At 35.7% G+C, this 66,273-nt stretch overlaps 1 protein-coding gene and 2 non-coding genes across 4 annotated transcripts; 2 read left to right on the forward strand and 1 right to left on the reverse strand.

The window, feature by feature from the left end:
* The first annotated feature begins 13,821 nt into the window (after positions 1-13,821).
* Positions 13,822-56,357, forward strand: LOC150092182 (lysosomal cholesterol signaling protein-like). 2 transcript variants are annotated; one of them, XM_090415247.1, is made up of 16 exons: positions 13,822-13,889; positions 18,602-18,674; positions 22,269-22,369; positions 23,201-23,490; positions 25,026-25,399; positions 29,624-29,745; positions 29,905-30,064; positions 32,301-32,456; positions 32,868-32,951; positions 43,827-44,026; positions 45,355-45,448; positions 47,478-47,574; positions 47,769-47,877; positions 49,015-49,189; positions 49,507-49,602; positions 56,174-56,357. In XM_090415247.1, exons 2-16 carry the CDS (start codon positions 18,654-18,656, stop codon positions 56,264-56,266), a joined length of 2,172 nt encoding a protein of 723 aa, XP_090271373.1. In that variant the 5' UTR covers positions 13,822-13,889; positions 18,602-18,653; the 3' UTR covers positions 56,267-56,357. The 2 variants fall into 2 exon arrangements, with proteins under 2 accessions (XP_090271373.1, XP_090271374.1); XM_090415248.1 differs by lacking the exon at positions 13,822-13,889 and adding an exon at positions 18,277-18,382.
* On the reverse strand, positions 55,295-55,491 carry LOC150092183 (U2 spliceosomal RNA). Its single transcript, XR_016550612.1, has one exon. It is a non-coding gene; the product is annotated as a U2 spliceosomal RNA (small nuclear RNA).
* A 2,729-nt stretch (positions 56,358-59,086) lies between the features above and the next one.
* TRNAK-UUU (transfer RNA lysine (anticodon UUU)) lies at positions 59,087-59,159 on the forward strand. Its single transcript has one exon. It is a non-coding gene; the product is annotated as a tRNA-Lys (tRNA).
* Positions 59,160-66,273: the final 7,114 nt, after the last annotated feature.

The raw sequence follows: 66,273 nt of genomic DNA on the forward strand, positions 1-66,273 counted from the left end.
GCGTGGTGTTTTTGGTTTGTTTATTGCCTTGTGGGTGATATTTAGAGATAAGAATCGTGACGTTATGTGTTTGGAAATTCACAGTTTCGAGGTTTTCTGAATAATTTAATTATATGCTATGTCACTCAAACATACAGTTTTTTTTTCTTCTATAGATGGTTGTACTAATTTCCAATACATTTTGGGGTATTTCTTTACTGTTCAAGGGTGGGAATTCTTAGAGTATGTCGTGATGGCGGGTGTGATTAGTTTTTTGAATAATTTAATTATAATGGTGTCCTTAATCACACACACACACACACACACACACACACACACACACACACACACACACACACACACACACACACACACATTAGACATGAAAAGTCGCTAATGTATCCATGTTGATACTCTAATATGTACCCTATGATTATTCTTATAAAAAAACTATTCAGTGTTAGAATTACGCTTACCGAAACATACGAGCATAGATTATTGAAATTACAATTAGCAATTGTTATGTTTAAGTTAAAAAAAAATTAACTTATATTTCTTTCCAGAATGAGAACATCTAGGTGCTATACTTTTCTGAATAATTTAATTAAATGGTGCTGTCTCTATGGTATTTTTAAATAAATAAATAAATTAAAATAAACAGACAGTTAAATGGCTTACAAAACCTTTGGTATGTATTCTAGAAATTCTAATGATAATTTAAAATTAATTACAGCTTTCCAGAACGGCTCTTCTAAATACAAATATTCCAAAAAAAAAATATTCCAAAATAGTTGAATTTTATATCCACACCACAACACAAACACAAAAAACCACAAAGAACGAAATTTCTGTAAATACTGCAACCTGAAATAGATGAGTAGTTCTTCCTTTAGATTATAGACCGTAGATGTTATGTTATCGTCCTGTGCAATATCCCCCAGCGAGCGGTTTTCTTCAAAGGGTCTTTCATGAAGATGACATGAGTCACATCCGTAAATTGCGGTAGTGTTCAAAAGGTAGCATTTTCTCAACTTTGGATATTTCTCAAATACTTACATATGACTAAGTGTATAGCCTTGACATGTTTGCGATGACACATATCCTAAAATTATTCATTCTTTGTTACCGTCGGTATTTATTGGTGTAGTAAATTAATGCATACATTTAATTTTTTAAAACCAATATTGACTATTAATTTTACCTGCGATTCCTTGTGCTCTTAACCTATTTCTGTAAGTGAATTTATTTTATTTTTTTCTTCCTTTAGCATTAGTAATTTTAAGTAACGGATATTTGCGAGAAACAAGGTTTTTGAACTCGCCCTTGCGTTTTTTTTTAGAAATTTCTTTTACCAGCACAACAAATAAATAGTTATTTCTTATTATTTCAAATGAATATTAGCTCTGTAATATATACTTTGTTAATTTCTATGTTACCTTTTATTTGACTGTAATATTATTAACAAATGGCTCTGTAAAATAGCCAAATTCTTACAGTATTGTAACTTTTCAGGTGAAATCTTCTCCACTAAAATTCTGGCTATTAATTTAATACCTGATTATTCCTCTTGCTTCCAAGTGTTGACAGTTTCTTGAAATATTTGAGGGCTTGCATGAACAAATAAGACTTTTAATTCAGTGAGTCAAAAAAATAAATAAATAAAATAAAATAAGATAATGTTATCGTCTTTCTTAAATTTGTATAACACATCAACGACACCCAATTTGTTCATTTAAATTTACACATTTTAATTGAATGAAATATTATATACAAATTGTATTTACTGACTCTAACAATACAGAAAATAAATAAATAAATTGAAAAATACATCAAAGGTTCTTCCCCATGCTTGTGGAATTGCCATCATATGGTTTTTAACAACGTAACTCTCATCTGAAAGTTAATTTTTCATTTGGTGTTCGTTGGGAATTTATTACTGTAGTAAAATTAAGGGTTGTATATTTATTTCTTTGAATCCGATACATATACTTCTGAGAATTATGAAAGGCACAGAATCTTTCGTTATGTTTCCAAAAGCATTTAAAAGTACACATTATGTTTTCACGTTTTGGGCATCCAATTTCATTTAAATCAAGAACAGGCCTCCCTATTAACTTCGTTAATGTTTTTGATTTTTCTCTTCCTTTGGCAAGTAATATTTGATATTTGCATTTTGATTCTATCATCCAATTTCTTAATTTGTCCAAAGATAGTGAACCAATTTCTTAATTTGTCCAAAGATAGTGAACCAATTTCTTTTTTTTTCCTAAAAAGATATCATAAAAAACTCGTTTTTTAAATTTTTTTCCCAAAAAAGTTATCAGTATTAGTTGGAGGTGACATCACTAAAGATATCTGCAAAAGATGAGCTCACTCATCTCCAGTAGGCTAAGAAGACATCTTCTGGAGGAGAGGGGAGAGACTAGGGTGATGGAGTTAAGTGGAGGAGCATTGCAGGGAAGACATCTGTCACCCTCTGTGATATCACAGAAAGAGAGATATGTTCCCCAGAAATTTCCAAACACATAACATCATTGTTGTCATGTTTTGTTTGGCTATGGAATTGTGGGTGATGTTTTTGAGATAAGATATCTTGGAATTTTCCCAGGGTGACACACATTCGTCATTGTCGTCATGTTTTATCCAACAGCATGTAGAAACATGTACGTGAATCATCTGCGCAAAAGTTTCATTTTGGAAGGAACGGTCAGGGTTAAGGATCAGGTAAACAGTACTATAAGGAAAAATAAACGAGACAAGTGTCTTTGCAGTTACGACAATTCGTTCATCCTGTGAAGTTATCGTATTGTGTTGTGGTGATTGGTATCCAGGAAAGTAAAGTAAAATAATGGGTGAGCCACAAAAGTTGAAATTTTCTTTCTTCAGGAAAATAGCACGAGACAAAACTCTTCACCTAGCTCTAAAAGGATGGAAACCGATTATTATTTTAGAAGACGCGTACATCGTAATGTATTTATCCAGGACCATTTGGGAAAAATTACACAGGAAGTGGTCTGATATCCTCGTCTACTTGCAAAGAAGAGTTGACTATGAAATGGACCTCGGTGAGTGTTATATTCTGAAATGCCAAGATGGGGAACTAATACTTGATGATACAGGAGCTGATGGAAGTAAGGTTTTTTCTATTAGTTGTGAAGAAGCTGAGAGATTTTCACCAAAAATGTACGACATTGATAATCATTTACTATTTTTGGAAACTGAATTACCATCTGTTCGTATAATGGGGAAAGTTATTGCTAATCATTAAATTCATCAATGGTAAAATTAGACTTTCAAGATTTTATCCAATTTGATAAAGATTCTTTACTTTGGGACATTTACGAACATTTTACAAAAACTGTTTGTGTATATTTGCTGACAAAAGAATACACAGAATGTTTAGGGAGGCATGGTGTCATTTCCAGACTGACACAATATCAAATGTATGGAAGTGTGGTTACCATGGTATCTGATTTAAAAATTCTTTTGCGTGACCAGCTATTTTGATGTAATGTAACCAAGAAACAGTGAGTAACAAAAATTTTATTCATTGAACTCTTTGGAAAATGTTAAGAGTCTAAACTAAATATTGTGAAATATTTTTAGATAATTACACTTTTTTGAATTTTTCTCAGTGAATATACTGAAATAGTATTTCAGCAAAATAAAAAGTGCATTTGTAAACTTAAATGAACAAAGATGAGTGGTTTTGTTGTTGTGTTTTTCCACAGTGAATTTTTTACTCAATTATTCTGATTAGAACTTGATACTTAAATCCATAACTTTATATCTTAATGCAATCCTGTTTAATTATTTAAAAAAAAATCACAACTGTGAAATTAATGCCAGGATAGGAGAAAAAAAGTGTTGAAAATTAATATCCATGTATTGATTATTTTAGAAATTGTCTAATGCTTTGAGTTATCTGAAAACAATTCGTTCACATAAACGAAAATCCCAGCTGTTAGAATTTGGTTGTTTAACAGAGAGAGAGAGAGAGAGAGAGAGCACCTAATTAACCCAAAACGTGACTTTAACTCTTAAAGTTTGGTATAGAAAAATTTTGTACTCTCCAGATAACACATATACAAATTTTATCTTTCCCCACACAAAGTAAGATAAAAACACACCAACAGTATATCCAACAGCATGTGAAAACATGTCGTTGGGTCATCTGCACAAAAGGTTCATTTTTGAAGGAATTGTCAGGGTAGGGCATGGTAAGTGTAAACAGTACTATAAGAAAATACCATAGAGTCAAGTGACTTTGGACTTAAGGTAATCGTTCATCCACTGCAGCTGATGTTTTGTGTTGTGGTGTTTTTTGTTTGGTAATGTAAAAATAATGGGTGAGCCACAAATTCTTTGAAAGTTTCTTTATGAAAAGTTCTAATTGTTTAGAATTTGTAAACGAAAGTTACCATAAAGTATATGATCAGAGCTAATAAGCATTGAAATAATAATAATAAATAATTATTTATTTGTGGTGCCATATGAAGTAATCTAAGAAGAAGAATGAAGGAAAACGATAATGAAAAATCGACAGTGGGTGAAAAATACGAATTTTCAGTTATCATTGCTACAATTGACTGCCAATTTTTTTGAATAACAGTTCAAATTTATTTTCTAAAGAAATTTGTATTTCTGATGGAATTAGTGTAAGATATGCATTGACAAAATCACATTGTAGTTGGAAAGAATTACCTGAAAGAGTTAAAAAACAGAATTCTTGGTTAATAAAATATAACCATCAGCTGAAATGGGAAATTGGTTCACTAGCTTTGGACAAACTAAGAGATTGGATGATAGAATCAACATGCAAATATCAAATATTACTTGCCAAAGGAAGAGAAAAATCAAAAACATTAACGAAGTTAATAGGGAGACCTGTTCTTGATTTAAATGAAATTGGATGCCCAAAACGTGAAAACATAACATGTACTTTTAAATGCTTTTGGAAACATAACGAAAGATTCTGTACCTTTAATAATTCTCAGAAGTATATGTATTGGATTCAAAGAAATAAATATACAATCCTTAATTTTACTACAGTAATAAATTCCCAACGAACACCAAATGAAAAATTAACTTTCAGATGAGAGTCACATTGTCAAAAACCACATGATGGCAATTCCACAAGCATGGGGAAGAACCTTTGATGTATTTTTCAATTTATTTATTTATTTTCTGTATTGTTAGATTCAGTAAATACAATTTGTATATAATATTTCATTCAATTAAAATGTGTAAATTTAAATGAACAAATTGGGTGTCGTTGATGTGTTATACAAATTTAAGAAAGACGATAACATTTTTTTATTTTATTTTATTTATTTATTTTTTTGACTCACTGAATTAAAAGTCTTATTTGTTCATGCAAGCCCTCAAATATTTCAAGAAACTGTCAACACTTGGAAGCAATAGGAATAATCAGGTATTAAATTAATAGCCAGAATTTTAGTGTAGAAGATTTCATCTGAAAAGTTACAATACTGTAAGAATTTGGCTATTTTACAGAGCCATTTGTTAATAATATTACAGTCAAATAAAAGGTAACATAGAAATTAACAAAGTATATATATATTACAGAGCTAATATTCATTTGAAATAATAAGAAATAACTATTTATTTGTTGTGCTGGTAAAAGAAATTAAAAAAAAAAAACGCAAGGGCGAGTTCAAAAACCTTGTTTCTCGCAAATATCCGTTACTTAAAATTACCAATGCTAAAGAAAGAAAGAAATAAAATAAATTCAGTTACAGAAATAAGTTAAGAGCAGAAGGAATCGCAGGTAAAATTAATAGTGACGGTAACGAAGAATGGATAATTTTAGGATATGTGTCATCGCAAACATGTCAAGGCCAAACACTTAGTCATATGTCAGTATTTGAGAAATATCCAAAGTTGAGAAAATGCTATCTTTTGAACACTACCGCAATTTGCGGATGTGACTCATGTCATCTTCATGAAAGACCCTTTGAAGAAAACCGCTCGCTGGGGGATATTGCACAGGACGATAACGTAACGTCTACGGTCTATAATCTAATGGAAGAACTACTCATCTATTTCAGGTTGCAGTATTTACAGAAATTTAGTTCTTTGTGGTTTTTTGTGTTTGTGTTGTGGTGTGGATATAAAATTCAACTATTTTGGAATATTTTTTTTTTGGAATATTTGTATTTAGAAGAGCCATTCTGGAAAGCTGTAATTAATTTTAAATTATCATTAGAATTTCTAGAATACATACCAAAGGTTTTGTAATCCATTTAACTGTCCGTTTATTTTAATTTATTTATTTAAAAATACCGTAGAGACAGCACCATTAAATTAAATTATTCAAAAAAGCATAGTACCAAAAGGTTCTCATTCTGGAAAGAAATGTAAGTTAATTTTTTTTTAACTTAAACATAACAATTGCCAATTGTAATTTCAATAATCTATGCTCGTATGTTTCGGTAAGCGTAATTCTAACACTGAATAGTTTTTAGTGTTATCAACATGGTTACATTAGCGACTTTTCATGTCTAATGTGTGTGTGTGTGTGTGTGATTAAGGACACCATTGTAATTAAATTATTTAGAAAACTAATCACATCCGCCATCACGACATATTCTAAGAATTCCCACCCTTTAACAGTAAAAAAATACCCCAAGATGTATTGGAAATTAGTACAACCATCTATAGAAGAAAAAAAAAACTGTATGTTTGAGTGACATAGCATATAATTAAATTATTCAGGAAACCTCGAAACTGTGAATTTCCAAACACATAACGTCACGATTCTTATCTCTAAATATCATCCACAAGGCAATAAACAAACCAAAAACCCCACGTGATGTTTCTGACAAGAGGGGGAGGATTAGCGAAATTTCGAAATCAATAACAACAAACATTCACGTCACGATTCCTTATCTTATCTTGATCTGGTCAGAAGCGTCCCACCAATCACAAGATGTTTCCTTATACAGTAATATATCTCCCTTTCCATTCAAAACAATAACGTCACTTATTTACAACTAACAAATGACGTCACTTATCTACATCTGATAACAACACACACCCACCACACGATCCCTTATCTTATCTTGATCTTCATCTGGTCACTAGTGCACCACCAATCACAACACGAATCCTTATCTCTATGATCACCCATAATGCCATACGCCAACCAAAACACAAAAACTGAAGCCATGTTCGAGTTCATGTGGTTAATGTCACAATCATGTTACTTTCAACTCGACCATAAATTGCATTTGGAGTTATCATAACCTACATTATTGTGAGTTTTTCATCATTAGTTTTTTGTAATTAATATTGTCAATCTCGACACACCGAGCTTAAGTAAAAAGTGTATAATAGATTCGGAACATCGAGCATTTAACCCTGAGTGGACAAACAAATATTTTTTACGTTGTTTAAGGACAAAATAGTGTGCATAGTTTGCCGGGAATCAATCGCTGTGCCGAAAGAGAACAATCTGAAACGTCATTTCGAATCGAAACATTCTAATCTTGACAAGTTGGATGCAAGTGAAAAGCAAATAAAAGCAGCAAAGTTATTGAAAGTTCCAGTGCTGAAATAAATCGCACGAAGTTGCATAAAATCATTAACTAAGGCAAAAATGAATCTGAAAATGTTTTTATAAATGAATGAGGCCATGAGGAAAAAGAGAAGAAAATGAATGAGTCTCAGCTTTTGAGTGAAGTATAAATATTAAACGTTAACAACGTGAAAATGCAGAATATCTTGAAGAAAAGTAATTAACTTCAAAATGATGGCTTCATTTGATGGCTTAAAAATATCACAAGAAATAGTTTGTGCTGGCAAATCATTCACTGAGGGAGAGTTGATAAAAAAAGTGTCTGATGATTGCCGTTTCCGAATTGAGTCCTGATAAGATAAATAATTTTGAAAATATCAGTTTGTCCCATATGACTGGTCAGCGCAGGGTGGCTGATATTGCCGAGGATCTCAAAGATATCCTGCAAAAATCAGCTAGTGAATTTGTCTATTATTCGCTTGTTATGGATGAAAATACTGACGTGAAAGATGCTGCACAGCTTTTAATATATGTAAGAGGCGTTAATAAGAATTTTGAGGTGACAGAGGAGCTTACTGGTTTGTGTTCAATGAACGGAAGAACAACAGGAAAGGAGATCGCAGAAAATGAAAAGATGTGTGTAACCGAAAAACTATCCTTAAATTTCAAGAATTTAGTAGGAGTTTGCACTGATGGTGCCCCCATCTGTGTGTGGAAAAAATGTTGGTGCTGTAACATTTATTGAACAGTATGCAGGTAAACGATTGGCAAAATTCATCAGCAAGTGTTATGTTCAAAGGTTTTGCAGTTTGATCATGTGATTAAAGTAGAATTTGCTGTGGTCACCTATATTCGAGCTCGGGGTTTGAAACACAGAATGTTTCAGGCGTTTCTAGAAGAAAATGATGCCGAGCACTGGGATCTACCATATCACACTGTGTACGTTGGTTGAGCCGCGGTAAAGTTTTGTACTAGTTGAATTTTTGGAATCTCAAGAAGATATGGAAAAATTCCCAGAAATAATGGATGAAGAATGGAATCAAGATTTATTCTTCTTGTGTGACATTTTGGGTCACTTGAATGACCTTAACTTACAGCTTCAAGGAAAAAATAAGTTTGTGTTTCAGTTAATTCTCTTATAAAGGCATTCAAAATGAAATTAAGTTTGTTTGAAAATCAACTTGCTAAGGGGGATATGTCACATTTCTTAACTTGTCGACAGAATGTTCCATCAGAATACCATTCAATGGTGGGTGGAAAATATAAGAAGCACATATCGCTTCTAAGTAAGGAGCTTCAGAAAAGAATGCCATTGAGTAATGAAGACGAAGTCCGCATAAAAGTGTTTGAGGATCGATTTTCTGTCGAAGCAGGAAATCTACCTGTCGAACTCCAGATGGAAGTTATTGATCTCCAGTGTTCTGAAAACTATCGGGTCAAGCATAGGGAGAGTACTTTACAAGAGTTTTTTTCTATTCTTGATCAGGATAATTTTAGAAGTTTGTTGGGTGCTGCCTACCAGGTATTTTGTATGTTTGGGAGCACATACAGTGTACTTGTGAAAAAATATTTTCGGTCATGAACTTGAACAAAACCAAACGGCGTTCATCTTTAAGCGATATCAATTTAGAGGCCATATTAAGAACGGCCACTTCAAATATGACACCAAACTTTGATAAAATAGTGGCAACAAAGTGTCACATTATGACATTCTGAATGTCACAATGTGACATTCACTCACTGATATTTCATTGAGAATAAGTGTGATGTTCTCAGTGAAATTATTAGTAAACTTTGTGTTTATGTATAAGTGGTTTTTATTGAGAAATTTTGCAGCTACATCTGTTTGTAAATAATTTTGATTATAATTTTAATTGTAATTCATTAAAAATTTAAATATGCATATTAATTAGTATTTACTGGAGACCTACTAACAAATTTACTTAAGTTTAGCTGCAGTAGACTGGTCTAAGATTCTAGGTCCGAAGTGATCTGGCCCTTGGTCAGGTGGTCCAAGTTGGGTTTGGCCCTCAAAGACAATCAAGTTGTGTAGGTCTGATATATAGAGTCAATAAAAATTTTTAAAAAAAATCTTTAGCCAGCCCAAGTTACGAATATACCATACGCGTTTGCAAAAAAATATGGGCTCAGATTATGACGTCACTCCGGACAATCCAACGAATGTCAAGTAAGCGAAATTTTCCACTTCTCTGATTAAAACCATCAGTGCAACTCCGGTCATATACTCCACAGAACAGATTGGCGCCACAATGCAGAACCTAGAAAAGGAATCGTAGCGTTGGCAACAGTTACCACTACAAGTACCCAACCGTCATCACCTGCCGGAAGTAATCATGAATCTTATCTAAAAGGTCTGAGGGAACACCTCAAGACAATGCTTCTTTTGTCGAGTACTTAAAACTACCGATCTAATCAGTTCTGCTTTCAAAGTTTTCCACAATGAACAGTGAAAAAGAAAACTGTACTTAATGCTGTACTTGTAACGCTTTAAGAGCATCTGCACTGATCTAAAACCCTTCCTCCAGTTCATGGTCATGAAGGCCTTGAAAATCGGAAGCTTTTGTAGAACAGTTTAGGAAAAACGATGCGGTATTAACTACATACACGTCAATCTCAATTTTATCTGGAAATTACACCAACATGTATGCTACATGATGAACAAAACCACGCAGTAGATATATGAAATCATCATGAAGCTGAACAGTGGGAAAGCTCCAGACCCAGATGGAATCTTTTATCAACCCATAAAATGCCTTCCTCAAAGAGCAATCCTTCACATAACGAATGCAGTGCTAAGACTCCACTAAATAATACTTCCGCTGAAAAACAGTGGATATAATATTGATCCCCAAAACTATTGTTCCTGAAAGACAATTAGGGTTCCGTCATGGTGCAGTGCTGCAAGTTATAAGAATCGTGGAAATGACGTTTGCGCCATGGCGCTAGGCTGACAAAGAAAGCGTTCTCAGTTCGAATCTAGTCGCCAACTGCAGGAACTTTTTATAATCCTTTCTTCGACCGGTTTCCGAGTTAGTCGATCTCTGGCACTGGCGAGCAGGTCTTTTCTCCCGGAAACTCGGGTTTTTCATCCCGTAAACTCAAGAAAATCAACTGCAGAAGCCACAGCATTTCAGACAAACATATTGTATTAGGATCAGGGAGTAAGAGATGTCCGCATTTGTGAGCCGTCTCTTCACCGGATGCTGTTTATAATTAGTAACAGTCTTCTTGAGCCAGCTGTCTCTGATTGGCTACTGGTGGAGACTGCTTCCTGAAACTCCGAAAGTTCGATAGGAATGAAACCGCTCTGTAGGAGAATAAAAGGCGGACAAGTAACGGAATAGCTAGAAGGTAAAATAACTTCAGGGTACCAAATCTTCTAAACGAATTACTTTGAAATAATTTCTTCGTAAGTGCACTCGCCTACTCCCGTTAGCGGATTTTATTTATTTAAGAAAATCGTTTTGTGTTATTCCGATTGAGAACTGACCTCACTGAGAAAGTTGGCATTTCCTCATTTTCTTTATATGAACTTTATAAGATTTTGAATTAAATTTGACGCGTAATGAATTTTTTTTGAATGAATTTTGACGGTTATGAAATGAAATGAATATGCATAAGTAGAATCAGAGCCAATCGGAGCCAACGCTTTTCTTAAAATTCAAGAACGCGCCTCCGGTTAAATAAATTGCTCATTTTAGCAATTAGAAAGAAATATAAATTATAAATTAAATAACTCAATATGACGCAGGACATATATGGCGCAGAGGGCGAAGCTTGACGCTTTTCATATTCCCTGTTGTCTGTTTCGGGAGCAGTGATGGGAGAGATTTGTGAGCGATTTTAGCTCGCCCTGAGTGGGCAGAAGTGGTTATTCGTCGTTGGGTGTTAGGATGGCTTTCGGTCTTTTATGCTTCCGGTGGTCATTACCGTCATAGTTTCCGACTTGCTGAATTAGTTGGTTTGGATGCGTAGATGTCTTCATAAAGAATTTTTCTGCTAGGGAGGGCAGTAGTGAAGAGATGTAGAGGATATTTATGTCCCGGTGAATCTGGGCGTTCCTGACGAACCACGGGGCGTCCAGGATCGTTCGTAGGCACTTGTTCTGTAGTCTTTGTAGATTGATGTCTCCTTTGGGGGATGCTCGTCTTCTTGTGAAGAGTGTCGATGTGGTTTTCTAGGGGTTTAATTGAAGTCGCCAGTCTGTAAACCATTTTTCTAGATTCAGGATGGTGTCTTGTAGTTTTTTGGTTACGAGATGTGGTTGGCAGGATCTGGCTAGTATAGCCGTGTCATCTGCATAAAGCATTGCCATCCATTATCCTCCAAGGGTATTAATTAATCACCTCATCTCACGGTCAATTAACCTATTCGAATATTAACAACAACAACCACGTTACTGGCTTGCTGGGTGAAGCATAAAATGCTTTTTGTTTTCCCCTTTGTCTGTGTCGAGAAGCTTGATTGGGGGGGGGGGGGGTTGTGAGTCTTATGCTCGCACTTTGTGAACTATGGAGTCAGCTCTGTTCTGCTGAAAGCAGGATTGCCTTGGGTCTTTTATGTTTGCAATAGTCATGTTCACTATAACTGGAAGCTTGTCTGATTAGTGGGTTGGGATGAGAATGTGCCTTGCTGAAGAACTTTTCTGCATGGTCATGAAGGAGAGAATGGATGTCTGGGGTTCCGGTTTCTCTGTAGATCTGCGTGTTTCTGACGAACCATGGGGCATCAAAGATCATCCGCAGTATTCGAATATTGGCTTTTCATGTTATATTAAAGAGAACTTTTATTTATTAATTAATTTGGTGTGTGATGTGATTAGCACAGGAGCACATGCGTTATAAGCAATTATTTTGATAGTGGATAATGGACAGACAGCACTTTCAGCTACTTAAGTTTAAATAAAAACATACCGTGATTTCGAGTGTTTTTTCATGTCTTTATCAACAAATTGTTCTATCCATGGAGTCTTGGTAAAGTACTTAAAAAGAGACTTTTTAAGTACTCTTTACGGAAACAGCCTCGACATTGTCTTTAAGTAGCTGGTGATCGATAGTTTAGTTAACGAATTTCTTTGTTCGGTGTAAAATTTGTCCAATAAGAAAGAAAAGTGGAATATATTATTATCAGTACAATTTAAATGAAATTTTTATGTATAAAATAATATAAAAAAGATGTAACTTTATTTTCATTATTTATTAAGCTTATTAATAGAGAAATAATTTTGTATTATATTATTATCAGTTTATTTTCAGCTACACCATTATTATTTATAAAGAAAAGTTTATGAAATAATCTGACTGCGAGGAATTATAAATTATATTTCATATTTCATACCAGAAAAGATCCATTCTTAAACTTGCTGATAACATACATATAATAACGTTCAACTTTGGACCTGCTTGCTTTATCGGGGGGGGGGGGGGGGGGTAGAGAGCCTCTGCTCGAGTAGAGCTACCGCGGATTTTCCGGTATTAGAGTGATTCAGGTCGGGAATAATTGAGTTCAGTAGTGAGATTTATATTGATCTTGTACATCATTCAATTTTTTTTGTTTTTTTTTTGAGAGGTGTCTCGCACTATAACAGTACGCTCTTTTATACCAAACCAATTTCTTCTATTCATATTCCCTAAGATTCTTTGATGTTTTGGAGAGCTTCCGCAGTGCAGTTGAAAGACCATTCGGTTATAATGATATGAGTTCGAATTCCGTACGATCTGAAGAACCTGCATAAGTCCCTCTATCGATTGGAGTTTATCGGTCTCATTCGTTGGTGCAGAGTTATCTCTTCAACGGATAAACTGGTATTAGAACAAGCGAAATAAACAGATGTAAAACAGTCAACTTGATCTGTTGATGTAAAATAAAACGAGATATTTGCGCAGTGTGAAGTTCCATAAGGCAAGAATACCGTAGTATCTTTGAAATCTATATAAAACAGAACCAAAGAATTATAGAACCAACTACCTAGTTACAACTCATTACTGTATGAACATCCAATCACAGATGCACAAAAATTTGTGCATCTGTCATGGGATGACAGATGCACAAATAAATAGCACTATCGAATTGCTTACACTTATTTAGAAATAGTCTTCTTTATTGGGACCAGAATAACAACGATATTAACGCAAGTTAGAGACCATAATAATGCTACTGGAGACTTTGGTGCTTCAGATGGTTGGTTGCAATTCATTACGTCACAGCGAATTTCTTCTGCTAGTGGTGGTCTGATAAGTATATAAATCAAGATAATAAAAGACGACAACACTATTTTGTATTCTGGACATGGCAGAGTGGCGGTAATGTTATTTTCCTATATACGTTCCGAAATATTCATTAAGTTATGGTATGTGTTTATATTCCTGATTATTCCAATATAACTAACTTTGTTTTAGTTGATTTGTGTACGTTTTCATATAGATTAAGAATCCTTTTCATTAATTAATATAAGACGTCTAGATTTATATTTGCTTCTGCTTATAAAGATCTCCGTAATAATTGGTATGTTAATATGTCCTCTTACCTTTACATTCGTTTAAGCTATCTATAAGGTACTTGCGCTCTTAAACCTTCTCTCATAAATCTCCTAGAATCTCGAAAACTGCGAGTATTCTTAATTAGCTATCGCTTCCTCTGAAAAAGTTTTCTATATTTGAATACAATTCGCTTTCGTGTTAGAGAATGCTATTGACATTGAAAATTTAGTGTAACGACTTACATGAGTTAACAACTGAAGTACAATAATTCCCTACAGTCAATTAATTAAGTTTATTCATAATTTAATAAATAAGGTGTATTGTGTAATTTTGATAAAAAGAAAAATTAGTTATTTTTATTTAGTAAATTCATTCAAATATAAAAGAATATTAAAATTTCATTATTCGGTCATAGCAAAAATTAATGATATTTACAAAAAACAGATTGAACTTGTGTGTCACAAGCAGTTGACCACAACCCTTCAATCTGATCCAGACGGATTGGGCTCCTCCTAATGAGGAGTCACAGCGAAAATAATGCAGCCGGCACGCCACTCCTCTGCTACATCCTTAGAGGTATTCATGACTGGTTACATGATAAAATTACACGGGAAAAAATTACACAGGGACAAAATTACACAAAGAAAAAATTACACATATAAAGAAATTAAACAAAAAATTATTTCGTAATTTCAAAAAAGAAAAAATTACACATATAAGAAATTAAATTAAATTTTATTTCGTAATTTCGAAAAAAAATTAAAAGGAAAAATAGGAAAATATTTACACAAGTAATTTCGAAATTACGAAAATTACACTAAGAAAAAAAATTAAAAGGAAAAAATATACAAGTAAGAAATTACACATAAAATAAAATTTACCAAAAATTGTACAAAATTTATAACCAGCGAGGGATAAATCACTAATCGACAATTGTTAATCACCATGAACTGCTCAAGAATTTCTAAGAATTGTTTGGGTGAAGGTATATAAGTAAATTTTGTCTTACATTCTTCAGTTCTAGTTTAGTGACTCGTAATACAACCAGTGTATAACGTGCGAGTTAATCAATTTCGTGATTAATTTTTTTAATTAATTTTTAATTTACCCATGGCTGATTTTGAGTACGGTGTTAGTAATAAGGGTGGTCAAATTATAATTTACAAAGGATTCGAGTTTATTCGTCACCGTGAAACTGCTATCGGACCTATTCATTGGCGTTGTGCAAAGTTTAGAACTTTACATTGTCGATCGCTGCTCCATACCAGAGACAACAAGATTATCAGTGAGTCTTCAGAACACTGTCATGTTAATAGGACTTTTGAATCTGAAGTTCATCAACTTGCAAATCAAATGAAAAGAAAAATGTCGAATCCAGGCGCAACGGCTCGTGCAATTAAGCTAACAATTTAGTGACTGTATCAGACGGATTAAAAATGTGCCTACCGAAGAAGAGCTCCAGGACGAGGCGATTAAATGGATCCAAAGCTAAAACAACCAAAAACGTTCCGTCAAATCCAGATAACAAAAACTTTGAAATACCAGAGAAATACTCTAAATGGATTATTCATGATTCCGGGGCAGAAGATCCAGAACGTATAATACTAATTGGTCACAAGACTCTTCTAGATCAACTTGTAGTTAACGATTTTTGGCTAGCAGATGGTACATTTAAAGTGGTTCCAGAAATATATTATCAGTTATACAGTATCCATGTCCAATATGATTCAGGCGTCGCTTTTCCTTGTCTACTGGCTCTTCTACCAGGGGAAAAGGAAGAAATATACGTGAAGATGCTGAACATGTTACTGGAGAAATTCCTCAAGCTCGACCACGAAAAAGTTTGACCGATTTTGAAATAGCAGCAATAAATGCTTTCCGAGCCGTGTTTGAAAACATCGAAATTAGTGGCTGCTTTTTCCACTTATCACAATCTATGATACGCAAAGTAAATGAATGTGGACTAAAATCTCTATATGAATCCAATCAGTCATTTGCAGTACACATTAAAATGTTACAATCACTTGCATTTTTACCAGAAGAAGAAGTGTTAGAAACATTTTTAGAAGTTGCTGATCTGTTCTCTAATTTAGACGAATATAATGAACAAATCGAGTAAGTTCTCCTTTACTTCGAACGTACATATATTCGAGGTCGACAGCTCAGGAACGGCACTTATAGACAACCTCTATTCAATATTTCTACTTGGAACCATAGACACTCTGCAGCCAACCGTATAGCTAGAACTACAAATTGTAACGAAGGATGGCACTATGGACTTCAGTCTCCCTTTCAGTGTTCCATCCAACTGTTTGGAAATTTTTGGATAACATTGTTAAAGAATTATCTTTACAACATACAAACTATTTGCAGCATTTAACTGGTCAATGAAACCCAGGACGTCGTAGGTACATTTCTTTAAAACAACGTATTTCAAATATTGTACAAAATTATGACTCTAATAGACGATTGGAATTTTTACGATGTATAGCTTATGACTTGGTGTTTGTTTTTTTATTATTTTTTAAAATAAAAGTAATTTTTGCAATATTAAGAAAGTTTGTGTTTAATTTGACAACAAAATACCAATAATGATATATGCACGTAACCACAAGAAAGATATTTAATTAACCAAATATTTCGGTCTGGAAATAGCAGACCATCCTCAGTTGTATTACAAGAACAGTTTTAAAAAAATACAAGCTAGAATCTAACAATAGATCGTTAAAATTAGAACACGCCGCGTGATGTTATATCACTAAGTATGAAACGGAATATTTTGAAGTAGAAACGTGATTGAATTTGCTATTAAAAAAATAAAATAAAAAAAAATAATGAGTAATCTTGATTAGACTTTCCCAGATTTTTGATATAGATATACAGTCATTACGATTCAGGTTGGGACGATGGAGCAAGGCCTCCACGCTTTCCTTGAACAAACGTTCGAACCTATAACGGGATCTATGTAAGAGGCGAGTCTTGGACCAAAAGATGCTGTGGTCAGTTTCAATCCCGTGTTGAGCCAATCCAGACTTTTTAGGTTTGTTGTGAAGAATGGAGGATTGATGTTCTTGGATTCTTTTTTCAAGAGAACGTCCAGTCTGTCCAAAATAAGAGAGATCACAGTTGCAAGGAATTTGATAAACTCAAGGAAGAGATAAAGTTGAGCGTTTGGCTTTAGGAGAAGGAAAATGAGAAGACAATTTGTTAATAGGTGAATACGTAGTTGTTAAATCATATTTCTTTAAAATTCTTGCGATAGGTTCTGAAATACCGGAGATATAAGGAATAAGCATTCGACGTATTGAAACTTTGTTGTTTTGTGGAGGATTATAAGAATTGAGAAGATGTTGAGTACTTTTTCAGAAAAGCCATTGAGTTTCATGTGTTGTTGGACAGTAGAAAGTTCTTTCTGTAGATAATCAAAAGTAGAACAATTAGTTTTGGCTCTTCTGATGAGGCATTTTATAATTCCTGTTTTTTGACATCGATGATGGGCTGATTCTTTAAGAATATAAATACCTGCGAACGTTGGTTTCCTGTATACTGTAGTTGTAAGAATATTTGAAGGTCGCCGGATGAGGAGAACGTCTAAAAAAGATAACTGGTTGTTTTCTTCTATTTCCCTCACCTCTTACATAGATCCCGTTATAGGTTCGAACGTTTGTTCAAGGAAAGCGTGGAGGCCTTGCTCCATCGTCCCAACCTGAATCGTAATGACTGTATATCTATATCAAAAATCTGGGAAAGTCTAATCAAGATTACTCATTAATTCCTTTTTTTTTTTTTTCAATCATGTCTCTACTTCAAAATATTCCGTTTCATACTAAGTGATATAACATCAAGACCGAAATATTTGGGTTAAATAAATATCTTCCTTGTTGTTACGTGCATATATCATTCAGTCTTATGTCACAAGTATCCTTAAAACAGCAAAATACCAAATAATATTTTAATCGAATTAAAGTCAACAGGTAGGTCTTATAAAGTATTACAAAATTAACAGAACACTTGTGTAATTTTTTCTTAGTGTATTTTTATCTATATGTCATTTCATCCTTGTGTAATTTTGTCCCTGTGTAATTTCTTCCATGTGTAATTTTGTCCCTGTGTAATTTCGTCCTCGTGTAATTTTATCACGTGTAATTTTGTCCTGACACGTCATGACTGTAGTTCGTGTGTGTTCACGGGGCCAATTTGCCTGCTTGCGGGATGAAAAACCCAGCTAAACTGCAGGAGGGGGGGGAATCTACTTCCCGCACCAAGACCGGCTAACTTGGCTATGGCTGAGGAAAATCATTGAGCTCCTCACGTCTCCCACGGGAATCGAACCTAGGACACTCCTTCCGCAAGTAAAAACAAGGTTGGAAGAAAAAAAAGAGAAAGCTTTGTAATATATCATTATAATGATAGACGTAACATGTATTTAAAAGTTGCTTTTAACACTACTCCTAAAAAATAGAAATTTGCTCAACGCCCAAAGAATATCGAAAATAATCCTACAAGTGCATGTTTGTCTGAAAAATACTGATTTTTTCTTTTAATGACATTTTTGAATTTAATTTTTTTCCTTCTCTCCTAGATGAAGAATTAAGTAGTGCATCTTTCTTTAAGGCTTTTCTTGCTTAGCAGAGATGGAACTTCCCCATTTTAATGTAAGTACTAAAATTAATTAATAAGTATTGAAAGAATTATTATATCATAAACTATATTTGAATTAATGTAGAATCACTCCTTTGATAGGCATTCCACTAGAGCAAAAAGGTGGCAAGTTGTAGATGATCAAAAAAGGAAGGTAAATTATGAGGGAGGATACTGATAGAGGATTTAAACTAGGGGAAAGACACGTTCCAACAGCACGTGGGTATTTCTACGCCTGAAATTCTTCGGTTGTAATTACAACCGACTTAACCCAATCCAACTCATATATAACTGAAAAGTATTCGACTTTCAGCAATACTGAAAATAGAAATAGAGTATTTCAGCAAAGCGTAAACTTCATGTAACTGAAAGCGTGTGGACTTCTCTCTTGTTCCTGATTATTCACTCAGATCCAAGCCATTACAAGTGAGCCACCGAACGTCGCATGGGATGTTATACAAGGCAAATGCATCACAGACCCAAACCCGCTATAAACCAACATTCTTTACACCAGTGAAGTCCGCGCTGTTGATCACCATTGCTGATAGCTGTCTATGTGTAGCCGTCCTTCTGTACAAACTTCATTCTGCCAAATTAAGTAAATATTGAATCCAACATTATTTCAAAGCCGAATAGAGAAACTACAAGAGTTTCGTGCCGAATATAGAAACTATAAAATGTTTCGGCGGATCCAAGCGTAAGCAAACCTTTCATGACAGGGACAACTCGTAGCAAAGGTGAAGTAAGCTCCGATCGCTAGCCTTAGTATTTCCCATAATGTAAAACACATCTCCTAGCGGACATGTATGATGTTATACATTATGGGGGGGGGGGGTCACTACCCAGACCGGTTTCGACCTTTGTTGAGGTCTCATCAGTGGGAGTCAGACCCAGATGTAAATACTCAGGTTAATGCGATGCGGAACTTATACTCTATCAATTTTGAACCTCTGTAGTCTAGTTCGGTTGGTGTGGAGTTGATAATCTCCACATTGCACTGACATGATTTCCTTACTACCCTTCCGAATACCTTTTCTGGTTTCGCGATGTTAACATATTTTATTATTATTTATTCTGAGGCAGCATCTTTACATGTTTAGAATTATGGCCGAAGCTATTGTCAAGACTATAAACCCAGTATATGTTCTCCAGTTGATTTGCAGGATAAAAAAAAAAAAAACGCCGATTTTAAGAGAGGAAACCCTCCTTTGGATGAAAACCTCTTATAAAAGGTTCTTCGTCTATAGACAAGATTCGAATCCTGGTCCCTTCAACCAAAAAGAATCATCGTTATCGACTGAGACTTCTCTTACAGCTATTTGAATCATTCAGTCTCTTTGTCGCAAACGAATCATGGCATTCTCTGAGGATTCTTTTTTGCCATCCTTAAGGTCTTATTCACATTCCACTGACAGTATAAATATAAATACATACATTGTACTCTAATCTTCGTTTACCTTATTTATGTACAAGTATCAAATGAATGCATATTAAAACATCACAAGCCCTAAAACACCACAAGGAGCTATTCTTATCCCGGTCGCCACACGGGGAGGATGTGAAACGTCCTAAAAAGGACTAGCTTAAAGGGGCGAAGAAAGAATGCTTTTCGTATTCCCTGTTGTAGAGGACAATGTAAGGATAGGGTGTTATTGAGCTATTAAAGCTCTGGTCATGGCTGATCTCTGATCGGTCTTTTTCATATGAATCTCACCGCATTGGCATGAGTCCTTATAAGGACTGGCTTAAAGGGGCAAAGCAAGAATGTTTTTAATCTTCCCCGTTATCTGTAAAGGACAGTGTAGGATAAGGTGTTATTGAGCTATTAAAGCTCTGATCATGGAAGGAGGGTAACAGCAATAGCCGAGCCTCAGTTAGAACTTCATTGGCTACAGATTGCTATACATTACCATCCAAGGGTATGGATTTTTTTAATTTTAATATAAATGGTCCTTATAGTCCTTATAAGGACTGGCTTAAAGGGGCGAAGCAAGAATGCTTTTCATCTTCCCCGTTATCTGTAGAGGATAAGGTGTTATTGAGCAATTAAAGCTCTGATCATGGCAGGAGGGTAACAGCAATAGCCGAGCCTCAGTTAAAACTTCATTGGCTACAGCATTGCCATCCATTACCCTCCAAGGGTATTGGATTGAATGAATCAATTACCGCATCTCACGGTCGATTGACCACCCCCAATATAAATGGTAGAATTCAATGTAAAATTTATATAATTTTCATATATAAATATAAATGGTGTGTTATCATATTATTAAATACTCTAGAAAAATTTAAATTTTAAAAATTATTTTTCTAAATTTAATCATATTATACTTTACAAGAAGTTTGTTCTCAATTCTTGATCTGATTTAATTTTTATCTGAGTTATCATGCTAAAACTATTTTTTTTTTATTTTTTCTAAACTGAGTTGCAATATTTAATTTTTAACCCTTCAGGTACATCGCGCCTTCCCCCCCTCCCCTTTCCCCACTCAACTGGCGTAATGTGTCCTGCAATTTTTAAATCATCACATTTGCATTTAGAAAGACTTAATATTTCTTTTGATTATTATTAAGTATATTTATCTAATTAAACAACTACAATGAATACATTACAATACAAGTTCTTTATTACTACATAACCATAAAATTACTTGTAGAAATGGCCTTGATTTTTAGCTGGCGTCACCTGTTCTTATTTACTATTTCACATTTTCCTTGACAGTATGACGCGAAAAACACGTATTTCATCATTAAAGCAAAAATATTTTTCTTATGTTTTATCATAATTTACTTAAAAGTACACTATTGCTCAAAATGAGTCATCCTTCGAAATGTCACCTATCAGCGAATGTTTATCCGCTTTCACTATAGTCCTTATAAGGACTGGCTTAAAGGGGCGAAGCAAGAATGCTTTTCATCTTTCCCGTTATCTGTAGAGGACAGTGTACGGATAAGGTGTTATTGAGCTATTAAAGCTCTGATCATGGCAAGAGGGTAACAGCAATAGCCGAGCCTCAGTTAGAACTTCATTGGCTACAGCACTGCCATCCATTACCCTCCAAGGGTATCAATCACCGACTATGTAAGTAAAGGTGAAATCTCAAAAATATACGGACGATCTCTAGGCCACTCCATAGTGGGCGAAAGACCGTCCTAATCTCAGCGTTGGTTCCACTCAGTGACGGGCTCCCCGACCACTGAGCAGAACCGCTCATATTCCGAGGAAAATAATTCACCGGCAAGTACCCCTCAGCGGGCCGTGCCGGAGAACACTTTCCCCGGAGACTCAAAGTGCTCCCTTAGGGCAAAACCTAAGAGAGCGAACTCATTAACCCAGGATAACAGCAACAGCCGAACCTCAGTTAAACTTCATTGGTTCAGCATTGCCATCCGTTACCCTATATGTATGGGCATCTCATATAAAATCAATCACCGCATCTCACGGTCAATTCATTCCACTCCGCCTCGCCGCTTTCACTACATTTTCATCGTTAATGCTTTTACGTAATTATATATATAAATGTGTATGGTGTGTATGATTATATAACTTTATTTCTAAATAATATGTATAAATTATTGTTTAAAAATCCTTATTGTTTCTTTATTAGACATCTTTTTACAATAATTCTTCTCATCACTCATCTAACGATATATCCTTCGACGAGTTTCTTCCTACACTAGTACAATACAACGTCATAATACTAGCAGGGTAAGTAGTCATTAATATACAACTATCTTTAATATGAAGTCTGAACTAATGAAACAGCTCAAGACTAAATTATAATTAATTGCAAGGGATAATGGTATTTATCTATTTGTTTGTACTTCAGCAGTGCAGTGGCCATTGCACGGAAATTATTATTCCCAACCTGAGCTGTTTAAATTAAACTAAAACCAAGTCCCCCTTCTTTCTTTCTTTTTCTTTTTGCTTTCTTTCTTTTTTTTTATAATAAAGAGATTAATGTTGGTTCATTATCAAGAGTTTAATGTTTGAAACTAATTTGGTTCAAGCAAAATGACAACCAAAGCATTATATTTATCTAAAAAATAAACGTTTATACATTCCAAAATCTTTTTCGAATATTTATAGCATTAAACTTCCCTTATTCAAAATTATACAAACAGGTGTCTTACATGGTTTTCATTAAGAATTCAATTTGTGCCTCTGTTCTGTTATTATTGTTGTCCCTTTGTAGCCCTGTGGAAATGGTATTTCTTCCATAGTGCTAAGAGTAACTTTTTACGAGAGTAACTTTTTCTAGACTTTTAGGCCTTTCTTGGGCCGATTCCCGAGCGAGTCGATCTCATTTAGAACCCAAATATTTTTATAACCCCCTAAAACTCGGATTTTAACTTAGCGTATCAAAATAAAAAATAAAAAAATTTAAAAAAAATGCAATATAACTTATGAGATGACAGCACTTAATTGCCATATTCTCTCTTTCCTGTAAAGATAATACCTTATTCTTTTTATGCTTGTATTTTGCTCAAAGAAATATTCATATTCTAAAACCACTTATTGACTCTTTTTTTTTTTCAGCTATTTTTCTCGTCGGGTAGGCCTAATATCTTCGTCAGACGTAGTCGGTATAACTAACTTCGCAATGTATTTTTCCATGACAGCCGTCATTTGTGTATCCATAGCAACAGCTGATCTTAGGGACATTTGCTGGCAGCTGATGGCTGGAATAGTAATAGGAAAAATGATTATTTTTGTCTCAGTGGTAACAATCACCCTGATGATTGGAGGTTCCAAACGCTTGGCATTAGCTGGAATGTATGGCATATTCTGTGTGAACTTCAATGATCTGGCAGTAGGAAATCCTCTCAGTAAGTAGAATGCCAAATCTACTATATTATACTATATATAATAATATCTCATTTTTATTTCTTATTAACAAAATTAAACATTAACATCCTTAAACAGATCTTACCCTACTGAAGTGATTTTTTTTTTTTTTTGGCTAGATGGGCGAAGCAAGAATGCTTTTCATATTCCCCGTTATCTGTAGAGGGCAATGTAAGGATAGGGTGTTATTGAACTATTAGCTCTGATCATGGCAGGAGGAGTAACAGCAATAGCCAAGCCTCGGTTAGAACTTCGTTGGCTACAGCATTGCCATCCATTGCCCTCCCTGGGTACCCGTTTTAGTCGCCAGCAGTAGTGTAGACACTAGTGACCAGATGAAGATAAGATAATAAGGAATCGTGACGTCATTGTGTGATAAGCTGATTGACGTCATTGTGTGTGACGTCATGGGTTTGGAATGTTTAAAATTTCCCTATGGAATTGTGGGTGATGATAGAGATAAGGAATCGTGTTATGATTGGTGGGACACTTTGAACCAAATAGTGTAGGGTGAATGGGGAAAGCAACGTCAGTGTCGTGGATGTGTGTTGTTATCAGATGTAGATAAGGGATGTAATTTGTTAGTTGTAAATAAGTGACGTTATTGTTTTGAATGGAAAAGGAAGATATATTAGTGGATAAGGATTCGTGTCGTGATTGGTGGGACACTTTAAACCAATTAAGGGTAGGGTGAATGGGGGAAGCGACGTCACTGTCGTGGATGTGTGTTGTCGTGAGATGTAGATAAGTGTATGGTTTATGTATGGAATTGTGGGTGATGATAGACATAAGATAGAGTATGGAATGTTTGGAATATCGGTGGGAGACCCCATCTGTCAGTGACGTTGTGTGTTTAGTTCGCGTACTGGATTGTAGGTGTGGTTAGAAATAAGGAATCGTGACGTTATGAGTTATCCTTATCCACTAATATATCTTCCTTTTTCATTCAAAACAATAATGTTACTTATTTACAACTAACAAATTACATCCCTTTTCTACATCTGATAACAACACACATCCACGACACTGATGTCGCTTCCCCCATTCACCTTACCCCTATTTGGTTTAAACTTCCCCACCATTCACGACACGATTCCTTATTTCTAACCATCACCCACAATTCCATACGCAAATCAAAACACACGACCTGACAACACAGACACATCTTCTCCCAGGGAAATTCCAAACATTCCAAACACATGATGTCACACACAATGACATCAATCAGCTAATCGCACAATGACGTCACGATTCCTTATCTTATCTTGATCTGGTCACTAGTACCTACACTACTACTGTCACCTCGTACGGCATGCATGGGCTGCAGTAGAACTATTCTTATCCCTGCCACCACACGGGGACATTTTTTTTGTCACACGTCGCAGTGAAAATTATAGTAAAAGTATTGTTTTTGAGATAATTGGTGTGGGAAATTAGCTAAGAAAAATGTTTTTTTTTTTAATTTTTATTACCAATATTTCTTTTAAATTTTTATTTATTTTTTTAATGTTTTTAGTGTCATCATTGTTTCCTAAAACTCGACCTCATCTTTTAAAGAATCTTTTCTTCATGCCTGCTCTAACAACTATGTTCTTCACTCCCATAAGTCAACTCATGATAGAAGTGGACAGTTGGAGCCATATTAAAACCGAAGTGTTTACGAATTGTTCGAGTAACAACGAAATAGTGTATATAACGAGAAATGTGAGCTCTGGGACCACAACAAACAATGAAGATAGTTCTACAAAGAGGAATAAAACCAGAGATCTTGTGAAAAGCATAGTGATATCAACGGCAACGAATCCTGCTGTACTGGCTGTTCTGATGGGAATTTTTATCAATCTCATTTGCGATCGTGCGCTACCACCTTATGTTTACACGCCACTCAATGTAAGCACAGTTAATGAGCAAAACTTAATGAAGTCTTTTAATGAATTAGATGTGTGTTTTTACTTAAACTGTTTAACTTAATTTCAGTTCATGTTTTACCATGTACGACGATTTTGATTTCAAAAAGTTACCGCTAAGTAACGTTCATGAATGATTCTAAAAATTGTGCGAAATAAGTAGGGAGTAAGCGAGGCTGCTTTAGCCCTATCTAACTTTTTTTGAGACTGAGTGGGTAGTTCAATCTCCACTGGTAGCCAATCAGTGATAGTTGGACAAAGGCTGTCACTAATTAAGTGCCACGCAGTGAAGAGACTGCTGACAAGTGCAGCCATCTCATGGTACCTAACCCTAACACAATATTTTAATGTCTGAAAATAATGTGGGTTCTACTGTCGATTTTCTTGAGTTTACAGGAAAAAACCCGAATTTCCGGAGAAAAAAAAACGGTTTCCCTGTCAGAGATCGACTAACTCAGGAACCAGTCGAGAAAAAGGTTTAGAAAAAGTTCTTCTAGTCGGCGAGTAGAAACGAACTCGTGACGCTCTTTCTTCGGGCAGTTTAGCGCTGAGGAGCGTGAACACCGTTTCCAATCAGCTACACAGGCTTATACAAACCGTAATAATTCTGTAAAGCCAAAGAAATAAACGAATCCGCTAATGCGTTTTATTCTCTATTGGGAGCAGACAAGGTCGTTTTAGCCCTATTAACTTTTGGAGACTGAAGGGAGGGGAAACAGTTCGCTCTCCATCGGCAAATCAGAGATAGCTGGCCCATGATTATCAATAATTACAAATGGCATCCGGCAAAAAGAGAAAGACAAGTACTGTTATCTCCTAGGCCATAACCTTAACGTAGTACATTATGCCTAAAACAGTGTTGGTTCTGCAGTAGATTTTTTTAAGTTTAAGGGACGAAAAAACTCAAGTTTCCTAATCTGGAAGAGAAAAAAAACCGCTTTCACAATCCACAACTCGTTTGAATAATTCCGTTATTTGATATTTTTCAGGGAAAAATTTCCCAAAGAGTGGAGAGACATGTACCAAACAAGGTCCCCACTTGTGAGAATGTTCACAAGTAGAGGGAAATGTTCCTCTTTAACTCTTTTCGGTAACTTTTGAAAACCACTTCAGGCTTAAAAGTAGCAAAGTGGTAGTCTCATGCCTAAAGACATCCACACACATTCACGCCTACAGTAGGATTCGTCAAAATGTTTCCAAGACAGCTCGCGCGAAAATGGAAACAACAGGAAATGCTAGATCGGCAGAAAGTCCGCTATAGCTTTAATTCTAGTCGCATTCTAGAAGAAAGTTTTCTGAGTTGGTTCCCGAGTTAGTCGATTTTGGCACAATTAATTTTAGTTTGGTACAAAAATCTTGACTTTTCGATCTGGTAACTATTTCAGACCATAATACCAGTTAGGGATAGGAGCACCCAAACTGTGTCAAGGAAGTCACTCAGATAGGCTGAATTTGATTACTTGTGATGACCAACGGTGGAAATGACTGCCAACCGATTTCCAAACACTGATAAAGCCAATCCCTGAGGAATAAAATGCGCTAGAGAATTGTTTAATAGCTAAAATACCGAATTAATTTTATTTTTTAATGATTTTAATAATTAGTTTCAAACATTTGATTGCTCTAATTCACAATTTATGTTTAAACATTATTAAATTCATTTTTTTTTTCATAATTCTAAATTTCTTGAAATTAATAAAAATCACTGATAATTGTAGGAAATAATTTTCGCTTGGTTTGCTTAATTATGCTTTCGCTTAATTATGCTTGACAAAAATTATATTTTTGTCAAGCATAAATAATAGTATAATCAAGTATAATTTGACAAAAATTATATTTTTGTTTAAATAACACACCTAAGCGTGAGCAACTAATGTTCAAAATCAGGCAACCTAAGTAGAAGGGCAGGCACTAGTGACAAGATAATATAAGGAATCGTCACGTGATTGGGTGCTCATTGATGGCGTCATTGTGTGTGACGTAATGAGTTTGGAATTTCCCTGGGGGAATATGTGTCAATGGGTTCAGTTCTTGTGTTTTGCTTCGCGTATGGTATTATGGGCGATGGTTGAGATCAGGATTCATGTTGTGATTGTTGGGGCACTAGTGACCATATGAAGATCAAGATAAGATAAGCAATCGTGTCGTGGGCGTGTTGTTTTCAGATGTAGATACGTGACGTCATTTGTTGTTGTCAATAAGTGACATAATTTGTTAGTTGTAAATAAGTGACGTTATTGTTTTGAATGGAAAAGGAAGATATATTAGTGAATAATCACAAGCGAAAATTGTGATTGGTGGGACGCTTCTGACCAGATCAAGATAAGATAAGGAATCGTGACGTGAATGTTTGTTATTATCAGATGAATATAAGTTATATTTATCTGATAATAACATTATAATAAAAACTCATGACGTCACACACAATGACGTCATCAAATGAACAACCAATCACTTCACGATTCCTTATCTTATCTTGATCTTGTCACTAGTGCCTACCCTACTACTAACCTAATTACACCAAGTCCGATTGCATCAGCATCCCACAATGCACAGCAGACTTATGTTTCGGACGTATTATAGGATACTGAAGAAGTTTCATGTGACGTCATCTACCTCTATATATCGTAGCCTTGTCATGATATGACGTCACCTCCAGACATATTTATTTAGAATATTTTTCATTATATTCGTGAAAATTCATCTGATATAATGTTATTATATCAGATGAATTTTATAATGAATTCCTAGATAAAGAATAAAAAAGAATAAAATTTCTTTTAAAGAGTAATTTATTTTTAAATCAAGTAAAATAAGTTGCTGCATCTTTCTTAATTTAGAGACCTGTTTAATGATATGATGATACACCATTCTTTTATTTGTATGCAAAGCAAACTCCTTCCACTGATGAGTAGTTGTTAGATATCCACATCTAAATTTTTCTATATTTCAGAAAAAGTCTCCATTTCATATGTTTTGAATACAGGGCAGTAACATCTCCAGTCTGGCAATGGAACGTCACAAACACAGCTGTGTTTGTTTATTGCAAGAAATTTTATGCAACCTTTTAAATTTTCTATTATAATTACGGCTATTTTGCCTGCTTTAGATTATATTATATTATTATATAACATAATAATATAATATATATGTTTATATATATAAACATATATATTATATTATTATGTTATATTGGGTGGGGAAAGGTGAAAGGGTTGATTTTTTATATAGGGAGGAGGAAGGGGGAAAAGGGGGTTGACGGGGTGCGGTCCGTTTCGACTATTTTTGGTCGTCATCTGAACACATTGGGAAAGTGGATGCTATGTCAGGTCGGGTAGGTAGTTCTGTTTTTGAAGTGTTTGTGTTATCGCCTATTGGTCGGGGTTGTGACCTCAATTTTATGTTGTGGACCTTCCAAATCTCGGAGATTATGTAGGGCCTGTGTACGTTGATAGAGTTCGCGTCACATTTTATGGCTATTGCTTCCGATATTCTAAGCATTGTTTCATTGTCTTGTCTGTCTACTATGATGACCTTGTCGATCTGCGGGGTATGTTTTTGTTCAAAGGCGTGAACAGCTATTTCCGTTTTTCCTGTGCTTTGTATTCGATTTTTATTTTTGATGTTACGTTTTTTAGTGTTTCAATGTTCTGGAATAGAGATGTTACAATCGAGGAGGTGTTCTTGGAGTCTTGCCCATAACGAACTGATGGTGGAACCTGTGTAGGTGATATCACAGTCTTTTTGGCAGGGAAATTTATAGACTACATTGTGATGTTCAAATATTTCTTTCTGTGTGTGAGGTTTGGCGGGTTTTAGGAGATTTGCCAGTTTTTGGTGAATACCAGTTTGTAGTCAGTATGTTTGAAGATGTATTTATAGGCTTTGCCCGTAATTATAATAGTTTATTAAGAGGAGTAACATGGGAGTTTTCCCAGAAATAATATACATAATTTTAAATTTTCTTTATAGTAACAAGAAGGGGTTGCCTGCCGCTGAATTTCAGTGATTTACACTTAAAAACGCTTTTTCTACGGAAACAAACCACAATAATGTATACTGCGTCTATACCAAGTGACCTAAATGTGAACCCTATGAATGCCTTGAGTCCCATTAAGTAGCGAAAGTAAATTGTCGCATTATGGAATATTATGTATTTTGTTCATTTTCACATGCTAACGACATTTTTCGTTTGGTTTTGTTTAAGGTTCTGGCTGCAAGTATTCCTTCCCTCGCTCTCTTCATCTTGGGGATGGCTATGATCGGACATGTGCAGCACCTTGCGAGCTGTGGAATGATTGTAGCCGGAGTACTAATCGCAGTCAAGATGTAAGTGGAAAAATCAAGTAAAATCAAAGCATGTGCGCACTATATCGTTGGGATTTTACTAAAGAAAATTTTAAAAAATATTAATTGACCTCTCTTGTATCTTGCACTCGCATTCTCTGCTTCGAAGTTTTATGCCCAGAGTGGATATTCTTATTTCAGGATAATTTCGCCCTTAGTTCTTCGCTCTATTGTGAAGTTACTCACACAGCAGTGCAGTGACAATCAAGAATTAGCAGACTTTGCTGTGATCTACGGCATCTTATCACCGGCTACCACTATTTTCAGAGTCGCAGTTCATCACAAGCTTCCCGTGAATGTTGTAAGTTTTTCAAGTTTGACCTCAGATTAACTCCTATCGTAATATAGACATACACCGTCTGTCCAAAAAGAAACCGAACTTTTCGAAAATAGAAGAAACTCGTGGCGCCACCTGTTGTATCTTTTTGTTGTCGAAAGCGGCAACTTTCATTAGTGTTGTGTCAACTGTTTATGACATTTGTTTCATTAGAAGCTGAGTTATAGTGGCAAGAGTGACAGTGTGTTTTGATGAACGGTCGGAAAATGAGTTTCAAACAGAGAGCTGCGACTGAGTTTTGACTTCCAAGGGCAATATCCACAAAGAATTCGTTCCGCCTGGCCAAACGGTCAATGGTGAGTTTTATCTCTAAGTTTTGAAGCGATTGATAGCTAGAATTTGTCGCGTACGGCATAAATATCGTGATGCAGGCAGCTGGTCACTTTTGCACGATAATGGACCATCTCATCGTTCGAACATTGTGAGACAGTTTTTGAGCAAAAACCAAGTTTGTGTGTTGGATCGCTTGCCGTATTCACCTGATTTAGCGCCCTGTGACTTCTTCCTCTTCCCCCCGACTTCATTTGCCGATGAAAGGAAAGCGACACGACACTACTGAAAACGCTCAAGCGGCAGTAACCATGACCCTCAATAGTATCCCAAAATCAGATATAAAAAACTCATTCAACGAATTAATTGACCTGCCAAACGCTGTATCGAAGCTGAGGGGGGTATATTGATTGAAATAAATTATTTGAATAATTGTCGTGTGTTTTATTTTCTATCAAAAATTCGGTTTCTTTTTGGACAGAGGGTGTATGTTATTATAATGTTTATTGTATTTATATTCAAGATTTTGCATTTGTAATCTTTTTTACGTTTCTTATCAATACCTTTGAAATGAAACTTATATGAATAAGCATATATTTACTAATATTCATTAAGCGCCGAAATACGCAAGAAGCAAAATTTGTGAACCAACACCAATGCGTGATTTTTTCCATTAAAATATAAGGGGGGGGGGGGGATAAATAAATAAAAATTAAATACGTTTCTTTTAAGATTTAAAAATAAATCTACTTAGTCTTAAAACATTTTAAATTTGTTTTTATTATTTCACGCCCCCCCCCCCTCAACAAACCTTACGGCCCCAAGGGGGACGCGGCCCACAGTTTGGGAAGCGCTGCTCTAGAAACCACACAAACCAGTCCACTGTTTTGTGTGGACATTAATCCAATCACATAAAGCATACGGAGTGATTATAAAATTACTGGTGACAATTCCAGTGCAAAAATTAATGTCAGTTAGCTCATTATTCGGGCACATATTTCATTAACATAAAAATATAAATTCAAACTCGAAGCTATTTGGCTTCGAGATTAAACTCCAATTGTTATATTGGATACATGAATATGCTCAAATATTTGGGAGAGTTCTTTAATTGGTTTAGCTTTCGAACTTGTTTCTCATTATTAATCTCATTTGCATGTGGGATTTAATTAACCATAGTCCGTTTAAGGTCAAAGGTTGGGCGACGAAGACGACCGTTTACTTTATAGGGTTGACAACGCCAGTGCAGAACTCACGTTATCACTTCTTTTTATATAAAGCTGACAGTAATAACTTGCGTTAACATATTTTTTTTCCCTTTTTCTTGATATTCTTGATGTTAATCCTTATCTTAGTTTCATCGTAATATTATTAAGATTCCAATTGATGGTTGGTGATCTCATGACCTAGCACTACCTTACTTTAAATATAGAGGAGTAAGTTACGTTCATTTATATGATTAATTCTGCGGAATTACTTTAATATATCAACACCATGCTGAGGGAGTCGCAAAACTAATAACACATCAGTGCGGCGTGTGGAGAATGTTTGAAAGTACGTCCGAAGCGATTAAGGCGATGGAGGTCATTGTGCTGTATTTGTAAACTGATAAACTGACTTCTTTTGGCGTCAGTTTGCCTCGTACTTCGTATGAAACGGACTACCTCACCTTTAGTTATTAATAAAAAAAAAAAAATTAAAAGAAAACTGAAGTTTCTTCGTTCCCTAGATCGAGCCCAGGTGTTTCTAACCAAACGCAATCATTATTATTGAGCTATGAAGGCTCATTGTCGTTTGTCGAATGACATATAGAGGGCTTTTAAGTCCAATCACAATCAAACTTTGAATATTCCAATTTTATACTCAGTACAATCTTTATGACATTGTCAAAAACTGTGCTACTCCATTAATAACCTTTCTTTCGTTTCAGATGGGCAGCACACTGGTCTTATCCAGTTTTGCATGCTTTCCTTTATCTTTCGGTGTGTTCAAGGGGATCCTGACTGGTACCTCTGCCAAAGAGGATTACATTCGCATTCATCAGAGACTCCTATTCGGAACAAGCCTTTTAAGTGTTGTTTGTTGCGTAAGTGTTTTGTACTCTACTGCGGTATTCCTTTTGTTAACCTTTCAAGGGTGTTCACGTTGTTTCCAGAAGCATTTTGTTAATGTAATGAAATAATAGCCTCAGCATTTAACTACATGTTCACGCAACGTAAATAAAAACTTTAATTGTGTGGATTAAGAAATTTTATCTTAGAAATATGTGTTCTGTATACAGAACTCACGAGAATAATTGAGAAAATAATGATGAGTTATTATTCACTTAATCTGAAGTTGCTAAACTTTCTGCGAGTGTACTAAATACACAGTAATAAAAAAATAATAATAAAAAATTTAAAAAAAAAAAAAAATATATATATATATTTTTTTTTTTTTTAAATTCTGAAACGTGTCATTTTAAAATATTTTTTTCCCAACTCATTGTCTTTGGCAGGTTTGGGTTTTAATTTGCTTCGTAAGAAGTGGACGCTACAGATATATTCCGGATGTTTATATCTTGTGTTTAGTCATTATTCAGGTAAGTATACTTTTTGTGAAATTTTAAATGAAATATTTTCCGTACATGGTTTAACTCAAACTCGTTTTATGCGTAAAAGTTTGCAAACACAAATACAAAAGCACGGAATGAATGCGAGTGTTTTATTTTCTTTAGTGACGTACGCTATTCATAATCATACTTCGATTACTATTTTTAACACCCAAGATGTTTTTTTAAATGAAATATCACGTCCTTTTAAAAGAAGTAAACAGTGTTTTTTTTTGTTTTTTTTTTGAATATGACAAGAATGCTTGTCATATTCCCCGTTATTTGTAGCAGAAAATGTATGGATAGGGCTATGAGCTCTGGTCATGACGGGGTAACGGCAATAGCCGAAAACTTCATTGGTCACAGCATCACCATCCATTACTCTCGTAGAAGTAACTTGTAACTTCTTTGGGTGATGGACTGAGTCTTTGACTCTTCATCTCTTCATATGAATTTTAGTTTGTGGGTGAGGGAATTATTGTGGGTTAATTACCCGCTCTTTGTGAGCTTTTTCATGCTGTGTGCATTCTCTTGTGATGAAGAATTTCTTTTTTCTGTGCTTGAAACGACCTGAGGGCTGGTCGTCTGCTGCTTGTCGAATTAGCTGATTTGGGTCTTTATCTAGAAGGTTGGCTTCTCGGTGCAATTGGAGGTTTCTGATGAACCAAGGGGCATTAAACGCCATTCATTCTAGATCGTTTGTAGTCTTTGGATGTTTCGCTTAGTCGTGTGTCCCCAGGTGGGTGAGGCGTAAGTTAGTTGAGGCCTTATCACTAATTTGTAGAGGAGAACCTTGTTGCTTATGCTTAGTCTTGAAGTCTATGTGTGTCTTGAAGTTTAGGCGTTTATCAAGCTGAACTCCTACATATTTGGTTTAGTTTAGCCAAGGAATGATTTTTCCAAACATTTGTATGGTTGTGTTCGGATCTGCTTTACGTCTGGTAAAGAGTACTGATAAGCGGGTTCTAAAACTCAAATGTGAAATCCCGTAGATCAAGTCGATGATCTACCAGCAAAGAAAGATCCCGCAGTCACAAAAGGACTGCCAGCAAGGACGAGCGTTAGAAAAAAAAACGCGCATGGCAGGGGGGTAACATGGCAGGAGGGTAACAGCAATAGCCGAGCCTCAGTTAAAACTTCATTGGCTACAGCACTGCCATCCATTACCCTCCAAGGGTATTAATCACCACATCTCACGGTCGATTAACTCGCATCCCGCCTTCTTCAATAGAAATAAACAAACAAACAAACAGTCTTAAGTTCTTAAAAGAACTGGGAGATGGACTGAGTCCTTGACTCTTTATCCCGTCATCTGAATGAAGAAAATCTGTGTGGATGGGGTATTATTGAGCTAAAAGCTCTAGTCATGGCTGGGTAACGGCAATAGCCGAGCCTCAGTTAAAACTTCATTGGCTACAGCATTGCCATTTATTACCCTGTAAGTCCTAAAAAGGAATTTTTCGAAAAATAAACAGTCAACAAATAATTATTTGAAATAAGTTGGAACCGTACGATCTTTAGTGGTGTCTTAGTAATTCCGTAGATAGGCTAAGATTTTTTAATTTTTAATTAAATTTTTGAATATATTTAATTATATAATAAATTCAAGAAAAAATTTTATATATAAAAAATAAAAATATTAAACAAAAATCAAAATCGTTAAGCCAATTTACGTTACTAATACACTATAATGTTTGTAATTTTTCCTCAGGAGTCGCAAAAATTACTGCAGTAGACCAATTTTCAAACCATTTCAGCGCTTTAGTAAGTTGGGAAATCATAACTGGGAATCCGAGAGATTCACGTTATTTCTTTATTATAAATTATACCTAACAAGTGTTACTGCATAATCCTGAAGACAACATTTCAATGCTAAAATGTCAATATTTTTCTAAATTATATATGCATGTGTTAAAGGGTAAGAAGAGAGAAAGAAAAAAAAAGGGGGGGGAGTAGATAAAATACTAAAACCAGACAAAGAAGGACATTACGACATGTATAATGAAAATGTAATATAATAATAAAAATAATGCTGTATGACCAGCGCAGGCGTATAACGTACAATTAAAAAAAAAAAAAAAAAAAAAAAAAAAAAAACCATCTCTCTGACCGTGGATAGAAATTAAATGAACTTATTTACAATGGAAATGCAATGAAGTAAAATGAATTGCACGTGTTCCAGTTGATACTTTTCTTTAATTAAAAATAAAAAAGGGGCTTGATTCTATGAAAGGAAATCTTTTCTATCATGATGAGGGCTCTTGTGTTTCTTGACAGTATCGAGAGTTCACACGACAGTTTTTTTACCGAAACTTCGGAATTTTATTAAAGCGTCGAAGACATCGATATATTAGTCGATACTCAAGTCTCAAACATATGGCGTGGACAATCAGCCAGAAAGAGCTCTTAAAAAGATTATATTCACTGAATATCTATTATTCACGATAGTAACATAACATTACTGTCGATAAGGGTGAAGCAAAATGCTTTTATAATTCCTACTATCTGATAAGGTTACTGTGCAGGGAAACGTTTATGAGCTAATTGCTCGGCCCGAGTGGATGCGAGTTATAGATCGTTGTTTGATACTAGGATGGACTTTGGTCTCCTATATTTGAAGAAATCTGATTCATCGTAGTTTGCTGCTTGTGTTAAACTAATTCATTTGGATGCGAGGACGATTTTGAGAAAACGTTTACTGCTAAAGATTGAAGGAAAGAGTAGATATAAGGGATATTTGTGTCCCGATGAAGTTGAACATCTCTGATGTACCATGGCGCATTTAAAATCACGCGTAGGCATTTGTTTTGCACTCTCTGCAGTTTGAGGATATTTGTGCTTGTGGTGTGGCTCCAGGCGGGGGACGCATAAGTGATAATGGGACGAATCATCAACCGATAGAGGAGCAATTTGATTTTGGCATCCAGCTTACTATTCCTATTGATAAGAGGATAGAGCTGTGCATGACTTTTGATGCCTTTGTACATGAGGCTTTTGTATGTGGGCTGAAGGTTAGTTTTCTGTCCAGCAGTACACTGAAATATTTCGCTTCTGCTCTCCAGGGAATCTTGATATTAAATAGGGAGACATCCTCTTTAGGAGATGTTGAATTTTTAGTGAAAAACATGGCAATACTCTTTCGAGGGTTTACTTGCAATCTCCAATTGGAGAACTATTGCTCTAGTTTTAGCGGGTTTTCTTGTAGTTTCTTAGTGACAAGATGCGGTTTAAGAGATCTGGCTAATATAGCTGTGTCGTCAGCGTAGAGGGCAATGATAGATGACATCGGATTGTGCAGTATGTCCGCCCTGTAAATCGAGAATACTATCGGTGCCAGGAGGGACCCTTGAGGCACTCCTGCCAAGATCCCTCGCTGGGTGGAAAATGCACCATTTAATTTGACTCGCCTGCCACAAAGAAATTACTTTATAAGGTGGACCAGATATAATAATAATAATCTTCTAAATCGCTACATATTTCATTTTCTATACTTAATATGGATACATTTTTTAACCTTTCTTGTGACATACTCGATTCTAAGTGATTTTTTTATTACTTTTAATTTTGAAAAGGATCTTTCTCCAGAAGCAACTCTTAATGGTATTGTTCAAAAAATACGTAAAGCCATTACCAAATTCGGAAATAACGTTGTTAAATTATTTTCAAATATAAAATGCAAAATATCTAAACATGTCGTTCGTGGTTTTAAATAACCTTTAATAGTATCTAATTCATCGCATAAATCTGGGGCATTTCTATCTGTTTCTTTTCTGGTGTCATTACATAATTTATTTTGCAGATCTAGACAATATTTCATTCTTGTTTCTTTCGGAAAGTTTAATTTTATTGTTTAACACAAAAGTAAAACTCCTTTACTGTAAAAAAAACTGTAAAAAGAAAAAAACAACTTTTAAGGGAGTTTAAGATTGCATATCTGCTTTTACTGCACAGTGGAGAAAGAAAGAAATTAGCAAATTAATATTAAAATTACCTTCTTTAATACTAACGTAGATATTTACTAAAAATCATCAACTCTGTACTATGAGCACACAATTTTGATTACGTATATTATTAATTATTTTCGATAAACACAACTCTACACTCTCTAGGCCATTCTAGGTTAAGTAAGACGAAAAAATACGGAAGAAGCTTACTCAAGTCATTTGGAATAAATATGTCCCGTATGTATGTTTATTTTCATTACAAAAACAGGAGATCCCATTACGTATTAAGCATAAAATATTTATTTTTTGTTTAGTATTAATTACTTTATGTTTTTGTAATATTTTTTCATATTTATATTACCATTCTTATTATTTATTGTATGCAGCCATTATTTCTTGCCCCGACTGCGCAATCTCTATTTCACTCCCAGAATATTTGCTCAGTGTGCTGAGAGCAGTGATTCAAGTAAGTTGTGGTGAAGCTCGCACCATTTATCTAACTACCCAACGACTCAGCCCCTCACTGAAATCTCTCACATTCGAAGGTGACGAATATGCACAAACAGTTCAGTGTATTATTTATTCCCTATTTTTTATGAACGTGTTCGATTATACCGCCCCTAAATTGTGCCGTCTGGGTTCATTCCACCCCGGTACGGAATGGGCCTGGTTGTAGGCTGCGTAGATTTTTAGATTTCCGACTGAGTTTGTGATGGCATCAATACCTGTGATTTCCAGGTTAGTGGTCAAAGGGTTGAATGGTGGTTAAAGTAGTTTTTGATAAGGATGGCTGTACCACCACCTCTATATTCAAGTCTGTCATTTCTGTAAAGCTGGTATCATTTGATTAGGGGGTTGTCGGCACCTAATCAGTGTCAGTGGCCAAACTTTTGGCACTGCCCAGAAGATGCTCTTTTCCTCAATGGTTGTGGCGTAATTTTGAGCCCGCAGATTGATTTTAAATTGTAGATGTTTTTATAAATATTATGGATGTCCACAAGGACTAGAGGCAAGGGGTCTTGTCTTGTCTTGTCTGATATATACATTCTACTGACCTTTATAGGAGGCAGATCTTGTAAGCTGAGGTCTGTAACTATTTCATCTGGTTCAATGTCTTTGGAGACTCCTCGGAGCATCACTTTCAAATTTTTTTCCGAGGTAAGTGAGAAGTTATGATATTGAATGCCTCTGGCGTCCATTTCCTCTGTTAAATTTCTGTAGTCTGTCACCTTGGCGGGCTGAATTTTGATGCCCTCGTCCACATTTTTGGCCGTAGAACAGTTTATCTGTAGATTTGCCGTGGTGGTTCGTAAGGTTGTCCATCTCAGCTTTTCTCTTAGGATAATTGGAGGCACCTTCTCATCGGGGAGGCAGAGGAGTCTGAATTGGGAGCGTCTTCATTCATGCTAACATCATTTGTTGGCTCCGAGGCGTGAGTTTTGCGCTTCTTGCGTACGTGGATTTCTCCTTGATCAGAGGGTGTAGGGGTGGAGACCACTAAGTTAAGTTTTTCCTCCATTTGAGGAGTGTCTTCATTCTCATCTTCATCAACCCCGGGTAAGGAATATAAATTTAGGGAGCCGGGCCATCAATGCCCAATTTTTTTAAGAAGCTGAGTGCTAGCCCTTTATCGAGCGAGTCAATGATGATGTCTGGATCAATCGTACTTGCGGGCCATTCAAGCCCAAACTTTTTAAGAAGTTTGTTTAAGAAGCTGAGTGCAAACTCTTTATCGAGCGAGTCTATGATGGTGTTTGGATCTGACACGCTCATGTTGATTGCTTGTGCGAATTAGTCGCAAGAAGAATCATGCAGGTCTAGAGACCTACCACGCAATCCTGTTGATTGGTAAAGACAACTAGCAGAAATCGAGAGGCGGTGTTGTGTCGTGGGAAGAAACCGTGAAACTGCTTGGCTCAGCTCCAATTACCTACCTCACTAAAACCATTCATCCGCCACTGGTCCTCTTTACAGGTGGGGCCTACACAGCCAATGACTTCACACACACATTTCGTGTAGAGGGGGGGGGAGACAGTAGCTTTCTACATCTACATTTCTCGAGCTTTCTAGCTCGAGAGATGTATGAAACTTAGTTCGTGCAGCCTCGGCATATGTTTTTGACGTGGGTGTGGGTCGTGTTCCTTCCTGTGTGGTTGAAGATGAGGTGTTTCGGACTGGGGGACGACCTACTTGGTTGCTTATAGCGTCGTTACGAGGAGGGGAAAGATTGAATTTTGCTGACTCTCGATTTTTTGGATCGAAAAAGCATCCCTTGTAGTTGGTGGGATGAGGTCCTCTGCAGTTTGCGCAGCAGGCAGGAGTAGGCTTGACTTGGTGATGGTCTGGTGTCCCTCGCCGCACTTCAAGCACGTGTAGGCTGCTTACATAATAATTTTTGGACGTGCCCGAACCTTTGGCACCTATGACACTGTCCTGCTGATGCTCTCTTCCAGAGTGGCTCAGTTGATATTTTGAGTCCGCATACTACTGTCAGTTCAGAGATTTGCTTTTGTGTATTGCTGATTTCCACCAGCACCAAAGGCATTGGTCTTTTATCTGACCTGAGCATCCTGCTCACTTTAACTGGGGACAGGCCCTGTCTGGAGAGGTCAGTGATCGCATCTTCAAGAGCACCTTCGGCAACCCCACGAAGAACCACCTTCACGTTCTTTTCGCTGGGTAAAATGAAGATGATATGGGAGATTTCCCTTTTTCCATATTTTAGGGCAGTTAACCTATAATATATTGTTGCTGGTGTGTGTGTGTCTACGGGATTTGCTAGTGGATCCTCAGAAGTCCACAGGATTATCTGTAATCTGCTCGGGACACCTGAGCAATCTCTATTCTTTCTCTATCTGTGTCTTTACACATTTTTCACTTATTGTGGTCATGGCAAAACCTCTGAATGAGGCCATATTTGAGGAGGTATACAAGGAATTCCCCAGACTGCGAAAGCTGCTGAGTGATAACTGGCCGGGAAAAGTTAAGCTTTTTGATACATCCCCCCCCCCAGCAGTCAGAGAAAGACAAAATGGATGACATAAGTGACGAACTCGTTACTCAGACATCAGACTTTGTACACTCCCCAAATCTAGAAGATGCTACATCCCAAGACAGCAAGACCTTGGAACCACATACAAAATTCCAAACGGTCAAAAAGAAGAGTAAAATCTCTACCAACACCGAAGAACCCAAAACAACAGGGATAGAAGCACTCAATGTACCTAAAGAAAAAGGTACCACCAGTCATCTTAAGGGATAATGAAAAATGGATTCCTGTCTCGTCAGCCCTCAGGGAACAAAACATCACATTCTCATGGGCCAAAAATTCTGATGGAAGAGTTAAAATTCAACCTGCCACAGTCACAGATATACACATATGATTTGTGGACAATGCAAATCTCGTAAGTAGTACTATATATATATATATATATATATATATATATATATATATATATATATATATATATATATATATATATATATATATATATATATATATATATATATATATATATATATATATATATATATAGTACTACTTATATATATAGTGTCCGCGCGGTTAGCCTAGTGGCTTTGCGCTTCGCAACCATATGCCTGGGGAAGGAATGTCCTAGGTTCGATTCCCGTCGGAGACGTGAGGAGCTGAAGGATCTTCCTCAGCCATAGCCAAGTTAGCCGGTCTTGGGCGCGGGCAGTAGGGTTTTTTCCGCCAGTTTATCTGGTGTTTTTCATCCCGCAAGCAGGCAAACCGGCCCCTTGAACATACACGGATCTACAGCCAAGAATACCTTGAGGCATAGGAGTGACCATTCTATCCTCGTATTTCGGTTACGAAATCCAAGCATGCTTGGAAGGTTGTGGGCCTTAAAGGCCTGTTAAAGCCATTGGGATAGATAGATATATATATAGTACTACTTACGAGATTTGCATTGTCAATGCAAATCTCGTGGACAATGCAAAACTCGTAAGTAGTACTATATATATATATAGTACTACTTATATATATATAGTACTACTTACGAGATTTGCATTGTCCACAAATCATATGTGTATAGTCCTTATAAGGACTGGCTTAAAGGGGCGAAGCAAGAATGCTTTTCATCTTCCCCGTTATCTGTAGAGGACAGTGTACAGTGTAGGGATAAGGTGTTATTGAGCAATTAAAGCTCTGATCATGGCAGGAGGATAACAGTAATAGCCGAGCCTTAGTTAGAACTTCATTAGCTACAGCATTGCCATCCATTACCCTCCAAGAGCATTGGATTGAATGAATCCATATTTTTCTCATATGTGTATAATACGTACTATTTCATATATATATATATATACATGATATTCTATAATATTTTTGGTGTATAAGTAAAGCAATTAGTTTCAAACAGTTAATAAAAAAATTAATATTTAATTTAAATATAAATTGAATTATATCATTTACATACATTTTGTATATATTTTACGAAATTTTTGCGAAAACGTAGTTAAAATTGGAATGTAATGTAGCTCCAGTTTCGATACGATTTTTTATCTTCATCTACAGAAAAATTTTTTCTCGTTATTTCTGTACAAAGATTGGCAATTTTAACGGTTGCTCTTTGTGTATACACAAACGCCATTTGGCTTTTTATACACTCTCTCTCTCCTACTAAAACCTCTGAGGCACTCCAATTACGGGAAAATGGATACGACTGTGCAGTAATCCAAATCTTGTGGATCATGGAGACCGGTTTTTCGCCAAGAAATAGTTACGATCTTGTATGCCAAATGAAGATTACAGGGAAAAGTTACTGTTTCAGAAGAGAGGCATTCGCCAGTCCACAGCTGACAAACCCAACAGCCTAAATACCGACTTACAGGAATCACTTCTCGAAAAGGCTGGTCAAGCTTATCTTCCTATCCGCTCCTAAGAGAGTGTGTTTAAAAGGTATGAAAAGCCACAAGCAAACCATAAATGTTTCTTCAACACTTGTAGAACTTCATTCCTTACATTTACAAGGCAAAGATACAGCCTACCAGCCTTTCTTAACAACAACGAATAAACACATCGATTTACATGACTTTAAGGGCACACAACCTGACAGCGGAAGCAATGAAAACTGGTTCTGTGATGAGTCATGCTACACACTCAGAGACCAGTTTGGGAATTCCTAACTTTATATATATAAAGGCTGAATTTTTTTTTTTTATTATTTTTTTATTTTTATTTTTTTTAGTGAACAACCCTTCTATTGCCTTATAAGAAGGCTAAAGTATATTCACAAGAACACATTTTATAGCCCAGCATGGATTAAGAACGTCTGAATGTTTAGAAGTTAGCACAAAACTCAGAGTGGAACGAAAATATCTGGAAAACGAATGAAAAAGATGAACTAAGGCATGGCCGAGGTAGTCTTCTTTACAAATGGAAGTTATTAATACTAAAAAGGAGGCGCAATATTAGCAACTTCCTACTAGAAAAATCTTCCATGACTCATCCAAGTAATATTACAGTCATTCCGATACATCAGTTATTAGATTCTTCCCAGTTTTGTTTACGAGTAATGTGCACCTTCCTAATGAGAGGGTAGGGTCTATTCTCATACTGATTCTACTGAAATCGGCAAAGGACATCTAGAACAAACATCCAGGAAGATGATAAACTACAAACTAAAAAATGGAAGAAACAGAGGCAGACTGATAAAACGCTGGCTCGAGACGAGACCTGGATTCGTGAAAGAAGGATGGAATATCTCGAAAATACCAAGCGATAATATTGTAAGTGGTTGTTCAGTTTGTTATTTTACACAAACAAAAATAATAAACAAACAAATCAAAAATTCATTGATTCTCGAGTACATTTGGAAGAACAGCATCAGATCGCGTCTTGAGGCAAACGATTAAATATCACCCCCTGGTGGATTTTAAGAAAAATATAAGAAAATCTCCAATTGCTATTTTGTTTTTATTACAAAAAAAAAACATTAATGCAAAACGATTACATAATAATATTAATTAAATGTTTGCTCTACGGGGATATCGCACAAAAAAACTGTTTATAAGCTCTTCTAAATTTAAATTATAAGATGTGTCCGCCTCTATCGATATAGTTGCTAGACCAACCAATATTTCTTGGTCATTGCTGTTCGCAAATAATTTTTAATCACTTTAAGCTTGGACAAACTTCTTTCTGAACTTGCTACGCTAACAATTCCTGTTAGCGACGGCGCCTACCACAATATGGCAGAACGAGCGCGCTTATGAAGCCGCACCGTGAGGCAGGCTACCTCTATGCTACACCCTGTCGACAGTACTGACAACAGGACATGCGCCATAGTACTAGAAAGGACCCGAGTTCGATGCGCGTCACAACGAAAGTCGACATTTTTCAACCATCTGATACGGTGGTTGCAAGATTATTTTTTTTTTTTAATGCAGAAATTAGGGTTTTTCATGCATCTCGCATTTAGGCCAGAAAATACACTTAATTAACAGACAAAAATGTTATCAGTGGGCCGTAGATAGCGTACTTTCGATGCTGGATTATGTAATATGTAGATGTTAAGTAGTGTAGACCTGTGGATTGCGAAGTATAGAATGCCGAGTATCCTCAGCGAGAGGGATGTGTGTGTGTGTGTGTGTGTGTGTGTGTGTGTGTGTGTGTGTGTGTGTGTGTGTGTGTGTGTGTGTGTGTGTGTGTGTGTGTCTTTCTTTATGATTTATTTTATCTACCCAACAACTTAGTTTCTTTTTACTAAATGTGGTTAAGTAAACAGAGCGTAAATGCGAAAAATCCAAACCGACTTTCAAGTCAGAGGGGAACATATGTAGCAGTATAGCACTGACCTCTGTACATCGTTTATGTCACTTCTTGACAACAACAAAATAAACATTGAAATATTCAAATATTTATACTTCTAATTTGTAATTTTAATTTCAATAGGGCACAATGGCTTCAGGAGTTATGTTTTCTACCTTTCCTAATTTCAAACTGCCCCAGCTTGTTTTAATTGCCCTCGTTCCTGGAGGTCAAGCATCCACTTTCATTTGGACGGCAGCATTATCCATCATCCTAAAAGTTCTTCAAAAATACCCCGAATGCCTACGGAGCGGCTTGGGAACTTCATTGATCTGCTGCTTTGGGTCAGTACAACGATCAAAATTAAAATATCCCTGTTTAAGGCCTTGTGGAGCGCCATCCACTGATCTAAATGCTGCGAAACTTTACAGGAATACATTGTGCGTCATGCGGAAGCGATGTCTGAGAGAAAAAAAAAAAAAAAGTAGTTCCCAAATTCACCACCAGGGTCGTTGTAAACACCAAATGCAGCCAATAAATTCCTTTGCATTCACCCAAAGATACTGCCTAGTGCAGGTTTACATCTTCGTTTATCATTGGGCCATTCTTCTTTGAAGACTTTGCTAGTCGGGTCCTGCTTAGTTACTGCCTCTCGGTAGTAACGGAAGCCACAGTGATCAGCCTTGCGTTTCCCACTGCATGGTCGCCACGTTCACTTGATCGACCCCCCCCCCCCGCCCTTGTGACTTCTTGGTTTGGGGATTTCTCAAAGACAAAGTTTATCGGGCTCATCCTGATAACTTCCAGCGCTGAAAGACAGCATAATGTCGCATGTGATATGCGCAACATCAGTCCCAACCAGCTGATCACATACATTTACACTACAGCTTGTAAATACGTAACAGAACTGCATAAAAATGTGTTATTTGTGCTTGTGTTAGCTTTTTTATTTCTTACACGCACAGAAAAATTACTACATGTGCATTTGGTACATCATACATGCGATGTGAATTTTGGAACTACTTTTTTTTTTCTCAGATATCATTTCCTCATGACGCACAATGTATTCCTGCAAAATTTCGTAGCATTTAGATCACTGGGTGGCGCTCCACAAGGCCTTAAACAAGAAAACTTGAATTTTATTCACCCTGTATAAAAACTATAAAACTTTATACAAATAAAAATAACAAAATAAAACTTTTATAAAAACTGTAGTCGTAAATTATATTTCTTTTTTTTCTTTTTTTTTTTATAAAAATTTGATCTCAATCTGGTATAATTGCCACTTTGCTGCTTAATCAGTGTGAAATGAAATGTATAACAACTTGATTGCTTCAAATTTTACTCCTAAATCTATAATACCTTAGAAATTATAATAATTTACTTAATAGTAACTTTTAAATACCATATATTAATTTATTAGATTATTTTATGTATGTGTTCCATGATTCATGCTGTGTAGTATAGGTAGTTTACTGTTGTTGAAAACAGTTGATTGCTCTCAACTGTTTTCAACAACATATATAATATAATATTATTTTATATAATTCACTATATTATATATATAATACTATATTATATTATATACATAATATTATATTATATTTACCATTGTATTTGCTAAACCAAACAAAGAAAATTCACTATACGTTATTTTTAATTGCATCTCTAGGTTTTCGACTACGCCAATTATACTGTTGGTCATCCTACACTTAAAGGAACCGCTCGAGTCTCATTTGCATCTATTCCATTACTGTTCAATAGATGTAAGTACGAAAAAGTATAAAGGAGTTGAGCATTTTTCAGCTTTCCGATTGCTTAAGTAATTAAATTTTTGCGTGTATTCGGAATTCTGGGTGTTTTAACTAAATAGTGATGATAAAATTGTTCAACGACTAATTACTCCATTTCATTACTGCTCAACATGCGTCAACCAAGAAATATATCAGCACCAAAAAGTCTAAAAATTATGGTGTGTATCTCATAATAATAGAATTAATAAGAAATACTAAAAACACAAATTAAATCTTTTCTAAAATATTATTAGATATTAATTTCTAAAAATTACTATACGATAATTACAATATTCTAAAGTAATTTGTTAATATTACTTTCGAAATGCATTCCATACTTACTAAACTAAATTTAAATAATATATAAACATAATCCTTGCATTCCGAGTTCGTTGCTTAAACAATTTCAGTTATATATCTATTTAACATATTAAATTGTTCAATATGAAGAATCAAATTATATAAAAAACTTATATTAAATAAAGTTAAATTACATAAAAGGAATAACCATGATATCCAAACAAACGTAACTTAATGCGTGAGCGCCAAATAATGCGGTGAAATTAAGATTTGATTTCTTTTAGCAATTTTTGAAATACTATTACAAATGTTACCTAAATGCACTTATTATTATCGACATGCATTCCATACTTACTGAACTAAATTTAAATCATATATAAACATAATCCTGTGAAATGTTATTTAAATTTAGTAAGTATGAATACTTACTATTTAAACAGCAAATATTCAATGTATTTCAGTAGTAGCTAGTGATTAAATATGAAGTATGATTTATCAATTTATATTCAAACGACTAATAAATTAATTCCTGTATCAATTATAGGACAAAACAGATAAATAGATAATCTATTATTTTTGCCTGGTTACAAATGATCAATAATAACCAGGCAAACATAAGAGATTATCTTTTTTATCTGTTTTGTCAAAAGATACGATTATTAAGAACAGATTCATTTTTAATGAAACTGTTCTTAATATTGTATAAAATATGTTAATTATTTTATCATGTATATTTAAAATAGTTGATTGGTGTTTAAACTGTTTTGGCATATGTGTATTTCGGATAAGTAATTACTATTTGAATAAAGGTAAACTAATTATCGGTAATGATTATTTTGACGATATTTGTATGAATTGTGTTATAATCTACGTTTTTTTTTTTTAATCTTCGTGCTTAATATTAGTTACGAATATGACAACAGATTTAATCTAAAACTTCAAAAGAAAGTTGTTGAATGGTTGAGAGTCTACAACTGACCTTACATGGATTACACAACGGTGTTTAATTGCCAAAAATTTTCAAAACTCAAATGACCGAGCTGCTGTAATTTATGAAGGCAAATAGAGAAACTAAAAGGCGCAAGAAATAATGGCGGAAATTGTCAAAAAGTCTACTTTTGTTTAAAAAACATTTAAAGGAGGATCTCAGCAATAAATCACAGTACTTACAATTACTATGCTCTTTCAATGGCACTCAAACAACTGTGCTACGGATGTGGATAATAAGCTGAAGATATTATACGTTTATTTTCAGTGATGAAGTAATGGTTTCCTCGGAGTGAGACCATCGCGGCAATTAGGTTTGCTGGGGCATGGACATTCCACGAACACGAACTGAATTTCCCCGATGTTTTAGTGAACTATTCTGGGTCCGTATCTCATCACTGTCACCAGTACTTATTACCAAACCTGATCAATTTTGGTATAATTGCATATGACAGGCCTGTTAAGTATGCGACAGCTGGGCTACTTCCCGTGTGACCATAATTGCATGGAATAAACAATTCAAGAAGCGCAGGAGGGGGGGGGGAAGTAAGCAGGAGGATTTTGTGTATGATGTTTTGCTGTAATCAATTGAATAAATCGTTTTCAATGAAAAATACATATATGTGTGTGTGTGTATTTTTCATTGAAGAACGATATATATATATATATATATATATATATATATATAGTTAAAGTGCTTTAAAATTTTAAATAGGTATTTGTTGGCATGGTTTCATCTGGTTTGTGCGCATTTATCAGTGGAGGGTGTCTCGTTTGCTACTACAGGAACAAAAATTTGCAGAAAACAACAGGTAGGACATTATATTATATTCATTATTTAAATATATTATATAAATATATTTAAATATTTATATCGCCGAAATGAAGCCTAGTGGCTCTTTATATTTAAGTAACAGGTAGGACTTTTTTGAACTATATTAATCGGGAGTTAAAAATGTTTATTTTTTTCCCTTCTGCTAGAGTATTAAAAGTAAAATTTCTTTAGGTGCGATTTCCCGAAGATACAGGTCCATTAATACCATCTCATCAAACGTCACTTTTTCGGAAGTCTCAACACCACAGTTTTTCGAAAGCCCCAAAGAAGCAGATCAGAGGTAAGTTCTATTATTAATTAGTGTATTTTTAATTATCCTTAGTATGTTTCCAGTTTTACGAGATGAAAACACCTTGCCCACTCATAGTGAGACCCATTAATTCGCTTTCTGTTGAAAAACTACTATAAAAGATACTTCGAGTCGTAGACGCAAATCGAACTCCGGTCTCCCCATTCTGAGAGAGAAATGTAACGAAATATCTTCGCGACTATGTTATAAAAGCATCTACAAAAAATTTCAGATGTAGACGACGTGTCCCTGCTGTTCAAATTAAGCAGTTTTTGTATTATAATATTAAATAAATAATAAATTGCTTCATTTAATATAATATAATACACAATATTTATCTCTAAGCTCTTTGCCCTGATAAATAGTAACAAAGATCAAATCAGCAAATATTAAATCTATATTAAATATAGAGATAAATGCATAAGTCCTTACAGTCCTTATAAGGACTGACTTAAAGAGGCGAAGAAAGAATGCTTTTCTTCTTCCCCGTTATCTGTAGAGGACAGTGTAGGGATAAGGTGTTATTGAGCTATTAAAGCGCTGACCATGGCAGGAGGGTAACAGCAATAACCGAGCCTCAGTTAGAACCTCATTGGCTACAGCATTGCCATCCATTACCCTCCAAGGGAATTAATCACCGCATCTCACGGTCGATTACAAACCGATAAATGCATAAATGGAAAGTTAAGAATACTAGTAAATGAATTATTCTAAAATAATATTACTTTAGCAATTAAATATTCTTAATATTAAAAATTATAAAAATAATTATAAAATGTACATAAATATTATTATATTATTATTGATATATTATAATTATAATACTTTTTAATATTATTTGATATTTTATAAATATAAATAAAAATTTGTAAATTAAAATCAAAATTACAATCAAAATTATAAAAGCAAAATGTACAGAAATAAAATCAGCATCTGTATGATACCGACATACGTCTAATGTGGAGCCCTCTAGTATGCAACGTTCGTACATCGAGAGATTTTTCCTTTAGTCAATAGAACATATAAATATTACATTAGCTATAAATACATTAGGTAGCATTAACAGAAATTATTTTGCTGTAATCATTCTCATTGGAACCATTTCTTTATGCTCTTCTCATCTAACAGGATTAATAGAGAGAAATATCAAATCCCACAACAATTCCAAAGGCACGAAAGTCTTTTCCTAGGAGATGGTTCTACCTCATCTTACGATTGCAACGAAGATAGAGGAACGAAAACAAAACATCAGTTGAATCGACTTGCATCTCTGCTTACATTGCTTGCTACCACGGCAGTTATTGTAAGTAAAGTTATTTAAAGTATTTTTAAAGATTTTATATTTAAATATAAATTACGTATTTATAATTTAATTAACAAACGAAAACTAATTACTTAAGGTTTTTATTTATTTATTTATTTATTTTTTTAACGTAACAATACACAGACCGTGACTTGGTATCGTCTTTTGCTGGTCCTTCACATTCGAAACGGTAGAAATTTTGCGATTATTATTATTACGAATAGGGTTCCATCTAGTGGCAAACAATGTAACAGAGGAATTATTTTGATTTCATAAATGCAACCGTCCAATAGTTAATAGCTATCCTTTACTTTCAGCATTTGCTATCAAACATTCATAAAGCAACAATGAAGCCGACAAGCAGCATTCCCATTCTGCTGGAGTTTGTTTCCGCTGTGTTCACTGTTGGACAAGTAAGTATTGAAATCTAAAAGCATGTGTTTGATATCAGTAGCACACTCAGGGTTTAATATTTGGGGGGGGGGAGAATTGAGTAGACGATTTGAGAATACACACTACACATCGCATAAATAAATAAAAAATTATTAATTAGGATAATATGTTTGGAAAATTTTCTAGTGTTTTTTCCTTTTTCTTTGGGGGACCAGAGCCCCTTGGCTCCCCTCTGGGTGCGCCACTGTTTGATATATTTGCAGTTCCTCTATTGGAAAAAGAGATGTATAGCTAATATATCACAATGCAGTCATACTAATAAAAATGTTTTAGTTTTAATTATTGAGAATAGTTTATCACTTTTAAGACTATCACAATCATTAAATATTGAGAATTGTAATTTAGGTTAAGTAAATTTTTTAATTAAAATTACGAGTAACCTCTTACTAATTAAAAAAAAAAAGGAATTTGTTTTCCATATGTAATCATCAAAGCGGAACAAACACTAAACTATTATTACACCAGAATAGTAGTGTAAAGGTCGCCGCCATTGGACTCTGGAGTAGCGAAAACGAGTTCTCTGGAGTGATGACTCACGCTTCACCATATGGTAGTCCGACTGACGGGTATGGATTTGGTGGATGCCAGGAGAACACTATTTGCTCGAGTGTTTTGTGTCAAAACCCCCTAGTTCCAGTGACTGGATCTTAACGCTGCAACCTATAATGACATTCTAAACAATTCTCTGCTTCCAACTTCATAGTAACAGGTCTATGCGGGAATGGTTTGATGAGATGGGTGTTGAAGAGCTTTACTGGCTTGCACAAAGCGTTGATCTCAACCCTATTGAATAGGATGCGATGAACTGTAATGCCTATTGCGATCCGGGCAGAACAGCTCGACCTCATTAGCGTACGAAAAAACTAGCAGAAAGTCTTCCAGGTGATTGAAGCCTGTTATTGTAGCAATGGACTAAATCCAACTGCGACTTATCGAAGAATGTGATCCTCCATCTCCATACATGACTTGTTAATTCATCTTCAAATGTCCTCCTTGGTCAGACTGTAACGGTGTTTTTTTTTTTTTTTTTAAATAAGAAAAGGATGGGGTGTCACTGAGAGCCTCAGTCAGTTTCAAAGATTTCTTTTGTTGGAAAAATATGGATTCGAATCCCATCTAGGACGCAACAAATTTGTCAGGGCTTTTCAGATGAATCAGCCAGTCTCATGCAGAACGATAGGGTTTTTCTGGGAGGAAATCCCGACTTTATCCCTGCAAACAACAAACTGGCTGGAGGAACACATACACATAGAGACATGCCAAACAGTGGTGAATTCTCCATGCCTGCTGCGCAAGCGCATTAATTGGAAAAGAAGTACTATTTATTTGTTAATAAATGCATGCATTTATAAGCATTCCATTTAGGCTTTTATTTTTGTAGACAGAAGACGTTTTAAGCTTGCGTGGCAATAATTGAGCTTTGCGTTGTGTATCGAAGGCCGACGCTAGTCAAGCTACCTTGGCTTGCTCGGTTGTGGGAGCATCCAGGCCCTCGCTTCAGCACTGTGATTTCATGCGTGCGCATAGCCATTTCCGCTCCCTCCACGTCATCTCACCCTGTTGCTTAAACACAGGCCATACGCAGTCAAAGTAGCTCTAGCCAGTGAGCTTCAGCCACCTTTACAAGTGTGCGTGTTGCTTGGGAAAATTAAGTTACAACTAACTTTTTATGACGATGTTACTGACCAGTTCATAAAGAAGAACCGCAGGGTAGAATTTGTATTCAAGTAGCTAAATTGAAAAAGATAGAATATTTGTATGATTAAAATGTAGATAAATTTCTAAATACAAGTAACCCTCGTATAACGCGGTACTTATACAATACTGTTCCGATAAAAACACGGTCTACAAATTGTATAACCCTTTATCTTTTCATATGTTTTTCACCGCGCGACTTAAAAATCAAATTTTATCTTCGTTAAATTTGTGTTTGCCTGTATCCCGCATGTAGTTATAAATAGCGAATTTATATTAGGGGAAATACCCTTTAGCACGCTCATGTACTTCAATTGTTTACCGCATAAAGTTTATTGTTGAAAATTGTCCTCGTTTCTGCCAGGAAAGTGCATTAAAAATCACAAGTGTGTTCATCTCAAGCTGAGCACTATTATCTGGTAGGTTACATACAATATGTAATGCTTGCTTTTTTGTGTAAAAAATTATTTTTATAGTAATGGCCACAAACTGCAACGAAAGGGAAAAACCAACGTTGAAAACAAAATTAATTTCTCTCGAAGAAAAATATTCAAAATCTCGGATCGGTTGAAAAATGGAGAAAAACCAGGAGTTTTTGCAGGGACTTTGAATTTAAATGAATCAACAATTCGAACAATCAAACAAAATGAACATGAACTCCGAGAAAGTGTTTATTGATAGGTCAACGATAAGTGCAAAGCGCGCGTTGCTCGTGTACGCGATATTCCAATGGAAAAATCTCTAATGATTTCGATAGAAAATTGCACCTCAAAATAAAATTCCTATGGATGGAAATCTTATTAAACAAAAAAAACGCTCATACTTTATAAATATTTATAGTGCAGACCAGGTGATCAATGCGGATGAATCCGGGTTATATTGGAAAAAAGTGCAGAAACGCACCTATATTTCGAAAAATGAAAGATCAGCTCCTGGATTCAAAGTTTCCAAAGATAGAATTACTCTACTGTTTTGTAGTAATGCACCAGGTGATTACATGACAAAACCAGTGTTTATTAACCAATCCTCAAATCCTCGTGCTGTGAAAGATTAAAATATGCGCTATTTTATTTTGCCTAAAACATTTATGCATTATGTGCAATGAAGTTTAAGTACAATTTGTAATTTTTATACTTTGTATTTTTTCATAGTTTATGTTTTCTTAATACACGAATTACCTGAATTAAATAAAAATATGTTTTTGTTGGATATGTTATTGTTGTTTATATAATTTAAAAAAAAAAACGATTTCGGAACATAACCCTACTTTTTCTATGTGGTCTGAGACTCGCATAACGTGATTTATATAACGCGACATTTCTGTGGAACCTAACATCCGCGTTATACGAGGGTTACCTGTACGTAGTTTTAAATGGTCAGTAATTCATTATTCCGTTAATCAGACTTCAATCACAATTCTCACTCCCTGAATGATAACAAGAGCAAGCGTGAATTTCAAGACCAGCATTCGTCCCTGATGCCAAATTACCACAAAGATAACGTCACTTCCGACCTGCGCCTTCTAGAATATCCACGTCTCCTAAATAAGGATCTTTCAAATATTCAAATGTGCTCTCTGTGGTTGCGAGACATGGGTAATGGTCGGACTCTGTAAGAAGATTTGAAAGAACATGTGATAAGGAAATTCTACGAACTGTATTGATGCAAAAGACAACGAATAAGAAACTGTATATAAAAATAAACTGCAAAGGCAATCTAATGTAGAAAATGATTCGAACGAAACTTAAGCTTTTTGGACATATCTGCAGGATGTGCATAATTGTAGAAAGATCATTTTTAAATCACTGCAAATGCAACTCGTGTCTGGATTATCCTACGCTGGATTGTCCATGTGTTTCCTAATTCTTCAAAGACACGTTGGCTCTTAAGAATGAGTTACAGTAGCTTTTGCCTGAAGAGTCTTATTCCAAACAACGTACTGAGTAAATCAACATCAATATAAAGTTACGAATGGAAATTTCGCCCATTGAGTAATCCCACCATCTGTTTCACTTATAAATATACGCACTACAGATTCAACTGATCCGTAATATGTAACTTTATTTTAAAATTCAGATTTTTTTTTTCTAATAGAAGTTCACTGAATTATGTTAAATTATTTTTTTAAAGCGAATACATATTCGCTAACATCTTTTTTTTTTTTTTTTTTTTTTTTAGAGTTCAACAAATCTTCATCATCGGCCTGTAGAGTAAGATAGGCTGAGAGTCAGCAGATAGTAGGAGAGGAAATAAAGATAGAGTGCATAGTGGTAGAGTAGGTTAAAGAGGCCTCAGTTGACCTGTTTTAGCTGTTTGCCCCCCAGGGGCGTTTCTAAAACGGTCGTTGATTTTTCACTTTACAAAAAGGAAAAATCCTAAAAAGGAAACATGTAACAAAACAAACAAAAAAAGTACAAAGAAAAGCAAAAATTGAAAGGTAAACTTAGAGGTGGAGGAAGGATCTGGCCCGAGTGATGCAGCTCACAAGGAACTGCACCGCCTCGCTGTAAGTCTTCGCCGCTCGGGTTCTCAGGTCCTCCCCCACCTGTGATAGCTGAAACCGGTGAAGCTGTGTACAGAAACCCCACAAGGTGGTTACTGTGTCTTTCTTTTGTTGTGGGCAGTTATTATTCTTTTGGCCACCTCACTTCCCTTGGCCATGTCTAGTTTGCAGAGAGCTATGAAGAACGCCGAAGCTGCCTCCTCGTCTATATCCAGGGCTACCTCTACTTGCTCAGGGGTGATTTTGCTGATGTCATCAACGAAGAGGTCACCCCATTTTGCACTGACGATGTCGGGTCCGTATGAGGAGGAGTTCAGGTTCTCCTACTTTATCTATTGCCTCTTTAAACTTTTCTGCCACCCCGGGCATACCTCTAAGGAGATGTTTTAGAGTCTCCCCTGCTTTTGCATGAGGGACTTCTGGGTGTTCGGTTTCAGATACTTTTGCTGTTTTGAGATTTGTCAGCTCTTCTTCCTGCGGACTTAATGGCCGTTTGGAAGTATTGGTGTTCGTCTCCATCTCTACTTCAGCTTCTTCTACTGTATCTGAATTGGCGATGTCTATATTGGCAGTGGTAGCTTCGCTTTCGTCCGTGGGAGTTACCATGATGGTTTCTGCATTGTCAGTCTCTTCTGTTGGGATCGTATGGCTGGTCTCTGCAATTCTGGTAGGTTTCCCTCCCTTACGGGACCTTTTCGTTGTCTTAGACATGGCGGCATGATTAGGAGTGGCCTCAAGAGGCGGAAACTCTTCCTGTGTTGTGACCTTTTCATTACTTGGTTTTGTTGCTGATGTGACTGCACCACCCATCCTCTCTGCGAGGGTTCTGGATGGGCAGGTGTCGACTTTGTGGTCAGTGACCCCACATTTCAAACAAGCTGCCTCACATTTTTCTTGGTTGTGGCCAATTTTTAGGCAGTTCTTGCATTTTATGCGAGGGCAGTCTGCCCCAAGATGATTGAAGGCACTACATCTAAAGCACTGCTTTTTGACGCCTGGGTAATTTACCATTACCCGGGCAGATCCTATGAGGACAAAGTTAGGAACTTCGGTCCTCATTTCAAGAGAGATAGTTACTTTCCCTGACTTCCACTCAGGATTGTCTGCGTCATTGTGAACCTGGATTTCCCGTACAACTCCCCACTTAGAGAATACGCTGTGAATTATATCGTTGTTCTCTGCATATTCTAGGGGAAATCGTGGTATCTTAAGGATTCTCAGGATGCTCCCAACCATGAAGGGAGATACTTTTACTTTACCACAGTCAAACCCTTTGAGAAGCTTTTCTCTGGTCTCCATATTTTTGGTCACTACCTGGTATCTTCCTCCCCCATAAGGGGTAAATCCAAAAATGTTCTCTGCGACGACACAGTCTATGATAGCTTTCGCCATCGCCCTTGCCGGTATTGTGGCGTCAACCTCAATTCCGAGGGTATGCACACGCGGCAGAATGGAGGGCATAATCAGATGGGGGAGCCTAACTATTCCCACCACCAAGTGTTTGATATTTCCCCAGTTCGGAGTTTACGAAGTTCTGTAAATTTCCAGTTAATTATCGTGAATCGTGAAACCCGATGGGATTCGCACCGATATTAACGGTTAAGAACAGAAAACTACACACTTGATCTAAGCCAAAAGGCCGAGACCATAGAGAAAAATCCGATTTTTAGACAGATAGACAGATACTTTTTTTTTTTAGAAAATATTTAAGTATTCATATTCAAATAAAAATGAGGTGTCCTTATTTAAAAATAAGTTATCTAGAAAATTCACATCATTTACAAAAGAATCATATAAAATTATATAGAACATAACTACTTACATAAGTTTGAGACATAACTATATATTAATTTCTCTGCTATTAATTTGATTTAAATAATTTGTATTCCTTCTCGTCAAATGGAGTGTTGGTCCCGTCCACAGTATATGCCATTTGCAGACGGAAGTGTGTAAAAGTTAATGTCTTCCATTCTCCGCAGTTGTTAGCAGCGTTTTTTAAATTTAATATAAGTCGTTTATGATGAAATGCAGGAAAATATAAATTAATATCCAAAACTATAAAATTGCATTAAATAATTTAACAAAACAATAATTCATATAAAAATGTTGTCCTACTTTATGCGAGGATCATTTCGAAACTTCCGCAAACTGCGCGTGCGTGACCAGTGTGATGACGTAATAGTTTTAACTTGAAACCTCTGTTGCAAGCATGACTCAAGAGTAAAAACGTCATATACTTTTTACTTAGCTTTTACTGTTGTTTAAATTAAATGTGTAAAATTAGATGTGTAAATTTAAATGTAATGATGCTTAAATTGTTTAAATATTTACAGGGATTCTGGAACTTCCTTCTGTTTGGTATTGACTTGCACTCCCTCTGCATTTCAGTGAAGAAAAGGTTTGGTAGCGAAAAAATTTCGTTTTGACTATTGTGGTAATTCTTATTGAATTTTAAGAATTTCATAATCGCGATACGAATGGAAAAAATGTGTTGAAAAATCCAAAACCTGTTCTTAGAATTTATTTCCTAAGACTACGCATGAAGTGGAATTAAATACACATAAATTAACATGAAAATACTTCATTTAGGATAAATTATTACTAATCTCAATAATACTGATGAATTAATACTTCACGATGGCTTCCAATGCAGCATCATCGGCATTTTCTATTTGAGTTTGAATTATGTTACAACACAGCAGAAATCCGACTTACTTTTCTAAATAATAAATGTAGCAAGCACATTACTTGCCCACGCACTGCTGAATCTAACGTTGATAAAAAATTCATCGAATTAAGTTTCCTATTTGTCAAGTAGGCATTGCGCAGGTAAGAATACGCAGTTGAATATATACCGGCAACTTCATTAGAGTTTTGTAAATCACACCTACTATTTTGAAAGTATTAGGAAAACGTGTGTTTGTGGTTCGTTTTTGAGGTAAAAATGGAATTCGTTGGGCTTCCAAGGAGAAATCGTGAAAGGACGCTATTTGAAAAAGGTAAATCATGGATGATTCTGCTTAACTGTTTACAGATGGAAACACAATAGAGAAGGGACAGATAGCAACTAATCCCAACAAGTAGACTACAGTGTTTTTCAATCGGCCGACACCGTCATTCTCATAATTCAGCCGCTGGCATAGGGGGACTCAGAATGCTGGTGTGCAAGCTCGAAATCAAGAGGCCAGAAAGACATGTGACACGAATACCGTAAATGCTATGGAAACTAGACGATGGCTGATCAGGAATCTCTGAAAGAGTTTTTTTAAAAGGAAATTGGACACGCACACTTACTTTATTAAAAGTGCGACCGCTTGGTGTGCGGGAGTAATCCTATTGTCTGGCCTCAAACAGAATTTTTGAGGTCAGATGGTCCTCTAAGAATTCGATCAGCGGAACCTTGATATCAGTGTTAAACCTGAGTTTATTGAGAGAGAGCTTAATTCACCTTTCACCGAAAGACATTCGAGAACATTACGTACGCACAGTGGCGTAGCTAGGGGGGGGGGTCCACCCCGGGCGGCACTTTGAACCTTTTTGAACTTTTGCAGTTAATTCTAAAATACAGTCTCGAGAACTCAGTTCTAAATATTGTAATACTACTTCGAATTTTCCCCACAATTGCTGTAAGTGTTGCTAGTTGTGAGAAGAGTTTTTCTAAATAAAATTGATTAAGAATTACCTACATTACTATGAAATGGACTTCGCCAATGTCATCGACGATTTTGCTAACAGAAAAGCAAGAAAAATAACATTTTAGAATGTTGGAATTAAAGTTTTACTTCAGAAATAAAAATAATGTTTTAATTTATTTCCCTATACGTCGTTTTGACCTTTTGTAGTATTTGGTGTGTATTGAGAGGGGCGGCAAACTCAGGGACCGTCTCGGGCGGCAACAGCTCTAGCTACGCTACTGCGTACGCAACGGAACCCCCCCCCCACACACACACACACACGCACACAGTGAGCGGACGGAAGAGCTACCCATTTAGCCAACAATCGCCAAATAAAAACTAATACGTAGTTTGAATAACATTTGCTTGCAACGGAGTACTGTCGGAGTTCGCAACGTTGGTTATTTGGAATTTGCTGTTTGATAAAATATTTCTTCAATGAGTCCACTGTTTGAAGAGCGAAACAGTTAAGACAGTAAACCTTCCTCTTCGAAGTTTCTTGTAATCAAAAAAAAAAAATGGTCCGGGGGGGGGGATAAATGTATAGAGATCGAAGTCATGGTTAAATACAGTTCTGTGCCTGAAATACTTCATTTACTTATTAACCATAAAAGTCTAGTATTAAGGCCTGGTGTATGTATAACAAGTACATACATATAAGTATTTCATTGAACAGATAAACAGCATTTAAATTTGCTATCAGACACTTTTGGTAAGTATTAATTTCACATTCCTTACTTGCTTAATTAATCACATTCATGTACCACAAATCATGTGGTACATGAATGTGAAAAGGAAGTGACGTAAGATTCATTTCAAGCAAGTGATATTGTCCGTAATGCACTTTAATCATAGGATTTTTCCGGTCGGAGTACCCGGACTAGATACTTGATCTAAATCAACAACTCCGAGACCACGTTCTGTAACGTCAATTTTTACTGTTTGCTTATCTTTACTAGTAATGCTGAATTAACCATCATATCTTTAATTCTTGCAGGCAATAGGGAAATTTGGATTTAATATATATGTAATCTTATTTCGCTTTATATTTGATGGGGGTTCTGATCTGGACTGTTGTGAGCCGGCTAGTCCAAAGCTTCAAAGTTGCTTTGTGGAAATCAGCCTGGAAGAAATCAATGGACCAAACCCCATCCAACTGAAACACCCGCATAACATTACTGAGCCTATCAAAACTAGACAGTTGGAATGATGATATTCCTCATAGGAAATGACACATTTCCTATATGGGGAATAAAGAGTTTTAACGAGTTCTTCCCAACCCACTCACCATGTTAGGTAGCTAATTTTCTCTTAACAAACTTGAAAACTAAATATGGTATAAGGTTGGTCGATTGGCAGAGACTCTGCTACTAATGGCTCAGTTAAGTAAGTTTGAGCGCGGTTAGTAGTTGGAAGGGATCCAATCGTTCGATGTTGTTGGCACACTCTCCCTCGATGAGTCTTTGGACTCCCTGGAGGTGTCAAATAATAATAATAAATAAATAAATTAAATCCTCTACCTAGAGGCAAGAAAAACATTAAGAATAATTTAGACTTATAAAGCGGTCAGATGCCCGGATGGCTCAGTCGGTAGAGCATTAGGCTTTTAACCTAAGGGTCCAGGGTTCAAGTCCCTGTTCGGGCGAGGTGAATTTTTTTCCCCTCATTATTCCAAACTTTTATTTTATTTTTAATTTTCAAAGATTACTGCATACAATTAAATCCAAAGACGAACTGCATCGCAAAAATATTTCTTAACATTTTTAATTATCATGAGATGGAATTGTATCTTCTATCTTGTACATCAACGTACAAGACAAAACAATACGAAAAATATACTAAGTTACACTATTTGCCTTAGTAATCATGTAAGTCAAGGCTTTCATTTTTCATCAACAGCTGTCTTTTCTGACATCATACTTTAGCCTAATGTATTTTATGATTAAGGCATAAATGATACGATCTCAGTTGACCATGATCGTACTGGGGACAGGCAGATGGGTCACCTGCTTACGGCCAGTTGATCCAACGATATTTTTCCTATGGGGATAAAAAGTATTAGCGTATTTCCCTTCGAAAACTCAATGTGGCGTAGGCTGAGAACAATCGTTACGTAAAATGGAAAGTCGAATAACAAAGTGCAGAAATATTGACCTGGAAGCTCTTTTGGGATGTCTTATAAACGTGGATATACCACGAAGATTGATCTTAGATTTGGCAACAGAAATAGTGATGAGATTTTGTGTGTGTGTGTGTGTGTGTGTGTGTGAGTGAGTGAGTGAGTGAAAGTACGTAACGAAAACAAGAAAAATTCTGAAGAAAATATTGTTGAGGCGAATGAAGAAAAATGTCAATAATCATTGAATTAACGATTCAACCAACATTACAATCTCAAAGAACATTCTCAATTGCAACAAATTTTTGAACGAAAGTTCTAAATTGTTAGACATCTCTGAAGGCGTTTTTTTTCTTAAATTTTATTTATGAAATAAAAACAAAATGTTCTTTATGAACAGAAATAAAAATGTATTTGAAATGGTTGCTTTTTTAAAGCCCATTTTCCTGAATGAAATATTAAATAATATATATCACCAATTAAAATTTATTTACAAATGTAAATTATTTACAAAATAATAATATTATTTATCAAAAATATAATTTATGTTTTTTTTTTCTCGATATTTAGAATCGTCGAGTTCCTCCCAAACCTTAATCATAGATAACTATTCTTAACAATGCATGTATACAAAAAGATAGTGATTTGATACTTTCACCAGAATACTAAACGAGCAGCTTAATTTAGTCTTATTTAAAAGCAAAGAATTTTCGCTATTTTTGTAAGAATTTCTCTACTTACTTGAAAGCATAAGGTCGGTTTCAGATTATATTTACACTAAATATCCTGAATAAAACTTTGTAAAGAAAAGAATGTTAACTATCTTTACCAGCATGCATTTTTTAAAATATTTTTATTCTCTGAAATAAATTCATATTTTTTTAAAATTTATCTTAATACAACAGAATGGGAAAGAACTCGTGCTGCCATCTATTGCTGCTTCCTTGGACCAATCCACTATTGTTATGCAATGAATTCTTAAAATTTTCAGCTAATTACAACTGCGCTATCCAGTTGGTGAGAGAAAAATGAGTTCTTATTAAGAGATTTAATCTATGTAACCGGATAAGAAATTCTCTAATATTGAAAGTTAGATTGTAATATAGTTTTTTTTTTATTAGAAGTAAAATCTTAAATTTAGTGTCCCGTCCCTAAGACAGCGACACGTACGTCAAGTGTAGACGAGGTAAAATAAAAAGATGACCAATCATCCTGCCTGCAGAAGTCAAGGTGGCCATTAGACTTTTATAGTCGATACTTTTGGATTTTGCCACCTGAAATCTACGCCGTTGCCTGCTGCACTTAAGAGAGATTTATCTTGAAAACTGAGAAAGCTTTTGCTAGATCAAATTTCATTCATTCAGCTAAAATGGATGGAATTTTGAGAACTTTGAATCACTAGTATTTATAATAAAGATTTAAAAAAAAAAAAGCAAGGAGATATTCAATGGCATTATTAATTTCGGCGTTTTCACTAAAAAGCAGGATTTTTTTTAAAAAAAATCATTTTTCATTTATAACTATCAATTTATATTTACAAATTTAAATTGTGGTTATGTTGCAATTTTAACTAATTTAACGAAATCGAAATTCCTGAACAGACTTCTTTAGTAAGTACAGCATAGGCTACATCGTAATCACGATTTTTCCCCCCCTACTAGTTTGAAAACGTTTCTGAAATGCATTAATTACCTTGGCCACAAACACATTCACCGAACATCATAAACGTTAAAGAAAATCTCATTAACTTCTCTGAATAGCATAAAATTCATATCTACTCTATTATAAAAAGATAAGACGAAATTTGAAACATCTTTATGTCACTTAAAGTTCTTAAAGAACTGGGCGATGGACTGAGTCCTTGACTCTTTATCCCGTCATCTGAATGAAGAAAATCTGTGTGGATGGAGTGTTATTGAGCTAAAAAGCTCTGGTCATGGCTGGGTAACGGCAATAGCCGAGCCTAAGTTAAAACTTCATTGGTACAGCATTGCCATATTTAAAGGTAAAGCCGTCTCTAAAAATTCGGACGATCCCTAGGCCACTCAATCGTGGGCGAAAACTGTCCATCTCAGCGATGGCCTTCCACCACCACCGAGCAGAACCGCTCATATTCCGAAGAAAAGCATTCACCAACAAAGCCCCTCAGCGGGCCGTGCCGGAAAACACTTCCCCGGAGACTCAAATTGCTCCCTTAAGGCAAAAACCTTAAGAGAGCGTACTCAAACTCTCGACGGCCCAGGGGGTAACAGCAACATCCGAACCTTAGTTAAATTTCATTGGTGCAGCATTGCCATCCATTACCCTTGGAGGGTAATGGATGGCAATGTATATTGCCATCCATTGTCGTTCCACTATTATATTATATAATATAATATAATAGTGGAATTTTATTATATTAATAATGAAAAGTCCTTATAAGGACTGGCTTAAAGGGGCAGAGCAAGAATGTTTTTCATCTTCCCCGTTATCTGTAGAGGACAGTGTGGGGATAAGGTGTTATTGTGGAATGGAATAGAATGGGAGTTCATATCTTCTCATCATTGACCTCTTTAGAGAAAAAAAGTTGTGCTGAGAGCCAGCTTGATAGTCAGAGAGGAGAGAGAAAGGTAGAGATGATAGTAGTAGTAAGTTTAAAGGGGCCTCAGTCGATCTACCCGGTCTCACTTCTAGCGTGAGAAACCGAGCAGATCTCTGACATTTCCTCCCTCCATCCGTTCTTTTCAGCTCTCGACGGCCAGCCATCTCTGCAGATGTCTGGCCGGCGAAAGGAGTGAAAAACAAATGAAAGAGGACACTTAAAAAAAAAGAACTGAAAAGGGACACAAAAGGTTACCTATTACTAATAGCAAGGACAAAACAATAATAACAACTGAACGATTAAAGACCAATTTTGACTGATAAGAGTGGGGGAAGAGCCTGGCCTGGGTGATGCAGCCCACAGGGAGCTGCACCGCCTCGGTGTAAGCCTTCGCAGCCCAGGTTCTCAGGATACCCCCTCCTGTTTGGACAAATTTGAACTGGGACAGAACTTAGAGGAATTTTTTTTTTTTTTTTTTTTTTTTTTTTTTCGGAACTAGAATTCTGCTGACTTAGTCGAGTTTGGAATCTTCTTGCTGTCTATTATTGTGGGTCTTAGTGATGTGGTCTACTAGTTTATCTCCACGGACGTGGTTTAGCATGAAGAGGCCTCTGTGCAGTGCTAGATTTACGTCGTCCTCTGCATCGATAAAACTGTTGATCTCCTCAGGAGTGATTTCATTAATATTCTTAATGAACACATCGTTCCATTCCGCACTGACGACTCTTGGCCCGTGTTTACCTGTGAGTATCAGCTGAATGTCTCCAAAAGATTCGATTGCTCTTCGTAGTATTAACTCTTCCTCCGGGAAGTCTTTTAACAGATGCAAGATAGGTGCGTTGGCCTTTGCGTGAGGGAACTTTGTTGGTTTTGATATTGCCTTTTTTTCCGCTTTATGAGAATTTTCCTCAGAATTGTATGATTCTTCTGTGGGTCTTAAGACGTTTCTTTGTTCCTGTTCATCTGTTCCTGAATGGGTGTCTGTTTCGTTTCCTTGTTCTTCCTCCCCCTCTGAACTTGACGTGTCTGTTGGGCTGTCGTTTGGTTTGGTTCTTTTATTTTCTTCTTCTTCTGGTGTGATAGGTCGTTTGGTGGCATTGGAGTTAGTCTCCATTTCCATTTCATCCTCAGTTTCAGTACACAGTGTTTCTTTTTCCTCCGTTTTTCTTTCTGCCTTGTTGCCAGTAGGTTGTTGACTTGCGTCGTTTGTTATCACCATAACTGCGGTTGGAAGTGGTGGAAAACCGTCAAGATCTTTATTGGTTTCTATCACTGTTTGATCTGCAGTCAGATGGTAATGACTGGTAGGCTCTGAGCTCTTGGTGGAACTATTTCCTGGGATTGGCAAAATGGTGCCTCCTATTCTCTCGGCATGTGTCCTGTTAGGACAAACGTTTACTTTGTGGGTCGTATCCTGGCATTTCCGACATGGTGCTTCACACTGGGCTAGCGCGTGTCCTGCCCCCATGCAGTTCCTGCATTTGTTCTTAGGGCAGTCCGCGCCAAAATGTCCCAGTGAACCACACCGAAAACACTGTTTTTTTACCCCCGGGTAACTGACCATTACCTTGGCTGACCCGATCATGACAAAGTTTGGGATTTCTGCCTTCATCATGATCGAGAACGAAACTACTCCTGACTTCCAATTGGGAAAATCAGCGTCCATGCCAACTTTAATATCACGGACTGCTCCCCATTTCGAGAAAACGTTTACTATTACATCCTTGTTTTCTTCTAAATATTCGAGCGGGAATCGATCAATTCTTACTGTTTTGGAAACACTTCCCACCACAAAAGGATGATAAAGTTTGCCTTGACATTCCACTCCATTCAACAGTTTCTCCCGTGTTGCAACGTCTGTGCCAACAATCTGAAATCGTCCACCCCCGTAAGGTGTGAAACCAGAAATTTTGTCTGCCCCTACTTTGTCAATAATGGTTCTAGCGAACTTCCTCTTATCAATCTCTGCATCTATTTCGAATCCGAGGGTTCTTACCCTCGGTAAAACCGAAGACATAATTTAACAGAAAGGAAGAAGACTCTCAGAGAGTAGTCTAATCCTGTAAAATATAGTGGAATGCCGTGTATAGGCCAAATAGAAAAAAAAAAACCACGGAGCGAAGTAAAAACAAAGGTTTCTTACCAAGGCTGCTAACTTGTCCAGGCTTACCACAAGTTTTTTTCTGTGGAATGGAATATCACAAGGAGGGTAACAGAAATAGCCAAGCCTCAATTAGAACATCATTGGCTACAGCATTTTGTTATCTATTCTATATAAAATAAAAAGGTGTTAGAAGATTTATTTAGTTTATTTATGATTACATAGGAATATAAATATCTACTCTATAAATTCATAAAATTATTTTTTTATCTTAATTTTTTCTTACTTTATTTATCTTTCTTCTAATTAAAGTTCCTTTAGTTAGAGGTTTCCAGGAATTTAAGCTAAGCCGAAATTTGAAACGTTTTTATGTCACGGATGTGATATCATCATGGCTTTTGGAAAGCGACGAAATGCGTGATGCTTCCTCCACCTTTGCTACCAGTTGCCCTTGTGTTGCACTACCATTGGGTAGGTAGCTCTCTTAAAGGTAGTGCAACACAGGGGCAACCGCATATAATCAGTCATGATCTACCAGCTCGGAAATCGGGGGTTTGGGCGCCGTAGCCCCCTCCCATAGTACATATATGTGCTATGGGGTGGCTACGGCTGTGATTTGTATATACAAATCACAGCAAATACAAATTTTTGTATTTGTATATAGCGCCTCTAGTACATACATATTTCTACAGCCCCCTACTACACATATATATATATAGCCCCCTAGTACATATATATATATATAGCCCCCTATATAGTGGAACGACATATATATAGCCCCTAGTACATACACATATATAGCCCCCCTAGTACATACATATATATATATATATATATATAGCCCCCCCCTAGTACATACACACACATATAGCCCCCCCTAGTACATACACACATATAGCCCCCCCTAGTACATACACACACATATAGCCCCCGTAGTACATACACACACATAGCCCCCCTAGTACATACACACACACACATTATATATATATATATATATATATATATACACATATATATAGCTCCCTAGTACATATATATGTATACAAATTTTTGTATTTGTATTTGCTGTGATATATATACACATATATATACTGTATGTATACATACGTACAGCACACTTCTGTTCACGTCAAATTGATATCAACATATACTGTGTATATATATATATATATATATATATATATATATATATGTAGAAAGTATTTTTACCTTGGGTATAACCAGGTTTAAAATTGCTTGGTATCTGTTACATATATATATATATATATACACACACATATATATATGCTTTGTATTTGTATATAGCGCCTCTAGTACATATATATTTGTATATAGCGCCTCTAGTACATATATATTTGTGTTCTGCTTTATATATATATATGAGGGGTACAGGGGAAAAACAACTTCAGTCCAATTTTTGTGAATTCAACCTAATGCTGCCATCTGTTGGGGATTAAAGGAAGGTTTCATCTCATAAATACGACTTTCTGCATAAACAACCTCAGTCCAGACAAACGAACGGAGAATATTTCTTATACTTGGGAAGAATACCCTCAGTCCGAGCGGTTGTATGGAAAAACAACTTCGGTCCAATCACATCAACTATCATCACTATTGCATCAGCCATTATTTTGTTATCAGTGGTTTGCTGAATCACTACTAGTTTTGGTTTTACGAGTATTTTAATTGTTTTTTAATAATGAAAAGTGGTGTGAAAATGATAAGTGATTATTCTAATAGTTCTAATGAAAGTGAAGCTGATACTAAAGAAAAACTCACAAAGAAATGAAAAAAGACAGGTAGGACTAGAGATGTAATGAAAATTCTTCGAGCAACAACGCACGAAGTTGGTCCTGACTGTTTATGCAAAAGGTATCGTTGTTTCGGTCCTAGAAAAGGAGTTGATGCGAGGGTGAACACGGCTTCATTTGCTTTTCGTGTCAGATTACTGCAAGGCG

The sequence above is a fragment of the Typopeltis vanoorti genome, unplaced genomic scaffold (genome assembly GCF_054136105.1).
Source record: "Typopeltis vanoorti isolate ZY-2024b unplaced genomic scaffold, IOZ_Tvanoo_1.0 HiC_scaffold_24, whole genome shotgun sequence".
NCBI lineage: Eukaryota > Metazoa > Arthropoda > Arachnida > Uropygi > Thelyphonidae > Typopeltis > Typopeltis vanoorti.

Excerpts from the sequence above, each read along its gene's own strand:
- LOC150092182 (XM_090415247.1), top strand. The coding sequence starts at position 18,654 with ATGGAACTTCCCCATTTTAAT. Across the intron at positions 22,370-23,200 it reads AACGTCATAATACTAGCAGG|CTATTTTTCTCGTCGGGTAG; the intron begins GTAAGTAGTCAT and ends TTTTTTTTTCAG. Across the intron at positions 49,190-49,506 it reads TTGCTACCACGGCAGTTATT|CATTTGCTATCAAACATTCA; the intron begins GTAAGTAAAGTT and ends CTTTACTTTCAG.